The 72089-nt window shown below is 43.1% G+C and overlaps 1 protein-coding gene across 1 annotated transcript; it reads left to right on the top strand.

Annotated features, from left to right (window-relative positions):
* The first annotated feature begins 11832 nt into the window (after positions 1–11832).
* On the top strand, positions 11833–46439 carry atp5f1d (ATP synthase F1 subunit delta). Its single transcript, XM_041205177.1, has 5 exons — positions 11833–12057; positions 22666–22819; positions 27339–27427; positions 34353–34487; positions 46333–46439. The coding sequence occupies exons 1-4, from the start codon at positions 11914–11916 to the stop codon at positions 34473–34475; spliced, it is 510 nt and encodes a 169-aa protein (XP_041061111.1). The 5' UTR covers positions 11833–11913; the 3' UTR covers positions 34476–34487; positions 46333–46439.
* Positions 46440–72089: the final 25650 nt, after the last annotated feature.

Below are 72089 nucleotides of genomic sequence, written 5' to 3'. Positions count from 1 at the left end.
ACGCCTCCCTTGGGCACCTATTGGAAGCTGAGCCCCGCCGTGAAGTCCTTTGCCCCTGCTCTGGATGAAAACCAGCAAGCAAGGTGACAAATCCAGTATGGGAGGCGTTGGCAGTGGTGGTCAGTGCAGACGCCCTGTAAAAGGGGACAGCCACCCAGTGCCGAAAGAGGATGAATGATCTCATCTGTTCCGCCAGGGTAAGTCACTTCTCTAATCACTCTCAGCTCACACACTCACAAACCCATCACACATCCACAGGGATCTCACTCACTGCCAGTTCAAGGGCATCACCCACCACTCTCTCACACACACCATCATTGCCCTGTGGATCATGTAATCATCCTGTCCACGGTAAGGGTTCAGTAGTGCAACATGCATCATACAACCAAGCTGTGAGTCTCTTCCACTGTTCCGCAGTCCCCTGCTAAGCACCATTTATCTCTCCTGGGAAGCAGCCAAGGGAGCCTATGACCCAGGTCCCCGCATCAAGCCCCAAAGACACCTCGGAAGAAGAATCTGATGACACCCTAATTGTGGACCCGTCACCGCGCTCACCCACACCATCCACCAGCGCAGAGACACACAGCTCGGTGGGACCTAGTTCCAGAGTCGCCTCGGGTAACACAATCTCAATGAGTGCATTACACTGTCTGATCCATGTAGGCAGCGGCAGGGATTTCCCAGGTCTCCGGGACTCGGAGGACTACTGGAGGCCAGAAATTTGCTGGGTCCGAATCAGATGACGGGCCTCTGGACTCGGTCATACCTCAGTTGCTGGAGCTGCAAAGGCAAGCTCGGGAACATCAGGAAGGGATGTCCGCTGCACTCCTCAGATTACAAGGCCCGATGGAGCAGCCTGTATGTCTTCAGTCTGAGTGATAGCGCCAGCATGGCAATGCACAGAGGTCAACACTAGTAAAGTGGAGGCTGCCTTGGAGACCTTGGCCCATGACATCGCTCCTGCCCTGCTGTGTGGGCTGAACTCCATCGCTGATGCCATAGTTGGCATCCAACAGTGTGTACACAAGAGGGGTGCGGGGCGTTCGATGTCACTCCAGCTTCCCCTTCTCCTCTAGGAGTAAGCCTGGGGCCCTTGAGCACCAATAAGGGAGGAGGATAAGCAGGGTGCCCACCCTGGTCCATCCACCCAGGTGACTCCAGGAATGTCCGACCCATACAAGTCCTCTCCTCCTATGATCCCAGCAGCTCCAGCTCCAAAGGCCGAGGAGGGTGCCACTGCCACACACCAGGACTCCGAAAGCAGGCCGGGGACCTCCAGGTCTCAGACCTCCAGAGGATGCCCACCAGGGTCATCACAGACAGGGTATCACAGTCAGCAGGCTGCCTCCACCTCCACTGTGGATGTCCGGGGAGCACCAAGATGTAGCAGCAGGGTTAGGAAAGTTAAGGAGAATTAGTTGCACAGCCTGGACACGGGTGTTAATCACTTATATATACTGTTCACTATTGTCAATAAACTCCCAAGAATGTCACCCTGCCTATGGCTCCTTGTTATGATGAGCAGTGTTTATGTCACTCAGATATGAAAACTTGGTTCCTGCGCAAGATAAAGGCAGGTGTCTCAGTCCACAGCCCCTTCCCAATGCTTTGAGCAGCCTTCAGGCCAAAGTGATGGTCCAGCTTCACACTCTCTGGACACATTATTGATGCCTGCACCTCGACGGTGCTGGTCATTACTGCCAGAATGTTGTGGGCAGGTATCACAGAGTTCCGTCATTCACTCTTTGTGCTCTCAGCACCTTTAAGGTGGGGTTGGCCCCCGTCTCTTCAGCATCTGTGATTGGTGATGGTGTGGCCCTGAAGGGATCAGATGCTGAAGGTTGACAAAGGATCAGGTGCAGTTAAAGTTTCATGGCTGCGTCTCTATGTTATGACCCTGATCACAGAGCGCGAGTGAGCTGCCCTCAGCCAGACAGGGGTCAAGCATTCATAGAGGCAAAGTGAAGAACTAGGGAGTGTCCTTACTGCATGTCGTCATCATCTCCTGGAGTCTAGCGACTATTAGGACCTCTGCTGCATCTCATGAGCCTGAGCACTGAGGGTATGTGAGCTGCCATCAGCCACACAGGAGTCAAACGTACACAGATGTAAGGTGAGGATGTCAGGACTGTCCTCACTGCATCTCATCATCATCCTCCTATAATCATGTGGCTATGAGGGCCTCCTGAGCGCGCCTGCCTAGTCCGGCCAGTGTGATGGCCTCATCGCCAGTGTCCTTGCCTTCAACAATCTCATCAACGTCATCCCCTTTGACGTCCTAATGATACGAGGATACGTGCAGCTTCTCCATCGCCTCCTCAACTAGGTCCTTCCCCCATTGCAGCGCCAGGAGCATGCAGCAAGCGACGATGATACTACATAACACCCTCTGGGGACCGTATTGCAGTGCTCCACCAAACCTGTGGTGGCACCGGAACCTCAATTTCAACCCCAGTTTGCTCCACCAAAGTCTGGGTCGCAGCATGCGCCTTGTTGTACTGTCGCTCTGCTGCAGTCTGAGGCCCCCGCACAGGCGTCATCAGCCACATCCTCTGTGGGTAGCCCTTGTCCCAGAGGAGCCAACCCTGTAGCCTCTCTGGACCCTGGAAGACGTCAGGGATCTGAGACCAGCTAAGGATGTAGGAGTCGTGGACGCTCCCTGGGAAGCGTGCGCAGACCTGCAGGATGTGTTTGTGGTGGTCACACACCAGCGGTTGATGTAGTTGACTGCTTTTTGCCACGAAGGTATAAAAGCCATGTGAGCGCAGATGATGGCACCCTGCACCTGTGAAAAACCAGAGATCTGTGCAAATCCCAGCGCTCTTGCTTCCTGGCTTTCCTGATCCAGGGTGTAATGCACAAAGTTCTGTGCCTTCGCATAGAAAATGGCATCCGTGATCCCCTGGATACACTCGTGTGTGGAGGTTTGAGAGATCCCACACAGGTCACCTGTGGAGCCCTGGAAGGAGCCACTGGCAAAAAGAGTGTCGCAGTCACCTTCATGGCCACTGGCAGTGGATAGTCTCCATGTCCCCGTGGAGCCACACCCTGCAGCAGGTTGCAGATGCGACCGATTATTTCCCCAGACATACGCAGTCTTTGGAGACAATGGTTCTCGGTTATCTGCATGAATGACAGGCGCCGTCTATAAGACCCTGGGTTTAGCGAGGCGCTTACGAGTGACGGCTCACTGTGGATCTTCAGCTGCACGGGGAACAGGCCCTGTCATCCCTTCATCTTGAGGGAGGTGCCGAGCCAAGCAACTCCGCTGCTCTCTCCCTCTTCTTCTCTAGTCCCTGTAAGCCATGAGGCATACCGCTAAATCGTCAGGCACCATGATCCTGATGTTTTCCTCCTGCAGGATCAAAGAGAGAGAGACGTGGGTTAGTATTGTATCCTAAAAATGTCTTGGTTAACTCGGAAGGCCCTTTCATGCATGCAAGGGCGTGCTGGCCACCACTTGGATGGCCAATGGGTAGTGCGCACATTGGTTGTTCTGAAACTCCACCCACCTCCGCCCCGCTCCACTTGACCGATTGGCGGCAGCTTTGCCCATTGGACTGCAGGCTGTGCTCTCAGCTCAGGCACAGGCATTCTCCTAACCCGCACTGCAAGGCTGCACTGTTTTTAGTTTCGACCATAATAAAGACATTGCAAGGGGCTGTGAGCACCTCCACCAGTGACGGTGCCATGGCCGCCTTTCACAAGGGGCTTGTACAAGTTGACATGTTGGCCAATTACTCTGCTGCCCCTTTAAACGCAAATGAATTTGCAGTCTATGTTCGAGGAGTGAAACGTTTTGGAGCATTTGGTGACACTTTCATGCTTTGCGTTGCTTGAGTGGGCAGGAAAGTTTCAGGGGCCGGACTCCAAGTTCATCAATGGAGCTGCAGCTGAACAGTCCCAGCTGTGGAAGAATGCTCACTTTTGACAGGTTTTTCCAAACGCTTTTCAAAGTTCCTCACCACCCACCCCCTACCCACCCCCCCCCCCCCCACCCACCCCACACACACACCTACACATCCCCCCCTCCTCCACCGCCCCCCTACACACCTACACACCACCCCCCACCCCCGCCCCCCACCCCTCCCCCCACCCCCACCACCCTCCTGGCATGTGTTTGAGTATTTCCTTCAGTCTGTTGGTGCTGCCTTGTCCCCAACACACCCGGCGCCCTGGGTCTGACCGGCACTGGAGCCCTTGCCCTGGCACTACACTGAAAACCAGCAGTGAAAAAGTGAGTTGCCAGAACCCTTACAAATGTGCGGCGTTCTTCCTTGATGTCCTACGGGCGATACTCATGAGTGCTGGTGCTGAGCTGTGTGCACTCACCTCCGAGTTCCCCTCAAAGTTCAGGTCACCAGGTGCACGCCTTTTAAAGCCAGTCGTGAAATGCACCGTCCCGAAACCACACTGATGTGGGCGGTAAATTTGACGTGGGGGCAATGTAGCACTCTCTCACTGAAGTGTTGTTGTAGATTATGCATTCAAGTCCATTGTGGGGTATGAACAGAAACTTCTGCCTTAGAGAGGAGAAGGCTATCAACTAAACTGAAATGACACTTAGTTCCCCAGCTGGTGGCCAGACTAAGAGCTACCTGAGGTAGTGGTTGTACTTCAAATGCATTATTGAATTGCTACTAAATTATAGATAGTTTTATGCTACGGACTTGGCTAAATTGAAGCAGGTTGGACTCATTTCAATAGGAATCTTTGCCAGCGAAAAGAAATTCTAAAGCCCTGTAGCCTTGATGAATCTGATTTGAGGTCTAGGAATAGAAGGAATGGCATTAAGAGCACAGGCCCACCCACTCTCTGCTTTCAGCTTTTCTTTAGTCAGCTTCATAATTCAAACTGAGTATTGCTATCAAGCATATGTGCCTGCCTGATCTTGCAAAATATGGCAGACAGACATCAATTATTGATGGCAAATATAGTGCATAATAAATAGTAAATTAAGGTTTGTATAAAAGCTCATTTATGTTTTGCTAAAGCTATACCATTGAGTCACTTAGAACTCAGTAGCTCAAATATCTATTTAATATTTATTGAGTGGATGGAACTGCTGCTTTTACGTCACATGCAACTATTGTTTCTGTGGGATACATCAGACATAGCAGAGGTTTCATGCATATCTCTGACATTATTATTTACCTTGCAAGAATATACACAAATCTCATCATCTGAAGCATCCTCCCTTTCATTTCAAAATTAAACACCGTTCCTGTGAATATTTTATATTCAGCTGAGCAATTGTTGGCCCAAGAGCAGCAGTCAAGATAGTAAGGTTGTAAACTGAACGTAATACCGTGACTGAGAGTTACACACAGGCAGTTTCTATTGCATGTGTTTCATAATCTCCCAAATTCAATAGCCTTGCTACGGTACACTATCAAGGCCACCCCAACCTTAGCCACTGCTAGGTCAGATCACAACACTCCTGAAATTTTGTGCATTGGGTTCATTCTAATAGCCACTGGGGTAACAAAAGGCTGAAGCATTTGCAACAATTTTCAGCCAGAAGTGCCGAGTGGGTAGTCCATCTCGGCCTCCTCCAGAGGTCCCCAGCATCACAGCTGCCAGTCTTCAATTCACTCCACATGATATCAAGAAACGGCTGAAAGCACTGGATGCTGCAAAGGCTGCTCACCACCACCTTCTCAAGGGCAAAGGGGAATGGGCAATAAATGCTGGCCCAGCCAGCAAAGCCCACGCCCTGTGAATGAATAAAAGAAAAGGCTATGGGTGCTGACAATGTTCCAGCAATAGTACTGACGGCTTGAGCTCCAGAACTTGCCACGCCCTTGGCCAAGCTGTTCCAGTACAGATACAACACTGGCATCTACCTGGCTGTGGAAAATTGCCCAGGTATGTCCTGTACACAAAATGCAGGACAAATCAGTCTACTCTAGATCATCAGTAAAGTAATGGAAGGGGTCATGAACAGTGCTATCAAGTGGCACTTGCTTAGTGGTAACCTGCTGACTGACGCCCAGTTTGGGTTCCGCCAGGGCCACTCAGCTCCTTACCTCATTACAGCCTTGGTTCAAACATGGACAAAAGAGCTGAACTCCTGAGGTGAGGTGAGAGTGACTGCTCTTGACATCAAGGCTGCATTTGACTGAGTGTGGCATCAAGGAGCCCTAGCAAAACTGGAGTCAATAGGAATCGGGGGAAACTCTCCACTAGTTGGAGTCATACCTGCATATGGACATAGTATCTGAGGGGTGGAAATGACACTGAACACTGCAATCATTAGAGAACATCACCACTTTTGACCTTATGATGGAGGGAAAGACATTGATGAAGCATTCGATGATGATTGGGCCTAGGACACCATCCTGAAGAACCTCTGCAATGATGTCCTGTGGCTGAGATGATTAGCTTCCAACAACCAAAAAAATCTTACTTTGTGCTAGGTATGACTCCAGCCTGTGGAGAGTTTTCCCCTGATTCCCATTGACTTCAATTTTGCTTGGGCTCCTTGATGCCACACTCGGTCGAATTCTGCCTTGATTTCAAGGACAATCGCTTTCACCTCACCTCTTGAATTCAGCTCTTTTGTCAGTGTTTGGAGGTCAGGAGTTGAATGGCTCTGGTGGAACCAAACTGAGCATAGGTGAGCAGTTAATTGCTGTTTAGGCGCTGCTTGAGAGCACTGTCAATGACACCTTCCAACACTTTGCTGATGATTGAGATTAGATGAATGGATCTGTTATGAAGCCATGTGCAGAATTTTTTGTCCTGTTGTCGGGCGGGTACCTGACCCAATCAGGAGTAAAATAGTGTGCGATGATGTCGGGTGGGTATCCCAACGTTGTCACGCACTTGAGCGATATTTTGGTTGGCAGGCACCTGCGAGAGTTGGCCGCGCAGCTGCCGACAATTAAGAGGCCTATTATGGCCCTTAAGCAAGTGATTGAAAGCTATCTTTCACTGCCCGTCCAAACTTATGGTTGGCGGGCGGGCGAATAGGCCAAGCGGCCTTTGCGTTTTTTATGAAACCTCATCCAGGGGCGGGATGAGATTTCCAACAGTAAGTGAAAAAAACAAAAATGTTTTAACACCATTTTTAACACGTCCTTCTTCATGTGACTGAGTCATATATGTGGGGACCTTTTTATGTCACTTGTAAAGTCTTTATTTTTCATTTTAAAATTTTTCAGCTCTCTGAGGCAGCTCTATGCCTGCAGGGAGCTTTCAGTTTGCGCACTCACCACCCCCCCCCAATCCACCATGTAGAGACTTCGGCGCTCGTGCTCCTCCTGCCACTCTGGCAGTGCTGAGGCTCTCAGTCCGCGTATCACGCTGGCTGCCCGTTAACTGGGCATCCAGCGTGAAATCGCGGTCAGAGCCCGTAAGCGGGCAGCGGTCTGTATCGCAACCGGTCCCAGACCCACCCAACAAAGGGAAAATCCCACCCCTTTTTTAAAAATCAAAACTGACTTTAATTATTTGAGTGGACTGAAACCACGGGATAACTTTCAAAAAGACTGCCAAGGGTATTTTTAATTGGCCTCAACAGTTCTTAAAATGGCTGAATATTTACATGACTTCATCTCGCAAATCACAAAGATATCAGAAAGGAGATAAGCTGTCTGGAAATGGACCACCAGAGCAATCACCTTAAATAAGTGTGAATGGCCCATCCACTGAACAACTCACAGGCATCCAGACATAATCTGTTTATTCAGGTGAGTGCAGACTAACCAGTTAAATTCCTCACTTTGGACAATGGACCCTGGGTGAGAGGGGGCTCCATCGACATTTAGTCTGATCACTTTAGACAACGGACACTGGCTGAGAAGGGCACCCACTCCGGATCATTCAGACAATTAACTACGGTGAGCAATCAGCACATAAACAATGAACCTGGAATGAGACTTTCCTAGCTTGCTGTGACCATATTTGAGTAACTGGGTAGATTGTGAATAGAGTTCATGTGGGAGCAAGCTAACCCTTAATATGAAAAAGAAACTGCTTTTCCAGAGTGAGTCTGTCACAGACAGTGAGTGAGTGGGTAACAGCGAGAAGGGATCTTGTAGTTTCTCTCTCTCTTGTTCCATTCCGCAATTGTGTGCCTCGCCTGTATATGAACAGTCAAGCGCCGCAGGCAGTCTTCAACATAAATCAAACAACTGCTGACTTCAGAGGAAAAGAGAGAGATTGTCCATCAAGGCTTTAAATCGTCCCTGTGCAGAATCCATGAAAAATCACCGAACACAGCTTGAAAACATCCAGTGCATCAACCTACAGGATCCGTAAATGATTTACTTTCTTTTGGTCACTCTTAAATAATTTAAACTAGCCTCTCTCCTTGTAACCTACTTCTGTGTGTTTGTGAGTCTGTTGGATGTGTGTGTGTGTAGGAGGGTTTTTATTATTTTTATTTATTGGGTATTAAGAACAATAAACACTACTTCCTTTCATTTTAAGACTTACGATAAAACCTGGCCTTTTACAGTCACAACCCTTAAACAGTGAAACACTCACTAAATTGACCCGCAAGTTCTTTAAAAAAACATGTGTTGCTGTCAACCGAGAGGTGGAAAGAGAGGAGTCTTTCTGTCACTTCTCACCGGGCAACAATAGGCTGGTGATTGGCTGGTTTGGATTTGTTCTGCTTTTTCAGGATAGGACATACCTAGGCAATTTTCCACAGTCGGATGGATAGCAATGTTGTAGCTGTACTGGGGCAGCTTGACTAGGTACGCAGCTAGTTCTGGAGTACAAGTTTTCAGTACTATTGCAAGAATATTGTCAGGGTCCATAGCCTTGGCTGTATTCCAGTGCTTTGAGGTGTTGTTTGATAACATATGGAGTAATCAAGTTAGCTGAAGACTGGCATTTCTGATGCTGGGGACATCAGGAGAAGGATCTTCCACAGCACCTGGGGCTGAAGAGCATTGCAAATGCTTCAGCCTTATCTTTTGCACTGATGTGCTGGGCTCTGCCCTCATTGGGGATGGGAATGATTGTGCAGGCTCCTCCTCTGGTTAGTTGTTTAATTGTTCATCATCATTCATGACTGGATGTGGCAGGACTGAAGAGCATTGATCTGATCATTTGGTTTTGGGATCACTTGGCTCTGTCTATTGCATGCTATCAGCACTTTTTGACATGCATGAAGCCCCATGTTGTGGCTTCACCAGGTTGCTACCTCATTTTTAGGTATGCCTGGTGCTGCTCTTGGAATGCTCTATTGCACTCCTCATTGAAACAAGGTTGACTCCTTGGCTATAATAAAATCAAAATACTGTGAATTCTGGAAATCTGAAATAAAAACAGAAAGTGCTGGAAATGTTCAGCAGGTCTGGAGGTACCTGTGGGGAGAGAAACAGGTTAGTATTTTGAGTCTAATGTGACACTTTTTCAGAAGAGTCCCTGTTTCTGTTTTGCTTGCCTGGCTTGATAATAATGGGTGAGTAAGGGAATTACTGGGCCATGAGATTGTGGTATCAATCTTAAATTGGATATGTTAAAACCCACAACTGGAGTATTGTGTCAAATTCTTGGCACCCACTTTAAGATGTGAAGCCTTTGGAGAAAGTGCAGAAAAGATTCATAAGAATGGTTCCAGGGGTGAGGACTTAGTTATGAGGAAACATAGAAAATAGGAGCAGAAGAAGGTCATTCAGCCCTTGGAGCCTGCTCTGCCATTCAATATGATCTTGGCTGATCCTCTATCTCAATGCCATACTCCTGCCCTCTCTCCATACCCCTTGACACCTTTAGAGTCCAGAAATCTATCTATTTCCTTAAGTATATTCAGTAACTTGGCCTCCACAGCCCTATGTGGTAGAGAATTCCATAAGTTCACCAGCCTCTGAGTGAAGAAGTTTCTCCTGATTTCAGTCCTAAATGGTTTACCCCATGTCCTGAGACTGTGGCCCCTTGTTCTAGACCCCATCCCGGCCAGAAGAAATATCATCCCTGCATCCAGTCTGTCCATCCCTGTCAGAATTTATGTGTTTCAATGAGATCTCCTCTTATTCTTATAAACAGACCTAATATATTTGGCCCAATCTCTCCTCTTACCAAAAATACTAAATAATCACCGGGCAAAAGGCGGGGGGTCGGGGGGTGGGGTGGGGTGGGGGGGGGGGGGGTGGTGGTGGAATAAATTCAATAGCTATCATTAGAGAAAAAGTACTAAGGAAACTAATGGGGCTAAAGGCCAATGAGTCATCTGGACCTGATGGGTTGCATCCTAGGATATTAAATGAAATAGCTGCAGAGATAGTGGATACACTGGTAGTCATCTTCCAAGAGTCCTTAGATTCTGGAAAAGTCCAAGAGTATTGAAAAACTGCCACTGTAACACCCTTATTCAAAGGGAGGGAGACAAAAAGCCAGTTAGCTTAACATCTGTCATTGGGAAAATGTTGGAGTCTATTATAAAGGATGTAATAGCAGAGCATTTAGAAATACATAATTTAATCAAGCAGACTCAGCATGGCTTCATGAAGGGGAAATCATGCCTGACACATTTATTAGAATTCTTTGAGGAGGTAAAAAGCAGGATAGATAAAGGGGAACCAGTAGGTGTAATATACTTGGATTTCCAAAAGTGTTCAATAAGGTACCACACATAAGGCTACTTAATAAGATAAGAGCTCATGGTGTTGTGGATTGTATATTAGCATTGATAGAGGGCTGGCTAATTAACTAACTGATGACAGAGAGTTGGGGTAAGGGGAGCATTTTCAGCATGGCAACCTATAACTAATGAAGTGCCACAGGCATCAGTGCTGGGGCCATAATTATTTACAATATATATTAATGACTTGTCTGAGGGAAATGAATATACTTTCGCCAAGTTTGCGGATGACACAAAAATAGTTGGGAAGGCAAGTGGTGAGGATGACACAAAGCATCTACAGAGGGATATAGACAGGTTAATTGAGTGGGCAAAAATGTGGCAGATGGAATATAAAGTGGGAAGGTGTGAGGTTCTGCACTTTGGCAGGAGGAATAGAGGAGATGAATATTATTTAAATGGAGAAAGGCTGAAGAAAGCTGCAGCACAGAGGGATTTGGGGGTCCTCGTAAATGAATCCCAAAAAGCTAGCATATAAGTTTAGCAGGAAATAAGTAAGGCAAATGGATTGTTGGCCTTTATTTCAAAGGGAATGGAGTATAAAAATAGGGAAGTCTTGCTAAAACTATGCAAGGCACTAGTTTGTCCACACCTAGGATACTGTGACCAGTTTTGGTCTCCTTATCTAAGGAAAGATATACTGGCATTCGAGACAGTCCAGAGGTTCACTAGGTTGATCCTGGGTATGGAGGGATTTTCTTATGAGGAGGTTGAATCGGTTGGTCTTGTACTCATTGGAGTTTAGAAGAATGAGAGGCGACCATATTGAAACATATAAGATTCTTAGGGGGTTTGACAGGGTAGATGCTGAGAGGTTGTTTCCCCTTGTGAGAGAGTCTAGGACCAGAGGGCATAATCTCAGAGTAAGGGGGCACCCATTTAAAACAGAGGTGAGGAGGAATTTCTTCTCTCAGAGAGTCATCAGTCTGTGGAATTCTTTACCACAGAGGGCTTTAGAGGGTGGGTCGTTAAGTATATTCAAGGCTGGATTCTATAAATCATCATTGGGGGAAATCAGAGCCAAAGCCAGGCTGGGGGGGGGGGGGGGGGGGGCCATGATTGTATTTTGCTGGATGGGAGGATAGGAACTACAGAGACCAGAATGCAGCGGGGCGAGGGCAAGACCGGTGCACGCATGCGCGGCGGTGGGGTGTGTGTGGTCGGGCTGCCGCGGCCGCGGGGTCGGATCCGCGCATGCGTGATACTGGGGCCGGATCCGCGCATGAGCGGTGCAGGGGCCGCGCGGCACGCTGGGTACTGGCTTGTCCTTGCTCGAGCTGCGGGTCAGTTTGTGAGGGAGTCGCACCCCAGGGATGTTCGCCGCCGCCATTCGCTCCATCGTCCGCCCTAAGCAGCTGCACCTGGCCCGGGCAGCTCTCGCCAGGGGCTACGCCGAAGCGGCGCCATCGGCTTCCGCGGCCGCCAAGATGTCTTTTACGTTTGCCTCTCCCACCGAGGTAAGGCCGAGGCCTGGGCCTGGGCCTAACATCACCTGTCTTGTCCCCGCCGAGGATCCAGGGCTCCTGTGAGGGGGTGAATGTGCATGAACTGTGCTAAACTTTAGCTTCACTTTACTTGTGCGGATGTTATAGATATTGCTTGTGATTATCAGTGGGGCATCAGGGTGATTTACCTCCCTGATTAAGGGGGGGGGGGGGAGGGGGCAAGCGGTAATCCACCGTCACCCGTAAGATTTCCAGCAGAGGCCAAACATCACCAAAACAATCTCAAACCTTTATCAGGCCGTCAACTCGCTCCTAGAGACGGAGCACCCCCTCCCCACACACACACACACACACACACACACACACAACCTGCCCCGCCCCCCACACACACACACAACCTGCCCCACACACACACACACACACACAACCTGCCCCGCCCCCCCCACACACACACAACCTGCCCCGCCCCCCACACACACACACACAACCTGCCCCGCCCCCCACACACACACACACACACACACACACAACCTGCCCCGCCCCCCACACACACACACACACAACCTGCCCCGCCCCCCCCCACACACACACAACCTGCCCCACACACACACACACACACACAACCTGCCCCGCCCCCCACACACACACACACACACACACAACCTGCCCCGTCCCCCCCACACACACACAACCTGCCCCGCCCCCCACACACACACACACACACACACAACCTGCCCCGTCCCCCCCACACACACACAACCTGCCCCCCCCACACACACACAACCTGCCCCACACACACACACACACACACACACACAACCTGCCCCCCCCCCCCACACACACACAACCTGCCCCCCCCCACACACACACAACCTGCCCCACACACACACACACACACAACCTGCCCCGCCCCCCACACACACACACAACCTGCCCCCCCCACACACACACAACCTGCCCCACACACACACACACACACACACACACACAACCTGCCCTGCCCCCCACACACACACACAACCTGCCCCCCCCCCCACACACACAACCTGCCCCACACACACACACACACAACCTGCCCCCCGCCCCCCCCACACACACATACACAACCTGCCCCGCCCCACACACACACACAACCTGCCCCGCCCCCCCCACACACACACACACACACAACCTGCCCCCCGCCCCCCCACACACACACATACACAACCTGCCCCCCCCACACACACACACACACACACAACCTGCCCCCCGCCCCCCCACACACACACATACACAACCTGCCCCCCCCACACACACACACAACCTGCCCCCCGCCCCCCCCCCACCCACACACATACACAACCTGCTCCCCCCACACACACACGCACAACCTGCCCCCCGCCCCCCCCCACACACACACAACCTGCCCCCTCCCACACAGACACACACACAACCTGCCCCTCGCCCCCACACACACACACACACAACCTGCCCCCCCCGCGTGCACACACACACACAACCTGCCCCCCACACACACACACACACCCACATCCTGCCCCCCGTCCCCCCCACACACACACATACACAACCTGCCCCCCCACACACACACACACAACCTGCCCCCTGCCCCCCCCACACACACACACACACAACCTGCCCCCCACACACACAGACACACACACAACCTGCCCCCCACACACACAACCTGCCCCCCGCCCCCCCACACACACACATACACAACTTGCCCCCCCCACCCACATACATACACAACCCGCCCCCCCCCCACACACACACACACACACACACAACCTGCCCCACCCCACACAAACACACACACACAACCTGCCCCCCGCCCCCCCCCCACACACACATACACAACCTGCCCCCCCACAGACACACACACAACCCGCCCCACACACACACACACACACACACACACAACCTGTCCCCCCCACACACGCACACAACCTGCCCCCCCCGCGCACACACACAAACACACACACACAACCTGCCCCCCCGCATGCGCACACAAACACACAAAACCTGCCCCCCCCGCACACGCGCGCACAACCTGTTCAGTATATCCTCTTAGTTCTAGTGTTACCCTTGTGAATTTCTTTTTTTTTTTTTGCTTCTTTTTCAGTGCTTTCCTGCTTCTGCTTTAATTGTATCAGATGCTTTCCTTGTGCTTCGTTCGTTGGAAGCCTGCACATAGCCAGTGTACTGTACAGATCAGGCCCCTTAGGTCCACCTGGTCCATTTATGCTCCGCATGAGCCTCCTCTCATGTTACTTTATCTAACCCCTCAATATATCTGTCTATTCCTTACTCCTTCATCAGTTTATGTAGTTTCCCTTTAAATGAAAGTATGCTATTTTCCTCAACTACTCTTTGTGGTAGTGCGTTCCACATTCTTCCTGCTCTTTGGGTGAAGAAGTTTGTCCTGAATTCCCTATTGAATTAATTGTAGATTATCTTGTACTTATGGCCCTTGGTTTTGGTCTTGTCTCCAAGTGGAAACATTTTCTCACCCTATCAGATAAAACTCATCAATAACTCTGGAATAAAATGCTAGTCTCATTAATAATCATGGAGCTACCAGATTGTTATAAAAAGCCACCTGGTTCACTAAAGTCGTTTGGGCGAGGAAATCTGTTGTTCTTACCTGGTTTGGTCTGCCTGTGACTGCAGACCAACAGTAATGTGGTTAACTTTTAACTGCCCTCTGAAATGACCTAGCAAGCCACTCAGCTGCACCACACTGTTACAGAAAAATCAAAACGAAGACTAACTACACCAAATGGACTGCAGTGATTCAAGAAGGCAGCTCACCCCACTTTCTCAAAGGCAATTAGGGATGGGCAATGAATGCTGGCTTTGCCAGCAACATGCATGGCTCAAGAATGAAAAAATGTCATTCCTTAGCTTTCTCTTTTCTAGAGAAAAGAGCACTGAAAAGATCCCCTCCCTTGATGATCAGGAAACATCAGCCTTTTCTGATGTTTATAATCTCTCAATTCTGCTATCACCCTTGTGACTTTTTATAATGTGAAGATGAAAATTATGTCCAGTACTCCCAAGTGTGGTGTAGCCAAGGTTCAATACAAGTTTAAAATAACTTCTTTGGTCCAACCCTAACGTCATTAAACATGCTGACGAGGTTGGTGCCATTGTTGTCAGATGAACCAACCTCTGCCTTGTGGATTTGAACATCCAACCCTCTGACACTTCTTCCTGTCTCCCCTGGAGCATGACCTCATCACTTTGTTTCCAAGATTGTCATTAACCTCATTCTCTGAAGATCTTCCCTCCATTACCTCCAACCTCATAGTGCCCCAACCCTACACAGCCTGGGTCTAGCTCCTTCCCAAGATCCATAAACAAGACTGCCCTGTTGTAGGCCCATTGTTTCAGCTTATTGCCCCACAAAAATTATTTCTTCCTATCTTGACTCTATTTTTTGTCCACTTGTCCAATCTCTTCTCACTTATATCCATGACTAACAGTTTCATGGCGCTTATCACCACCTTTTTACTATAGACATCCAATCCCTTTGTACTGCCAACTCTCATCAGATGGCCTGAGGGCCCTCTGCTTCTTCTTTGGAAGAGAGGCCCAACTAACCTCCATTCACCATCACCCGCCTTTGCCTAGCTGAACTTTTTTCTCTCTATAAACAGTTTCTCCTTGACTCTATCCACCTCCAAGTAAAATAAGTCGCTATGGGAAGCTGTATGGTTTTTTGATATTCCTGCTTTTCATGGTATTATGTGGGACATTCTTTGTTTCACTCCCCTCCCTGACCCCCTTTTCAAGGACTGCCTTGGTGTTGTTTTGCTCTGAACTGGCTAGGTTCATTAACTTTGCTTCTGATATCTACCCTTTCTTCGCCTTCATGTGGTCCACCTGTGACCCTTTCCTTTCTTGACTTCTCAGCCTATCTGCAGAAATGGAGGAAATAAAATAATATCTACTCTAAGCCCATTGGCCCCCACAACAACCTTTAATTACACTTCCTCCCATCTTGCTTCCAGTCTCCAGTGTCCTTGTCCCTGTTGCATCTGACAATGTCATTTTCCTTACCCAGGCTTCTGATAGGTCCCCTTTTTTCCTCAACTGAGATTCCCCTCCAGGGCCCTTGACTTTTTCCATCCTATTTCTCACAAATCACCTCTCATCTGCTTCCCTTCTCTTCCCTTGTCATCTTCATCTACCCACCAGCCTCCACATTTAACAGATCATCTTCTGCTTTCCTGATCAAATGCTGGCAGACCTGACTTTTTTCAACATTTTGTGCTTTTACTCAGTATGTACTTACCATGGGTCAACATTAAGATTGAGGAATTAAATTGTAGCCAACTCCTTCATGTCTATTGACTTCACTTGCCAAAAAGAGCTTGTGCTTTTGTCACAAGATTCATTTAGGTAAATGGCTGCTAACATCTGAATATCTCGTAATAGCATCTAAATATGATTCATGAAAAATGAAAACTATTTCAAATTTGTATATTTGTGCAATTTTTGATTATGCACTGCCCGATGAAGGTAACAAAAATATGCAGCCAGAAATTTACCTCAATTTATTCATAAGAATTCTCAAATTCAAAACGATTTTTAAATGAAAACTGTGCAGGAGATACTCTGGTCAGACAACATCTGTGGAGAGCGACACAGTTTCAGGTGATCACTTTTTTCAGTTTCAAGCAAGTACAAAATGAAGGGAAGGGGGGAGGAGGTATGAACAGGGGAGAGGCCTGTGGTAGGGCGGGAGGCAGGAGAGATTATATAGCAATAGCAATGATAATGAGGGGAGGTGGTGGTGTAATGGTACTGTCGCTGGACTAGTAATCCAGAGACCCAGGTTAACGCTGGGTTCAAATCCAGCCACGGCAGATTGTGGAATTTGAATTCAATAAAAATCAGTTGAAAGTTTAATGATGAATATTATCAACCATTGTTGATTGTTGTAAAAACCAATCTGGTTCACAAATGTCCTTTAGGGAAGGAAATCTGTCATCTTTATCTGGCCCCACAGCAATATGCCGAGCAAGCCACTACAAAGTCACAAAAAAGGAATGAAACAGCACGGACCACCCGGCATCGAAACGGAAATGGCAGTCACAGCCCTGTCGACCCTGCAAAGTCCTCCTCAATAACATCTGGGGGCTAATGCCAAAATTGGGAGAGCTGTCTCTCAGACTAGTCACCCTGATGGAATCGTACCTTACAGACAGCACCAAACCTGGGTATGTCCTGTTCCACTGGCAGGACAGACCCAGCAGAGGTGGCGGCACAGTGGTATACAATTGGGAGGGAATCCTCAACATAGACTCTGGACCCCATGAAGTCTCATGGCATTAAGTCAAACATGGGCAAGGAAACCTCCTGCTGATACCACGTACCACCCTCCCTCAGCTGATGGATCAGTGCCCCTCCATGTTAAACACCAGTTGCAGGAAGCACTGAGGGTGGCAAGGGTGCAGAATGTATTCTAGGTGGGAGACTTCAATGTCCATCACCAAGAGTGGCTCGGTAGCACCACTACTGACCGAGCTGGCTGAGTCCTAAAGGACATAGCAGCTAGACTGGGTCTGCAGCAGGTGATGAGGGAACCATAAGAGGGAAAAACATACTTGACCTCACCCTCACCAGCCTGCATGTCGCAGCTGCATTTATCCATGGCAGTATCAGTAGGAGTGACCACAGTCATTGTGGAGACAAAATCTGGCCATCACATTAAGGGTACCTTCCATCTTGTTTTGTGGCACACCGCCGTGCTAAATAGGATAGGCTTCGAATAGATCTAGTAGCGCATCCATGAGGTGCTGTGGGACATCAGCAGACTTGTTCTCGAACACAACCTGTAACCACATGGCCTGGCGTATCCCCCACTCTACCATTACCATTAAGCCATGGGATCACTGGAAAGTGCAGGAGCAGCACCAGGCATACCTAAAAATGAGGTGTCAACCTGGTGAAGCTGTCACACAGGACTATTTGTGTGCCAAACAGTCTAAGCAGCAAGTGATAGATAGAGCTAAGTTACCCCATAACCAATGGATCAGATCTAAGCTCTGCAGGCGTGCCACATCCAGTGAATGGTGATGGACAATTAAACAACTCACTGGAGAAGGAGGCTCCACAAATATCCTCATCCTCAATGGTGGAGGAGCCCAGCACATCATTGCAATAGATAAGACTGAAGCATTCGCAACGGTCTTCAGCCAGAAATGCCGAGTAGATGATCCATCTCTGCCTCCTCCATGGGTCCCCAGCATCACAGATGCCAGACTTCAGCCAATTCAATTCACTCCACATGATATCAAGAAGCGGCTGAAGGCACTGTATACTGCAAAGACTAAGGGACTGACAATATTCTGGCATTGTACTGAAGAATTGTGCTCCAGAACTTGCTGTGCCTCTAGCCAAGCTGTTCCAGTACAACTACAACACTCGCATCTACCCGGTTAAATGGAAAATTGTCCAGGTATGTCCTATACACAAAAAGCAGGACAAACCCAACCCGGCCAATTACCGCCCCATCAGTCTACTCTCCATCAAAGTAATGGAAGGGATCATCAACATGTTATCAAGCGGCACTTGCTCACTCAATAATGTGCTCACTGATGCCCAGTTTGGGTTCTGCCAGGGCCACTCAGCTCCTGATCTCATTACAGCCTCGGCTCAAACATGGGCAAAAGAACTGAACTCTCGAGGTGAGGTGAGAGTGGCTGCCCTTGACAACAAGGCTGCATTTGACCAAGTGTGACATCAAGGAGACCTAGCAAAACTGAAGTCAATGGGAACCGGGGGGATGGGGGGAACTCTCCGCTGGTTGGAGTCATATCTAGCACACAGGAAGATGGTTGTGGTTGTTGGAAGTCAGTCATCTCAGCTTCAGGACATCACTGCAGGAGTTCCTCAGGGTAGTGTCCCCAGCCAAACCATCTTAAGCTGCTTCATCAATGACCTTCCACCCATCATAAGGTCTGAAGTAGGGATGTTCACTGATGATTGCACAATGTTCAACACCATACGTGACTCCCCTGATATTGAAGCAGTCCATGTCCAAATGCAGCAAGACCTGGACAATATCCAGGCTTGGGCTGGCAAGTAAGACTCATGGCATACAAGTATCAGGCAATGACCATCTCCAACAAGACAGATTCCAACCATTGCCCCTTGATGTTCAGTGGCATTACCATTGGTGAATCCCCCACTATCAACATCCCGGGGGTTGCGATTGACCAGAAACTGAAATGGACTAGCCATATAAATACTGTGTCTACAAGAGCAGGTCAGAGGCTAGGAATCGTGTGACGAGTAACTCACCACCTGACTCCCCAAAGCCTATCCACCATCCACAAGGCCCAAGTCAGGAGTGTGATGGAATATTCCCCACTTGCCCGGATGAGTGCAACACTCAAGAACCTTGACACCATCCAGGACAAAGCAGCCCGTTTGATTGGCACTACATCCACAAACATTCACTCCCTCCACCACCGACGCACAGTAGCAGCAGTGTGTACCATCTACAAGATGCACTGCAGGAATTCACCAAGTCTTCTTCTAACAACATCCTCCAAACCCACGACCACTACCATCTAGAAGAACAAGGGCAGCAGATAGGAACACCACCACCTGGAAGTTCCCCTCCAAGTCACTCGCCATTCTGACTTGGAAATATATCATTGTTCCTTCATTGTTACTGGGTCAAAATCCTGGAACTCCCTCTCTAACAGCACTATGGATGTACCTACACCACATGGACTGCAGCAGTTCAAGAAGGCATCTCACCACCACCTTCTCAAGGGCAGTTAGGGATGCGCAATAAATGCTGACCCAGTCTGCAAAGCTCTCATCCCGTGAATGAATTTTTAAAAAAGGGACGTGTAAAAAAAATAAAAGATGGGCCTAGAGGGGGTGTAAATGGGAAAAGCTTTAACATTACCAACAGCTGTCTGACAAACTGTAGGCAGAGGTTATGATCTGAAATTGTTAGACTCAGTGTTGAGCCCATAAGGCAGTAAAGTGCCTAATTGCAAAGATGAGATGCTATGCCTCAAGCATCACTGGAGGCTGAGGACGGAGAGATCACACTGGACGGAGGTGGTGTGGAGAATTAAAATGACAGATAGCCAGAAGCTTGCAGTCTGAACAGAGGAGCTCCACATCACGATCATCCATTCTGTGTTTGGCCTGTCCGACATAGAGCAGACTGCATCGTGAGCAATGAATGTGTTATACTAAATTAAAAGAAGTATAAGTAAATCACTGTTTTACATGGAAGGAGTGTTTTGGGGCCCTGGGTGGTGGGAAGCGAGGAGGTAAGAAAGCAGGTGACATTTCCTGTCTTGCAGGAGAAGAGGTATTTGGGTGCTTAAGAAGTGGAATAGGGTGTCATGGAAGGAACAGTTCCTTTGGAATACTGAAAGTGGAGTGTCATGCTGGAGGTGATGTAAATAGCAGAGGATGATCCATTGATTATGAAGGTTGGTGGTGAAGACCAGGGGAATCTCATTGAGGTTTTGGGAGATATTTATTCATTTCAATTGCCATTGTCAACAAGGGTCTTGCCTGCATCTTTTCTGTTGCCCACACCCTCATTCAATACAGCAGGGGCCACTTGGTCCCCTCAGTCCACTAACTGAAGCATCTGTTATTTACAACATGATACTAGCTTAATTCCTCCTACCTACCCTGTTTTTCAGAGCAACGTTGCCTCTGACACTTGCTCTTATGTGGCTGCTTTTCCAGTGACCATTATTTATGGAAAGCAGATATAGCACCTGTCCTATCCCCACCCACTCCTCTGCTTGTCATTGTCTAGTAGTTGATCCTGCTAATCAAATGTACATTGGGGAAAACTCAAATATAGATTCAGTAGCGCAAAGAAGTGCCACCTAAAATGAAAAAACTATTTTTATCTATTCATGGGCTGTAGGCATTGCTGGCAAGGCCAGCATTTATTTGCTCATCCCTAATTGCCCTTGAGAAGGTGATAATGACCCACCACCTTGAATTGCTATTGTCCATATAGTATAGTTATGCCCTACAGTGCTGTTATGTGTTTGGGGGGCAGGGTAGGGTTTCCAGGATTTTGACCTAGTGACATTGAAAGAATGGTGACCTATTTACAACTTGGGGTGGTGTGTGACCTAGAGGGTGTCTGCAGGTGATGGCATTCCTATGCGTCTGCTGCCTTTGTCCTTTTAAGAGGCGGAGGTCACGGTTTTGGAGGTGCTGCAGAAGAAAGCTTGGCAAGTTGCTGCAGTGCATCTTGCAGGTGGAGGAAGCAAATGTTTGAGTGGAGGTTGAGGTCCCAGTCAAGCAGTTGCTTTGCCCTGGATGGTGTTGTTGGAGCTGCACTCAGGCACATGAAGAGTATTCCATCATATTACACACTTGTGCCATTGTAGACGGTGCACAGGCTCTGGGTAGTCAGGAGTTGAATCACTTTCTGCAAAATACCCAAACTCTGATGTGCTCAAATAGCAGCAGTTTTCATGTGCCTTGTTCAGTTAAGTTGTTAATAGTGGAGTGTTTGGTGATGGTAATGCCATTGAATGATAATGGGAGGTGGTTAGACTTTCTCTTGTTGGAAATGGTCATTGCTTGGCACTTGTGTGGTGCAAATGTTACTTGCCACTTATCGGCCCAGTATTGCATAGGCCTTGCTGCATGTGGGCAAGGACTGCTTCATTATCTGAGGAATTGCAAATGGAACTGAACACTGAAATCATCAGCAAAGATCCTCACTTCCGACCTTATGACAGAGGGAAGGTCCTTGAAGTAGCTGGGGCTTGTTGGGCCTAGGATACTGCCCTGATGAACACCTACAGCAGTATCTTGGGGCTGAGATGATTGATCCTAACAACCCCACAACCGTCATTCTTTGTGCGAGCTGTGACTCCAAACACAGGATTTATTGATGTCATTACTCTTAGTTTTTGAGAAAGCAAATACTCCCAGCTCCAGGAGAGCACAAAGATCTGAATATTCTCCTCAACCAACAGAGAGCCCTATAGTTGTCTAGTTGTTTGTTTCAGGGAAATTCAGTGCTACAATTTTTAAGTTTCTGCTGTTTCCTGAATATGTTGACTCTTTGTGATATAGACACAGTGGCACTGGTTGTATTCTTGTACCTACACAAGTGGTCATTCTTCATGTTGGAAATTTGAGTGAATGTCTGCAGAGGAATTGATGCCTGAAGGCATCACAGCTGATTCAATCTCAATCTTGTCCTTGTGATATCCAAGCATAAATTTCCAGTAATGGCTTGGCAACCAAATTAGGCACAGACATGATTGACTGGATCGCCTCCTTTCCTGTAAATTTTCTGTGTCTATTATTCCTGCATTTCGGGTAATTAGTCAATAGTCGTATTTCTATTTTTGTGCCAGAGATTAGCTCAGCATAGACTGAAGATAGAACCTATGACCTTTGTAGCATTTGTGTCTTATGGGAAACATATATTTCAGTTTAGAATTTCTTTGTGATGGCTGTGATTCTAGTGATGCAAGTATTAAATTTATAACACTGACCTACAATGTTACAAGAGTTTTGACAAAGAGGGGAACAAATGAGAGGTGTTGACACTTGCGCAGCAGTTTTCTTATCTATTGCTTTGTTTGTTCTCAGGTGTTTTATAATGAAGCCAGCGTGAAGCAAGTTGATGTTCCAACACTAACTGGAAGCTTTGGCATTCTCCCTGCCCATGTACCCACACTACAGGTGCTAAAACCTGGAGTTGTAACTGTGTTTGATGAAGAGGGTGCACAGACCAAGTATTTTGGTATGTCAATTCCTGTATATGCAGTAGGGTAATTTGAAAGTGGAATTTCATAATTGCAGTTATAATGAAAGTTTCTCAGTCATTTTCTATTGTCATTTGTAGATAATTAACACTGATAGTTTTACAACAGATGAGCATCGATATAAAGAAGGATTTTTGTTGCTAAATACTTTCATGTAACAGTAACTTGAGTGCTACAAATGTTGATAACCCTTGGACAGCTTTTTGCATTGATTTTTTTTTGTAATCTTAACAAGGCCAGCACTATTGCAGGCTCTTATACAGCATGCAGTTTGATTACTAGCTGTTTCAAGTATAAGTGAATGGGCCGTAACTTCCGACTAGCGTCAGAAAGTGCTGGCCCCAAAAAATTAGAAGAAATTGTACACGTACCTGGTCTTGAAAATTGCATTGCCACTTCTGTTTGCTGGAGCAGCTTGGGGCCTGCAGTGAAAGAATCCTCGCAGGTGCCAGCGAACTCTAGATCCAGCGTATTCAAGGAGGCCACGCTCCCTGTTTTTTACAGCACTAGCTGCCATAAAACAGGTAAGTTTAAAGGGCCAGGAAAATTGACAGTCACTTACCTTCCCCTGGCCTAAGGTGAGTGAGTAGAATTTGGGGGCTGAGGGTGTCCGGAGGCCAGAGCAGGTAAGGATGGTAGATTTCCTTCCCAAAAGGACTTTAGTGAAGCACATGGATTGTTAGGACAATCAATGATAGCTTCCTGATCATCATTAGATAGCTTTCAATTCCAGATTTATTAATTGAATTTAAATTCCCTTCTCTAGTGGGATTTGAGCCCACGTCCCCAGAGTATTAGTCACAGAATCTCAGAATTTTAACGGCACAGAAGGAGGTCATTTGGCCCATCCTGACTGCACCGGCTCTCCAAATGAGCTTTGACATAGTGCCATTGCCCTGCCTTTTCCCTGTACGCCTGCTCATTGTTTTTATTCAAATAATGGTCTAATGTCCTCTTGAATCCGTCAGTTGAACCTGCCCCCTCCATACTTCCAAACAGTTCATTCCAGACTCGAACCACTCGTATGGAAAAGTTTTTTTTCTCGTGTCACATTTGCTTATTTTGCGAATCACTTTAAATCTGCGCCCTCTCGTTCTTGATCCTTTTACAAGCAAGAACAGTCCCCTATCTACTCTGTCCAGCCCCTCATGATTTTGAACATCTCTATCAAATCTCCTGTTGGCTGCCTTCTCTCCAAGGAGCACAGTCCAAACCTCTCCAATCTATCTTCATAACTGATGTCTCTCGTCCCTGGAACCACCCTTGTAAACCTCTTCTGCACTCTCTCCGGTGTGTTCACACCCTTCCTACACTGTGGCATCCAGAACTGTACACAGTACTCCAGCTGAGGTCTAACGAATATCTTATATAAATTCAGCATAACCTTCTTGCTTTTGTACTCTATGCCTCTTTTAAAAGAACCCAGGATACTATGTGCTTTATTAACTACTCTCTCCTATCCTACCACCTTCAACGATTGCACATATATACCCAGGTCTTCCTGCTCCTGCACCCTCTTCAAAATTTCACCCCTTATTTTATATTGTTTGTCCATGCTCTTCCTACCAAAATGCATCACCTCACACTTCTCTGCATTGAATTTCATTTGCCACCTAGCTGCCCACTCCACCAACTTGACTATGTCCTGTTGAAGTTCTACACTGTCCTCCTTGCAGTTTAGAATACTCCCAAGTTCTGTCTCATCTGCAAACTTTGAAATTGTCCCCTGCACACCAAGACCTAGATCATTAATATACATCAGGAAAAGCAACGGTCCCAATACTGACCCCTGTGGAACTCCACTACAAACCTCCCTCCAGCCTGAAAAACACCCACTGAACATTACTCTCTGCTTCCCATTTTTCAGCCAATTTTGTATTCATGCTGCTACTGTCCCTTTTTTTTCATGAGCAATAAATTTTCTCTCACGTTTGTTGTGTGGCACTGTATCAAATGTCTTTTGAAATTCCATGTACACCACATCAACAGTATTACCCTCACTGAGCTTTTCTGTTACCTCTTCAAAAAACTCCAGCAAGTTAATTAAACATGATTTCCCCTTTAGAAACCCATGCTGGCTCTTCCTTATCAACCCATATTTTTCCAGGGCTTTGAATTACTAGCCCAGTGACATTACTACTGTGCCACCTTTTCCCTTAATTTTCCCTTATTGTCCATGTTCACTCTTTTTGTTTCTTAACTCCTGCCCAGCAAATCGAATTTTAGTTCATTTCTTTCACTCGAGTTTTCTGTATCTGGTACATTGTACCTGAGAAAGTGGCGAAAGCTGATTCTGTGCATAATTTTAAAAGGGTGTTGGGCATGTACTTGAGCACGAGGAGCTTGTGTTACAGATGAAAGGACTAAGCAAGACTTCTCTTTCAAAGAGCATGATGTGCGAAAAGCCCCATGTGCTGTAAGCTCCCATAATTCTATTCCATAAAAAATTGTAATTATTTTAATTTGGATCGTTCTGTTGTTTTCCTTCACATTGTCCCTATGACCCACTTTTTTCTATCTATTTCTAATAACCTATATTTTTAAAAAAATGTTTTTAACGGTTGCTGACCCCATTCATTTTTTGGAGAGATGAGCAACTTTCAAAAACTGAAAGCAGCATTTCTTCAAAACCCAATGCCATTGACGCTGTTGCACATGATGTGATTGTCAATTTTTGCCACAGTTTTTGTGCATCAGCTAGAGTTTGGTCGCTGCAGATAATCTAACTTATCAATAACATACAGGCAATAAAGCTCCGGATTGAGTAAATTTGGATGTAGCATATTAAGGACTAAATATGCTAAGATGTGACTTCAGTACTTCTGGTGAGGTAAATCAACAAAATTCTCCCGCTTTCTACCTAGTGATTTCTACTGATAAGTTCACAGCTGTGAACATAGGAAAACAATGATTGTGATCTGCACGGTTAACTAGCCTAGTGCCTTTGTGCTCTTTAAATACCGACACAGCAAATGGCATTCTCTTACATGAAATGGTGTCTTCAGGAGAGGAGGGGGGTTAAATAGGAACCGCAAAATAAAATTCAATCCTTTTCATCTTAGGTATGAGATATATTTATGTATTTATGGTTGTATTGGGTTTCGGTAATTTACTTGACATTATTGGTAAGATTTGTTTTTGAATAAAGTAAACTGCTGTAAAAAGAAGCCAATAATTAAAGGAAGACACTTACGTAAAAATTTTACTGTAAAATATATTGCTGACAGATGTATTTACAACGAAAGCATATTTTTGGATGTTTTCTATAGCTACCTCCATCACCACAGGAAATTTTGAGTGCTTTGCTGGTACTTAAAAATAAATGAATGGAATTTTAATTTTAATCCATAATATGCCCTTGCAGCAAAACCAACCATCTATCAATATGGGTCGAATGGATCCCAATAATGCTTGATTTGATGAGCTGGACAATTCTTATCCATTATCTGATAAAGGGGAAAATGGCTTTCGCATTCCTTGTGGCTAAACAGTGAGTCTGGCCAACCTGTGTTTCCAAAACAATACGCTGGGCATACTTGGTTGAGGAATTGCATAATGTTGCAAACAATAGCTATGGCCCCCCACATGGCACACCTGCATTTTATAGCTTGCATGTGCATTCCTATTAGGTGCAGGAAACCCTAGAATACAAATGGTAATTTTTAGTATTGTTATTTATCACCAATAAAAATCAAAATATTTATTTGTGTTATGCAGGTTGGCTTTCATTAATTTTGATTGTCAATTGAACTTGCTATTTCCTGGTTCATTGCAGCTTCTGTAGTAATAATATGAAATACAAGTTGTCCCATTTGAACTGTACAGTTCAGTACACAAATGTTGCAATTCTCAGTGTTGCTTATGCTATGTATTGGTATTATTTGCCTGGTCCCCTGGCCTAAGCTTTTCAAATACTGATTTGACAATTTATGATTTACCATGATTTTTAATCATTTGAGTGCATGCTTAGCTTGATCACGTGGAGACTTGCCTGTAAACTAGGGTAATTAACAGTGGCCAAATTTATGCAAAAAAGCTTTTAAAACCTGTAGTTCAAGGGCTAGTTGTGAAAAATTATAGGAAATAGAGGGTGGGTATCACTGGGCTGGGGGGAAATTAAGTGCCTTGTGAGCTATATTAGTTATTTCTGTTACCAATACTGTTTTTAATATTTACTGTTTGTGTTTTAATGACATTTTTAGTGACCACTGCCATTCTGACATGGTTGAACCTGTCTTTATGGTATTAATTTATTGTGTAAAGCCAGTGACCACTCAGTAGCAGTGGAAAGTGCTTTTCTAAATGAGATGTACAATATTAAGAATAATTCAGAGATGTGTTTAAGAATGCCATCCTCAAGCTCAAAAAATAATGGAAATATGATAATGGGGGGAGTTGCAGGAGGAGAAACAAGTGAAACGTGAAGCCAGAAATAATCAAATACTACAAAGATTGGATGTTTTACACTATTGAAATATGTTGTTTGCTGCTTTCTAGTGAGCAGTGGTTCTGTGACAGTGAATGCAGACTCATCTGTTCAGCTCTTGGCTGAAGAAGCAGTAGCTCTGGATGAATTAGACATAACTGTAAGTACAAATTTGTTGTTTGCCAATTAAGATGGAAATGTTGCCTGATCCAGTCAGATGTTAATATGCACTGCTTGGGTCTTGAGCCATTATTGAGATATTCAGGATTGCCTTGGCAATTTTGGTAACTTGTAATGATGCTATTGGCCAGTGCCTACACTGACTCTACATTTGTATTGATTTGAGATTTTTATCTGAAAAGTAATTAAGTGCATTTTTTCCAGTGCAAGAATGGCTTGATTTATTCCTTTTGTGTTTCTTTTTTTCTTGTCTTTTGTACTACCTCTGCAAGTTGTTAGATTATTCCTAAATGGAGGTCTAGCTCACCCATACTATTCAGCAATCATCAAACGTCCCTATAATTTATAAGCATTTTATACTAATAGAGACAGCTTGCCTATTATTGAAAGTGCTTTTATGCTGCAGGGTTGCAGCCAAATACAAATTGTAATTTTCCTATGGTGGCTGAATTTCTCAATATGAATAGTGGGAGCTCCAAGAAGCCATCTGAATAACAAATGAGTCTCTTCCAGATGAGAAAATGGAGTGGGTCCCCTGCATTTGCAGTTTGACCGGATTGAGGTACCAGAAATTTTTTGTATATGTTTTTAAGGACAAAAATACAAGCAGGAGTAGGCATACAGCCTGTTGAGCCTGCTTTCAATAAGATCATGGCTGGACTTGCACTTTTCTGCCCTGTACCCATAATCCCTGTTCCCTTATTATTCAAAAACCTATTGATCTTGGTCTTGAATACACTCAACATCCACAGCTCTCTAGGCTATAGAGACTTCCAAAGATTCCCGATGGATATGTCTGCCATTCACATCTCTAGACACGTCCTTTGTTTCTTTATTTGTTTCGTTGCCACTCCCTTTGGCCTTGCATCACCAACCTTTTTGTCACTTAATTTCTTCTGTCTTCCACCCTATCACAGACCTCCCCTTTTGTCCCTCCCAATCCCCTCTGTTTCACATAAAATCTATTATATTTCTAACTTTTCCCAGTTCTGATGAAAGGTCAGTGACCTGAAACATTAGTTCTGTTTCGCTGTCCGCAGATTCTGCGTGACCTGAGTGTTTCCAGCATTTTCTGTTTTTATTTCAGTTTCTAATCTGTTTTGCTAGCTGATCTTATGGCAGTATTTGGGGTGCAGCTGTTTGTCACCGCTTCTGGGCTAGGAAGGAGAAGAATCAACCCGGGTTGTTTCTTTGATTGTTACCCACTGGTTCATTGACAAGTGTGAGTATGTAGATTTGAGATGAGAACAGGTTGGACATGGTTGTGATATCCTCCATGGTTAAATAACTTTTCACAAATCATCTTGGTGCTCTCACCTTGAGGAGGTACTAGTATTTGTACCCAGGCAAGAAAATGAGTGTCCTCAGAAGAGAGAATGAGGTGAAATGGCAGTTGGTAGGAGAGATCATGCTGTTGCGTAGATTCATGGACTATTCTTTGTGCTTGCAGATTGCTCCAAAGATTATGATAATACACTTTGGCCTCATTTTTTTAATAGAATCTTTACTCCTTGTGTTATCATCCTAGGCCAGATCGCAAGTTGTTAGTAAGATCTAGTTAGGGACCAATAACGTTTTGTTTAAAGTAGGCAAAGCTTGAGATTCAAGCCGCTTGCTCAGTAAAGAAAGCCACAAGATTCCGCGGACTTTGAACAAACAAAAATAAACTTTGTTAAAGGTCAGAAAGATAAAACAATTTACAATATCTATCTGGTACTCTAATGTTCAGGTGCATGTGAATTAGCAGGCAAACTGGTAGAACACACCATTTGGCACAATAAATGACAGATGCAACCAATACAGAGTCCACTGATTCCTCAGCACCCCACCCAGATTTCAGTAAGTACTGAGAGTCACCCAATCTCAATGAAACTCTGTCTGTATCACGAGAGGTTCAGTTTTCACCTTAGAAGAACTAGCCTGGAAATTCTCTTCGAAAGTCGTGCCAATTCAGACTGCGTCAACACTGGCCCACCTCGCAGGATTTCAAGCTCGCCTCCTGAGAATCCATTCCCCTAGATTTCTGAGTGTGCACTCAAGTACTCGAGACTCTCGAACAAAACTGCGGATCCTCGACCGTGCTGAGCAGATCACTACTGCTCCAAAGGGCTACCTTTGCCTCAGCAGCTCGGAGCACAGAGTCACCAAACTTTGGTTGTCTTCTTGGATCTTCAGGGGTTTTCTGAGCCCTCTTTGATTACCAGGGCTTCCTTTGAGCCCTCTTCACTTAAATTCTGCTGCCCGCAACCCTTTTTCTATTTGGAGCCTGTTTTTCTGCTCCCCTCTGTTTAATGGAACTGGGGCCTTTTCCCTCTTTGGAGCTCTTCTTTTGGGGACCTCTCCCTATCCCCTCTCCTCTTTGGGATTTCTCCTTGCCCCCTGATTGGGACACTTGTCTGCGACGGCGCTCCGCTCCCAGTCACCTCACCCGGGATTTTGCACCGTTTTTCATCTTGCACAAGCATGCTGAGCCCAAAGAAAGTAAAAATTCCGATCTGTGTATGTGCAGCTTGCCCCCAGTCCTGCCCATGCATGTAAGCTCCAAGGCCCATTGGGCACCATTGGTTGAAGTTCCCGACTTCTGTGTTCAACTTTAAAGTAAGTTTGACTTTTATATCACTTGTCACATGCTTTTGTATATGGATCAGAATCCCTAAGCCTGTCAGTGGATGTATTGTCTAACAGTTTCATTTCTGAATAAATAATTTTACAGCTGTTTGTAGGTTTTATTGGCATGTTTGGAGCTGATATCACATCCACAAAGTTTGTAATATATTTTAAGGAAGCTATCTGCTGCAATTTTTTAGTGCATGTTATGATACCAAAGTTTTTTAAATCCCTTATGTAAGGCTTTCAAATGTAATTTATAATGTTTCACTGCCAATTTAGCTGAGGTAGGTGTTTCTGTTAAATTTAACTTGGTATGTATAATACAAAATGTAGTCTTGAAAACACATAAACTAGTGGTCAGATAGAATGTTGCTGTGTCTGACTTTCATTGGGAGTTGCAATTAAAGGTTTTTTCCCTTCACCGTTTTGTGGCTATATAAACCGCTAATATTTTTCCTTTTAATCGCTTAATTTGTGTTCTCACTTTATTGACTGACCAAATGTCACTTGATAAGGGAACCTTGCTGATTTTCACCTATATGACCATGGGGACAACCAGGCCAGTTATAACACTGCTGGAATCAGTTAATTCCATGTTTTAACTGCTCACTGGGTAAGCTATCAGAGCCCCGTATTTCTAGTTCAAATAGGCCAAGAAATGCCTTAAGCTCTCTCTGCAATCTTTACTCAATGCTTTGACCATATGTTTTTTTAAAATAATTTTCCCTGCAATAAATGTTTCTCAGATGAGTGATCTATGGCATGAAATTGTGCCATGAAGTCTTATTTATCTTGTCCAACCCACAACATTTCTTCACAAGACAATCTGTTGTACAATTTAATTCAAGGCTATTTGGTCATAGTTTTTTTAATGGGAGAAAATAATATCCTTCACATTAAAACCTATGCTAATATAAAACAATTACATCCTTTGTTTACCTGTGATACCTATGCTGTTGAGCAAGTGTGGTTGTGATTAACCTCAACAGAACCTACATTTTTATGTAAACATAAAAGCCACAAGATTCCACTGTTTTTGAACATGCAAAATAAACTTTACTATACGAGGTCAGCAAGATAAAACATTTATTTGCTGACAAATGAAATCTTATAAGGCTGCATCTCTTTGTGTTGTATGGAACTGTTGACCTTTTAATTTTAGCCCCAAGCATCCTGTGCATCAATAAGACTTCCAATTCCAAAAGAGCCTGTTAGCTTGCTTACTGATTTATTTGACCAGACAGTGTGTGTATAGAACTGTGAAGGTGGTGCCATATAAGGTTTTTAATCAAGGGTTGGAAACTTTCAGGTGGGTTTGAAACTCTATTTCTACATCTCATGAATTGTTATATTGCTGCGTTCCTACTCTTTCCCTATATACCTGCAAATTTTTCTCCCAGGTATTATCCAATTCCCTTTTGGAAGGCTACTATTGAACCTGTATCCAACAGTCTATCGGGCAGTAAAGCCATCGTCAGAATCTTATCAGCCTTAACCTCAGCTAGCACCAGAACTCTTATCTGCCTGGTTGATTTGAAATCCTGAACAAGCCCCCAATTTGTTATGATGCTGAGCCAGACCACCAGGTTTTTGGTATGATCCGGTCAGGGACCAGTAACTGTTTGTTTGAAGTAGACAAAGTTTGAGATTTAAGACAATCACGAAGACAATAAAGCCACAAGATTCCACTGTTTTGGAACACGCAAAATAAACTTTACGAGGTCAGAAAGATAAAACATTTACAATATCTATCCTATACTCTTAACATGTGAGTTAACAGGCAAACTGTGGTCGAACACGCTATGCTGCACAGTAAATGGCAAATGTCACTAAGACAAATCCCACAAATTTCTCAGCAATCCACCCAGATGTCAATAAACACGGTGAGTCAACCAATCTCATTGAAACTCTCTCACCAGGGATTCCAGTCTTCACCTTTGAAGAATTTAGCCTTTGAATTCTCTCCAAAAATCACTCTGACATAAACTTCCTCAGTGACAGCTCACGTTGCAAGGAGGGTTTCATTCTCGTCTCCCAAAGCTCCATTTCCTGGATTCCAGAGTCCCTACTCCACTAACTCACAAGCACACCTTCAGCTCTTCAGCCTCGCTAAGCAGAGCACCACTGCTCCAAAGGGCTAATTTTGACCCAGCGACCCGCAGAATGGAATCACCATCCTTCTGCCTTTGCAGATCCCCAGGATTTCTGCCCAAGCCCTCATTACTTAAAATCTGCCAGCCTCAGCCCTTTTTACTGTTTGGAACCTCTTGCTCCTCTTCCCAGTGGTTCCTATCAGTGATCGCCTCCTCAGGGTGGCTCTTTTCCCGGTTCTCTCTCGCCGTCTGGGACTCTGCTCGCTATGGTCTTGTGATCGGGGTTTTTGCGCCGTTTCTTTTTCATGCATGTGCATTGGGTCCTTCGCTGAGTCCTCGGCCCGAAGAACTCCAAATGCTGTGCTGCTCAGCCCACTTCTGAGATCCGTGCATACATGGAAACTCCTGGGGCCTGTCAGGACTTGTAGTCCCCGACCTCCATCCGCTAACAAGGTGTAACAAGTACATTCCAAATCCTAACCATCCATGTTTAAAAAAAGGTTTTCAATTGTCACCTGTGGTTCTTTTGACAAACTTTAAACCTGTGCGCATTGGTTATTGATCCTTCAGCCAGTGGAAGCTGTTTCTCTTTATTTACTCTATCTGAACCTTTCATGATTTTAAATATCTCCATCAAACCTCCTCGTAACCTTAAGATAAAAGCAAAATACTGCGGATGCTGAAAGTCTGAAACAAGAACAGAAAATGCTGGAAAAACTCAGCAGGTCTGACAACATCTGTGGAGAGAGAAACAGTTAATATTTCGAGTTCGCATGACCCTTCTTCAGAGCTCTGAAGGATCCCATGTTTATGACATTGCATCAAGGTTACAGAAAAGATACTGTATAAAATTAATATCCTGGGCTTAATTTTATATATCTTTCTGATAGTTATTGAAGTGATATTTCAAAGTTGGCTGTAGCCTACTAAATTGTGATTTTGTGTACAAATGCCAGATTATTGTGCCTTTAGTTTATTTATTGCTGCCTGTTGGTGACACTAAGAGGATATAATAGCACTGTCTGAGTGATAGTGTCACAAATTCACAATCATAGTTATGTTCTTGCTAGGCATCAAATTGAGGCACATTTATCGGGCAGGAAAAACTGAACTCAATTAGACTAGATGCTACTTGTAATCTCCTAGCCAATGCTTTTACTGTCGTTGGAGACCCAGTAGGTGGTATTTGGATATTGAGAAAATCCAAATTGAGAAATGGCTTGCTGAGACTTGGAAAAACAACATAATCCTTTTTAGTTTAAAGTCTTACTGTAATGTCCTAGTAGTCCTGGGGTTTATACTGTTAAATGGATTTGGTAGTGCTGTTATAGGAACCACTGGTTCTCAGTGGTTTCATGGATGTTATTTTACTTTGTGTGCAAATGTCAAAAGAGGTACACACTGCACTCCATGTTTTAATGAGAAGTTCCTTATATAGGCAAATAGGGCAGAGCTGATTGAGTCCACACTCCTTATGATTAATTTCAAACTTAGTCATACCCTGCACTATGGACCTTCCCCCTTCATCTTGGTTTCTCAATAAGAAAAAGATAAACTGTGCAGCCTCTGGTTTACTTTGAGCTGGGCCAAAATTATGCGTTCCAGTTATGGATCATATTCTTTGCTGAATTAGTAATAGATTTGAAATAAAATTGATAGCCTAGTACATCAATCCTATATTGAAGAAATGGCAGCACTTTCCTGTTGATATCAAGGCATAAATGTAATGCCTTTGTTAAACTTTTCGAACATCGCAGTAAATTTTTACCTTTGTGCTGGTGAGGATATGTGGTTGTTGTGCACAGGAATGGTATAAACTGACAGCAATATTTTCAAATTGGATTGAATAAGGGTTCACAGTAAAGCACAGCTATTTGTGCAACATGTCATTATTCCTTTTAGGATCTGATTTTTCACAATATTAATGAATATTGCTTGAATATTTTCAACTGTTGCTATTTGGTTTTGTACTTGTAAATATGTTGTGAAAATGTAATTCTGTACCTTCCTTTTGGACGGCCCAACGAAATGGACTGTGGACCATATGTAGCCAGTTGTGCAAAAATCTGCCTGAACAAATGCAGTTTTGCATTATTCTGTTAAGTAGGTAAAAATTAAATGGCACCATACCCTCACTTTCACAAAAAGATGTACAAAATGTTTTGCTCCTGAGTTGCTAAAAGTTTTGAATTTTTGTTGCAGACTGCCAAGGCTAACCTGGACAAGGCCAATGCTGAACTATCATCTGCTTCTGGTGAGGTAGAACGGGCAGAGGCCTTAATTAGCATAGAAGCTAATGAAGCAATCATAAAAGCGTTAGAGTGACTTGGTTAATAGGTAAGAGCTTATTTGACTTTAGTGATGTCTTTGTGGTTATTTTGTTGGACCCGTTGGACACATTTTTGATTTAGATTGTTCTGTATGTATTAAAAAATTGAATTACTGCACAGCTTGAAGTTAAGGTGCAGTAATTGAAAGGTGACATGAACCAAGAGAAGTGAGCTCATATCTTAACTTCTAAGTATATAAACGTCAAGAATTTTATTTTATTACTATCTTCAGACAGTCCAAAAACATTTAGAGCCTGGCTTTTATTGAAACAAGGTATGTTTGGTTAAAATGGTGTTATGATCCTTGTAGTTACTGATAGCTTTTAAAAAGAGAGATGAGTTTCTGACTGATCTATATAAGATTTCACTTTTAAAGCTTTTACTGTAACAAACCAACCAAAATCAACTTTGACTAAACATTATTTAGTATTCAGTTAATACATTAAAACACAGAAAAGGTATCCCCTCTCTTAACTTCTTAACACAACCAAAAACCCCACACCACATTTTTACATTTATATAACACTCTATGTAGACATGTAGTCTTGAGCTTGTCCAAATCGGCCCGGCTCTAACAGTGCCCTTTTAAACAAAGCCCCCTTCACTCAACCCTTTAAGTATAATCAAATGGATTTTCTATTGCAAGGTACCCTCTGGTAATTCAGTGCTCTTCAACTCTTCACAGTCCTTGTTCCCTCAAACATTTCTGTCATCACCAGCCATCTGCTATTGGGTTATTCAGGAAGCAATCTTTTTCTTCTTTCTAGCACAGCACTGTTGTGGATTGTCTTCCCCAACTTTTGGTTTGACTGCCATGCGAGTCTGTGTCTGCACTTAGCTGCTTCTCCCTTTGTATCCAGGTATTAAAGCTTTCACCTGACTTTCAGTAGGGCTGATCTGGGCCCTCTCCCCATCACAGCCAAATCATGTGAGCCTGAAGCTGGGCAAATTGCAGTGCAACTTCACACCACTCCCCCTTCCAGGCTGCTCTGTTTTACCTTAAATTATAAGAGACGGTTTAAAACATAACTGTTTTATGAAGCCTAGCAGTCATAACAATATACGGAGAATATTATAATACTTTATTAAACTTTTGCGCTTTGAGCATATACACTGTATCATTTATATAACAGTATGCTTTAATTTTTAGGGCTCTACTTCTTAAAACCTTGTACTAAAGTATAAGATTTGCTAAACACTGGATGCAATGACTGAAACCATATTGAAATGCCTCATTGTGCTACGGAAGTAGTTCAGTGCTCTCCCTCCAATATCATGAGGAATGTGGTTTCTAACATGTTTTTGATATTCATATGTCAGGTTCAAAGTGTTGTTATTGGCCCCAGTTGCTACCTGCCAGGCTTTGATCACTCTTCTACTAAATACTCCCTCTGGTTCTAAATGTATTCATGCTATTCATTGGAATCCTTTTGTTTTTGGTGCCATAAAAAGGGTTTGATGCAGCATCATTTGCTTTAGTATTTTTCAGTTTAGTCTTTGTTTCCTGAACAATTGGAATATAGTATATTTTAAAATATAATATATTTTAGGAGTTTAGCTTTTCATGCCCCATGAGATGAGATATTCCACCTGGTTATCTGCCTTAGTGCTTTTGAGCCTTTCCTACTGTCCATAAGGAATAGAGTGTTCCTTTGAACACGAGCTTAACATTCTTTTCAGTCATCTAAATTCTAGTCTATCTTTCAGCAAAGATGTGACGCTTTTAAAACTAATTAAGATAGTTAAACCCTGCAAATCTTGTTTATCGGAAGAGTTGTAGATAGTTGTGTACAGGTTTGCGTGCAAATTTTAACTGATATATCTGACATGAAATTAGATGGAGAGGTACAATTTCTAACAGAGCTGGGGGTGTTGTCACTAGGCAACTAGACACCTTGGGTACCTCCTGACTCAGGAGTACCCCTTACAGCTACACAGACCAAGATCAACCAACTTGACATCTCTCTGCATCTGAACATTTCTCACCTTTGCAGCTTACACCTTATACACACTGATTTTCACAATTTGAGCTTTAAGGGACACTTAAATAATTCACTTTTAATGTGAATTTGCATGTTTTCGCTACTGCTACTTGGTTTTGATGTAGTTGCACTACTGAAGTTCTACCACTAGATGACAGATTTTGTAAGTTCTGTACTATATAGTGCAGCCAGTCTCTGGTATTCTAATTTCTTCTTCCTGGAGGGTACATTATTTGTAGCTAATCATTTTATTTTCCTTCCAACATTCAAAAGCTACATTTGGATTTTTTTTTTGCACGAGCGTCTGTATCAGCAAAGTCAGATTTTATCCAAGGATGATATTTTTGTTTTGGCCTGAATTAGCTGATCTCAGTTGTGTAGCAATTTATTCTATAGTTAGCTTCAACAGTGTTAGAATAGAATTATAGAAGATTTTTAGCACAGGAAGAGCCCACTTGGCCCATCGTGTGTGTATCTGCCGGCGAGAAATGAGCTACCTAGCCTAATCCCACTTTTAGCATTTGGTGCGTAGCCCTGCAGGTTACGGCACTTGAGGTGCATACCCAGACACCTTTTTAAATGATTTGAGGGTTTCTGCCTCTGCTACTCATTCAGGCAGTGAGTTCCTGAGGTCCACCTCCTCTAACCTTTTTGCCAATCACTTTAGATTTATGCCCCCTAGTCACTGACCCCTCTGTTAAAGTAAATAGGCCCTTCACAATTTTGTACATCTCAATCAAATCTCCCCTCGGCCTCCTCTGTTCCAAGAAGGATAACCGCAGTCTATCCAAACTTTCTTCATGGCTGCAATTCTCCAGCCCTGGCAACATCCTTGTAAGTCTCCTCTGTACCCTTTCCAGTGCAGTTACATCCTTTCTGTGCTGAGGTGACTAGAACTGCACAAAGTACTCACATTGTGGCCTAACTAATGTTTTATATAGCTCCAACATAACCTCCCTATTCTTATATTTAATGCCTCAGCAAATACATGGAGGATTCCATATGCCTTCTTAGCCATCTTATCAACCTCTCCTGCCATCTTCAGGAATCTGTGGACATTCACTCCAAGGTCCCTCTGTGTAACCCTTTGCTGTGTTTGACTTCCCTAAATGCATCACCTCACATTTCTGAGTTGAATTCTGTGTTGCCACTTTTCTGCCCACCTGACCAGTCCATTGATATGAGTGTTGAACTAAGCGGCGGGATGCAAATCAGACAGGCTTCCTTATCCTAACAATAATGTTGAGGCTACTGATATAAATATATACGTGTGGGTAAGATTGGGCTCAGTTGTGATGATCGCATCTGTTGAATAGCCCAGAAATGTTCATTGTCAATCTTCACATATTGGGAAGGGATGTTTGGGTAGGGACACGCAATTGTCTTCAGAAGCAGGGGAGAGGGTCAGCAGTTTTGTTGATCTGAGCTTTATTCATACAAATGGATCTTAAATTTGCAGGGATAGGGGTTCAGTGGTGGTTGTGGTAGGGGGGTGGTGGGAGCAGCAGTGGTGAAGAAAGACAGAAGAATTTCTTTTTTTCTTAAATAAATCAAAACTGCTCTATTGTCCATAATAATCATAGTGGTTTTATTGATGTAGAAAGAGTATTTTGGCTACAGTTTCATTTGTATGAAACTTTCCCTTAAATCATAAGAGTAGCAGGAATATTAAGTGAGCAAAGACAAGCCAGAAAAATGCATATGAAAAGGAAAAAATGCAGTAAAATGATCATCATGGTATTGGCATTACTAAATGAGAGTCTGATGTATTAATGGTTAAAAGCATTCTAATACTACAACATAAGTAAAAATATATGGCTAATCGAAATGATCAATCTTTATAACGAGGCTAATTTTTGACAATTATAATCATTGTTGCTAATATTATTTGCCCAAGGAAGAGGCATTACGTCTTGTGAAGCTGGAGACAAAATAGTGAGAGGAATGAAGAATTTATGAAAAATTTCAGTAATCCTAAGAATTCAAGCATTTAATTTGGATTTGCATTGTGTGATTAATGTGTAATTGGTTTAAAAATTGCTCTTTTTAGTGAAGGATAACTTCTTGGATTAGGGAAAGTGTTTTTACATGAATTTGAATGGAGATCCAATGAACATCACTTGCAAATATGTTTAATGTGTAGAACCTCCTAAAAAGGCAGCTCTGGAAGAAGCTGAGGCCTGATCTGATTGAACGCAGCCTCTTGACTTTTGTTTTTTTAAATTGCAGTACTATTTTGTAAAAAAAAATCTTGCAAAATAGGAGCTTCCTTTACATCGCAGAGTATGCAGATCAGAAACGTGACTACATTTTGGAGTTTCTCTAAAACCTTTCAGTTGAGGAACTTAAGAGGAAGATGTGTTTACTTTGTGCATTATCATGTCTCTGAATGATCTCAAAGCACTCCACAAACAGTGAGTTAGTGTAGACAGACACGCAGCTGTTCTGTGCTCCCAAGGTGTCTCAAACTGTAGTGAGGTGAATAACAAATTGATCTGTTTTTGGTAGCATAAGTTGAGGGAGGGATAGTGACCTGAATCTGAATTCTTTGCTTTTTGAGCAATGATGTGGTATTTAACACCATCTGACTGGCCTGCTACTTTTTCACCCAAGAATACATTACAAATTTAGAACTGGCCTTTCTTTATGCATAATGGAATATTGATAGTTTTGTAGCTTTCCTTAAAAACCTGGAAGTTTGTACTCAATCCCTAGCTATTTTTTACAATTTTATGGAATGTTCTAGTTTACAAAATACTTTTTTCTTGGCTAAAATATTGTCACGTACACGTTTCTCCTTGGAAAATTTGCCAAACTCCGTACTTTATATCTGCTTGCACAGAAACGGGCCATTTGGCTCAACCTGTCAGTGTTGGTGTTTATGCTCTATTTGAGCTGTCTGCCATATTTTTTCATCTAAATCTACCTTCCCCATATGCTTCTCTATGCTCACCTTAAATGCAGATATGCTGTTCGCTTCAACCACTCCCTGTGGTAGCGAGTTTCACATTTTCACCACCCTGGCTAAAGAAGTTTCTGCTGAATTGAAACCTTCCATAATCTTAAATACACCTAGGTCACCCCTGAGCTGCCTTTTTTCAAGAGAAGGGAGACCAGCCTGCCAGTCCTTTCCTGACATGTATACCCGTGCATTTGTGGTATCATCCTTGTAAAACTTCTCTTCATTCTTTCCAGTGCCTCTAATCCTTTTTGTAATTTGGCGACCAGAAATGCATGCATTACTCCAACTGTGGTCTAACCAGTTCTAGCATAACTTCCCTACTTATCAATTCTATACCTCTGCTTGGTTTGCATTTTTTTATGGCCTTGGTACCCTGCGGTGGAAGTTTGTGATTAACGTATTTGTATTCCAAGATCCTTTTGTTTCTCTACCCCACCTAGACTTGTGACCCCCCTGTTCTTCCCATTAAAATGTACTACCTCACATTTATCTGTATTGAACTTTGTTTGCCAATACCCATTCTGAAAGTTTATTAACGTCCTCCTGTAATTTGTTGCCATCTTCCTCAGTCTTGACCATCTCTCTCCACCCCCCCCCCCCCCCCCCCCCCGCCATCCCCAACTGAGCGTTAATCACAAATTTAGAAATTGTTTTGATTCCAAAGTCCAAATTGTTTGTTGAATAGTTGTTGTTGGAATGTACTCTAATTATGTACTGCAGATTGTATAGATAGATTGCATGTGTCAGATTTCTTACTTCAGTGTCTCATTGTTTTGTAAGTTTCTATAGGGTTTAGTGGTGTTATGTAAGTATTTGTGAAAGGGAATAATGGATGTTCATTTGATTTTAAGGTGGCGTCATAAAACACTAGATTAGTTCTAGAAGTGTGGCCTGAACTCTTAAATTGTTTCCAAATTCTTGTTTTGGGAGCGTTTTTTTCCCCAGAGTATGAGATTCTTTTTTTCTCCCAGCTTATTAGATTGCAGCTGTTGCTAAAAGACCTAATGAGTAGCCCTGTAATATTGCTTTTCTTCCTTGTATTGTTCTTGGTATCTCTCACAGCCTGCTGGGCAGACACAGGCTGCTGGCATTACCTGAGCCTGAAGTAAGTTGCGTGTAATTAAAATTCCATGTTTATTTTGAGTATTATTAATTTCTTAATTAATTGCTTAGTCTATGGGGGATAATTAGTCATTTTACTAATGCTGTTTACAGCAGTCTAAACTTTCAATAGGAAAACGAGTGGCCATTTTACCCAAATGCACAGGATTTTGTACTTAATATGCTGTTTAATTACCAGATTATGATATGTAATTTATTTGATTATTTTGTCATGAAATAAATTACATTGGCTTAATCTCTGACTTTGTGGCAGTGTAATTTGTATGTGCATATCAGAGCTGTCAGGCTAATAGTTAAAAGTGACAATTGTCAGCAAGAATGAGGGAACCCATTTAAACATAAGCAGCTGTGTTTCTTAAGGGTGACATGCATCAAAATAGGTTAAACTTTTAAACTGAAATTAATACACGTACTCCTTTATAATTGACCTTTGGTAAGTCAGGTGTGAGAAGAGACTTTGATCATTTCTGTTGTCATCTTCAGAACACCAGTTGATTTCCAGGTCTCTCAGAATTGATAAATACAGGAAATATCTAATTGTCTTAATATAATTACATAATGGTGTTACAGAGTTGTTCTTCTAGACAACTTTTCTTAGTGGACACATTTAACTTTACTTACAAGACAGCAGCAGCAATTACACATGTGCATCAGCTCTATGACTAAAGAGGAACTCTATTACTAGATTTTCCCCGCACTGCTAACACATTAGTTTACACAGATCATGTGATCTTACAATACAGGATTATTCTTAAAGCTACAGTCCGACGTTTATCCGAACTATAATTACTACATTTCCCCCCTTTAACTTTTCTCTGCATTTTGTATTTACAAGGATGTTTATCTCATGACATTACAATATTTACACAGATCGTGAAATTACAAATTCAGTCTTTCAGGTGGTTTCCTGATCCATGTGGAACATTGCAGCTCCATGACTTCAGATTCTTTTGCAGAAAACACATTCTCTGGAACTGCATTAACATCAGGTCCCTCATTAGGAGCATGCAGTTCAATATCTTCCACTCTGACAGAGACATCTGGCATGTCTGCCCTTGGTTGAGCAACTTCAACAGGAAGCACAGGTTCAGCAATGGTTACAGGTGGAACATTGTTTTGGTATCTCCCTTTTTCTTATGACACATTTACAGGTGATCCACCCACCCCTCCACTTCCATGTGATATGATAGTGGTCCCATCACACAGCTTACTTTACCAGGTAACTACTTTGGTCCTCCACCAAAATTCCCTGCAAATACTGTTTCTCCAACAGTAAATTGACACAGCTACGCAAATCATGAGTCGCTTTTTGGTTCCCTTGACTTTTCTCCACCTTCCCCTCCAAATTGGGAAGTATTAGGCTTAGTCTTGTCTGAAGGCGGCGTTTCATCACTAATTCTGCAGGTATTACTCCTGTCGTAGTGTGGGGGGTTGTTCTGTAATGAAATAGGAAACGAGCAAGCCTAGTTTCCGACGATTCACCTGTTAACTTTCTCATGCCTGCTTTAAAATTTTGTACTGCCCTTTCCGCCAGTCCGTTAGATGATGGATGGTATGATGCATTCTTCACGTGGTTGATACTATTGATGCTGACAAATTGTTGAAACTCAGCGCTTGTAAAATCTGAGATGATTACCCCTAGCAATCCATGGATGACGAAGCTCTGGCGTAGTTTTTCTATAGTAGCGTCTGACCTTAGCAGCTTTACCTCATAAATGCCTAACCACTTGGAATGAACATCTATAATCAGGTTCTGCAGAAAGAACCAAAGTAATCTATATGCATTTGTACCCAGGGTCTACCAGGCCACCCCCATGGGTGTAATGGGGCTGCCACTGGTTACTTTTGCAGCTGTTGACATTGCACACCGTGTTTTACCACCCTTTCAATATCGCCATCTGTCCCCGGCCACCAGAGATAACTTTGCACTATGGCCTTTGTTCACGAGATTCCTGGATCGGCACTATGTAGCTCGACTAAGAGTGGTTCCCTTCCTTATGAAGGAACTACTACTCTTGCACCCCATAATAGAATATCATCTTGACTAGTCATCTCGTGTCTTCGATTGAAAAATGGCTTCAATTAATTGGAGACTGATTCCTGGGACCAACCAGTTTGGTGTCTCACTTGAGACAGGACTGGATCACGATTCGTCCAGTTTCTTATCTGCCTAGCACAGACTGGTGAGGAATCTAGGTGATTCATCACTATCACATGTTCTTGGGGAATTGAGACAAGGTCATTGTTCTCTTGCAAAGGAAGGCAGCTCAGGGCATCAGTATTTGCTATCTGAATACCTGATCTGTTTACAAAGGTGTATTCATATGTTGCCAGAATTAGGGCCCATCTTTGTATTTGTGCAGAAACCATGGGAAGTATAGCATTTTCCTCGTTAAACAGACCCAAAAGCGGTTTGTGGTCTGATACTATCGTGAAATGTTGCCCGTGCATGTATTGGTGGAATTTTTTTACACCAAAAATAATTGACAGACCTTTTTCAATCTGAAAATATCCATTTTCAGCTGTGGTAAGTGTCCTGGATGCATAGCCTATTGGCCTCTCTGTGCTATCATTCATTTTGTGAGAGTACTGCTCCCAGTCCATAGGGGGATGCATCACAGGTTACACAAACTCCTTTGTCTGGTCATAATGCACTAACAAATTTTAAGAGTGTAAGAGCTCTTTTAATTTCATGATGGCTTCTTCTTGGGGTGACTCCCAAAAACCAATGCTGGTTCTTTCTTAGCAGTAAATGTTAGCTAGAACTGTTGATAAATTTAGTAGAAATTGCTCATAACTTACCATCCCAGAAATTATTTAAGTTCAGTGATGTTCTTAGGTGCAGGCACCTCTATGATTGCTTTAACCTTCTCTTCAGCAGGGTGTAACCCTTGGGCATTTGCCCAGTGGCCCAAATAAATTTCTACATTTGCCTGAAAAGTGCATTTTTCCTTCTTCAGGTGCAGTCATTCTAAAAGTCATTTCAGGACTTCATCTAGATTAACCAAGTGTTCCTCAGTTATCAGTACATCATCTAGGTAGACCACTACTTGAGGTAGTCCCTGTAGCAAGCTCTCCATTGTCCTCTGAAAAATGGCACAAGCTGAGGAAACACCAGAGGGCAGGTTGTATATTGATATAACCCTTTGTGGGTATTTTTGGTCACAAATTCCCAGGAGGTGTCATCCAGCTCCAGTTGCTGGTACACGTGACTCATGTCCAACTTTGTATACGTTGTCCCTCCTGTTAGTTTGGCATATAGGTCTTCAATCTTGGAACAAGGTACCTGTCCAGTTTGGCTGCTCTCTTGACCGTTAATTTATAGTGCCCACAGAAGCGGACGGTCTGGTCTGGTTTAAGGACAGGGACTGTGGGTGTTGCCCACTCGGAAAACTGAACTGCTTTTATGACACCCAGCGTCTCTAGCCAGTTCAACTCAGCGTCAACCTACTCTCTCAGGGCGTATGGTAGTGGTCTTACTTTTAAGAAGCAAGGGTTTGCTTGTGGGTCCGCATAAATCTTGGCTTGTAGGCCTTGAATTTTTCCCAGTTCATCCTTGAAGATGGTATCATTTTTTTTTTCGTAGCACTCTTAGCCACTCTGCTCGCAACTGGAAGATTTCGGATCAGTTTAATCTCATTCAACTAACCATGCCCAAGAAGGCTTGGAGCTTCATGTTCTATCACCATCACTGGTAGCTGTGCCGATTGGTGTCTATAATAAACAGTTACTCTGGTGATACCTTTGACCTGGATTTCATCACCTGTGTATGTTTTAAACTTGGCAGATGATTGTTACTAATTTAATTGTTGATCACCGCCTTTATTTAAATACCTGAAAGTGGGTTGTCCTATTACAGTGGTAGAAGCACCCATGCCTACTTCCATTTTTAAGGGTTTACCATTCACTTGCACTGTGACAACAATTGGCTCTGTCTTCCCAACTTTCATGTTAAATAATGAATAAATGTTAGAATTGGTTGTTTCTGGCTGCTCTACACTATATATTTCATTGGTCTTCGGTTATTATTGGAAGTCTGTTTAAATCTCGCTTTGCACTGTTTCATTGTGTCCACTTCTGTGGCAAAAATAGCATTCTACTTTTTTAAATTGCCAATCGCTAGAAGATTGGATGTTTCCACATTGATGAAAATCAGTTTCTGATTTTGTTGCTAAGCGGCATTTTGCGCCCCCTTGAATAGTTTGTGAATCCCTTACCGTGCTTTCCATCACTAGCGCTATTTATAAATCTTTCTTAAAGTCAAGATTCACTTCAACCAGCAATCTTTGCTGAATAGCATCCTCCTGCACACCACATACCAAATGATCCCTGAGCATGTCATTCAAGGTTTCACCAAAATCACAAATTCCGTTAGTTGTTTTAATTTCGCCACGTAAGGAGCAATGGTCTTCCCTGGGGCTCTCTTCCATGAATTGAGCCTGAACCTCTGCATTGTGACTGAGGGCTTGGGTTGAAAATGTACCTTAATGAGGTCTACAAATTCACTGAAAGTCTTTGAATGCGGGGCACTTGGGGCTGTCAAGCTTCGAATTGGGCTATGGGTCTCGCTCCCACCAATACTCAGAATTGCTCACTTTTCCTACCCTGTGATTTTGTTGGCTTGAAGGAAGAACGCAAGGCGTTCTATATAATGAGACCAATCATCTGTGGCTGGCTCAAAGGGATCAATTCCGCCAAACTCTGGCATTTCAGATGAGTATATCTTTTCTATTTAATGAACTTAGATATTCTTAATCGTTGGGCGAGGTACAGCACTATATCTGATTTACCTTTGTCGCCAGTTAGTTATAGAGTTGATCTTCCAGACAACTTTTCTTAATGGACACATTTAACTTTATTTACAAGACAGCAGCAGCAACTACACGTGTGCATCAAACTCTATAATTAAAGAAGAACTCTCCCCTGGAGGTTCCCCGCGCTGCTTTCACATTGCTTTACACAGATCATGTGATCTTACAACACGAGATTATTCTTAAAGCTACAGTCCTATGTTTACCTAAACTATAATTACTACAAATGGTTTAAATTATTTTGTATCAATTATGTATTTTCATATGCATTAGATGTTTCAGAATTAAGAAATAAACCCAGAGGGAAAATCTTAGGGCAAGTAAAATCTTAGGGCAAGTAAAACTAAATGCTGAGTGCCAGAGGATATTTATTTTGTACATTTTCAAATTTTCTGACATTTGTCGATCCAGTAGTTTTTTTGTCATTTTGTAACGGGCAATATCCTCCTGAATTATTTTTAAAACCAGTGGAATTATTTTAGAAAATGTTTGACCTGAGACAGCATAGTTGCCATTTTTAGTTAGCCCATCCTTACATCGGGCTCTCTGACTGAGGACAGGACAATTGGGTATGTTGTGGCAAGTCACTTTTCTGTGAGTGGGTATTAGCATCTTCCCTGTACTGGACTTCACTCTTAGTGTTGACATGAAAATACTCAAGTTCAGTGCCATCCGGATCTAAAGTACTTTTCCCAGGGGATTTATCACATTGTTTAAATTTGCCTCGCTGACCTGGGATTGCTATATGTAGTCACACAAAGCTCAAGTAAAAAAATTGTTACATTTGCAAGATTGATCCTTACAACTTGAGTGCAAACATTCAACCCAAAAAAGCCAAGCATAAATACCGTTGTTTATATCACAGTATGGATGGCATTGATCAGTCTCAATGCTTTGAGTAGGAGTTGCATTTGACCTTTCCACCTAATTGTTAAATTATTTCCTCTCTTAACAGCTGTTTCTTTATGTTGGCAGGACGAACTGTGTGTCATGAAGTTGATTGTTTGACCTTCATTTGGGAAGAAGACAACACTGTACAGTTAAATGGGTTGAATTTATAAAAATAAATATATAACAACCAATCTGTCTGCTTTCTTAATTCGCAAAAAATATTCTTAAGCTTTTATTTCTGCCATCACTCCCTGAGCTATTCATTGGTGTAAGTCACGCTTCCATATGACTCGTCCAAGTGATCATTATACATATGTGAGAGTTGGTGAGTGTCAGCAAACTGCTAGACTTGAGAAACTTCACAGCTAAATCAGGTATTATCTTTGGTCAGTGCAGAGTTGAAGTGTTGCCTCTACCACCACTGGAGTTGAGAACTGCTTACATTCATGAGGAATTAAAGCACGGTCCTGACTGGTCTGTAAGGCACAACTGCTTGATAAACTTTAAGCCAGTACTTCCCAAACTATTTTCCACGTGACTCCATTTTAACATTTGAAGATTAACACAATCCTATACGCCAGCTAAAACAAAAAGGCAAGGAAGCATTGTAAAATTTAGTATATAATTAAAGATTGTATATTATAGATCAACACATACATCATATAATATGGAAATCTGTATTTTAATCTACTTCGTAAAAATATTATTTCATATACTTATGCAGGTTTCAGTCAAACTCTCCATATTCCCCATGACAAAAGAATCAGTGAAAGCTTCCTGGCCCAGGACAGCTGTGCAGGGGCCATGTGACACTTTACCCCCTATAGAAATGGTGGCCGTTGACCTGGGCCTATCACTGGGCGAAGCCTCACTCTGCAAAAATGCATGACTGGTTTTTTTATTCGGGATTTGCGGCCTACGCTATGTTTATGAAACCTCCATGCCGACCTGCCAGTTCCATCGCCTTTCTCTGCCACCTGTTGGAGAGAGACTGAAAGACAAGCAGGGCAAGGGCAGGGCTGGACACCACCCGCGCCTCTGTGCTGGTGCAGGACGCAGTCTCGGAGGAATGGGAGCTACAAAGCCAACCGCTGAATTTGAGGCTGCAACACAGCTTGGGAAGTGTTGCCTTAAGGCCACCCAGGAAGCCCAAGTTCTGATTTTTAATTGATCTCTTCCCTGAAAAAAAAATTGGTTGCGTTCGCACAAAAACTGGTTTGTACATTCTAGTAGTGTCATGTATTGCTGTTAATATACTTTGGTTTATAAATAGTTAGGTTTAATGGTATAGTATGGATGCTACTGGGAAGGTGTAGACCTTATTCTGTGATCATCTTTTCTACTTTGTTCTGCCAAAGTAGTTTGGCAAGTATGAACTTGCATCGTAAAATCGCATTGTCTTAAATCTGCTCAGGAAATGGTGCTTGAGAGGTTTCACCTATCCATTGTAAAACCCACTGTGATTTCAAATTGTCAGTCATGTTTCCTATTGGAAATGTTATGGGGTGTGAAGGGAAGGCAGGTTTTATATGGTGACTTCATATTGTGTTGATTCAGCAAAACAGCTATTGAGATGTCTAGCTTGAGATTTTTGAGAAAATTTATAATATGAACTGTTCCATTAACTTTTCATTCATTTATGGGATGTGAGCTTCGCTGGCTGGGCCAGCATTTATTGCCCATCCCTAGCTGCCCTTGCGAAGGTGGTGATGAGCTGCCGCCTTGAACTGCTGCAGTCCATATGCTGTAAGTACACCCACAGTGCTGCTAAGAAGGTAGTTCCAGGACTTTGACCCAGCAACAGTGAAGGAATGGCAATATATTTCCAAGTCAAGATGATGAGTGACTTGGAAAGGAACTTCCAGGTGACGGTGTTCCCATCTATCTGCTGCCCTCGTCCTTCCAGATGGTGGTGGTTGTGAGTTTGGAAGGTGCTGTTGAAGGAGCCTTGGTGAATCACTGCAGTGCATCTTGTAGTTGGCACACCCTGCTGCTACTGTACGTGGGTGGTGGAGGGAGTGAATGTTTGTGGATGTGGTGCCAATCAAGCAGGCTGCTTTGTCCTGGATGGTGTCAAGCTTCCTGAGGGGTGTGGGAGCTGCACTCATTCAGGCAAGTGGAGAGTATTTCATTACACTCCTGACTTGTGCCTTGTCGATGGTGGACAGGCTTTGGGAATCAGAAGGTGAGTTACTTGTCACACAATTCCTAGCCTCTGACCTGCTCTTGCATCCACAGTATTTATATGGCTAGTCCAGTTCAGTTTGTGGTCAATGGTAACCCCCCAGAATGTTGATAGTGGGGAATTTGGTGATGGTAATGCCATTGAACATCAAGGGGCAATGGTTAGAATCTCTCTTGTTGGAGATGGTCATTGCCTGACACTTGTGTGGTGCGAATGTTACTTGCCACTTAGCCCAAGCCTGAATATTGTCTGGGCCTTGCTGCATTTGAACATGGACTGCTACCTGACGAGTCACAAATGGTGCTGAACATTGTGCAATCATCAGTGAACATCCCCACTTCTGCCCTTATGATGGAAGGAAGGTCATTGATGAAGCAGCTACATACGGTTGGGCCAAGAACACTACCCTGAGGAACTCCTGCAGTGACGTCTGACCTCCAACAACTGCAACCATCTTCCTTTGTGCTAGGTATGAATCCAGCTAGTGGAGAGTATTCCCCCAATTCCAATTTTGCTAGGTGTCCTTGATGCCACACTCCGTCAAATGCAGTCTTGATGTCAAGGGCAGTCACTTACCCCACCTCGGGAGTTCAGCTCTTTTGTCCATGTTTGAACCAAGGCTGTAATGAGATTTGGAGCTGAGTGGCCGTAGTGGAACCTAAACTGGTTGTCAGTGAGCAGGTTATTGCTAAGCAAGTGCTGCTTGATAATACTGTTGACTACCCCTTCCATTACTTTGATGATGGAGAGTAGACTGATAGGGTGGTAATTGGCACGATTGGATTTGTCCTGCTTTTTGTGTACAGGACATACCTGGGCAATTTTCCACATAGCTGGGTAGATGCCGGTGTTGGAACAGCTTGACTAGGGATGTGGCAAGTTCTGGAGCACAGGTCTTCAGTACTATTACCAGAATACTGTCAAGGCCCATAGCCTTTGCAGTATCCAGTGCCTTCAGCCGTTTCTTGATGATGTGCGGAATGACTTGAATTGGCTGAAGATGCTGGGAACCTCTGGAGGAGGCTGAGATGGATCATCCACTTGGCACTTCTGGCTGAAGATTGTATCAAATGCTTTTGCACTGATGTTCTGGGCTCCTGCAATATTGAGGATGGGGATATTTGTGGAACCGCCTCCTGTAGTGAGTTGTTTAATTGTCCACTGCAATTCACGACTGCAGAGCTTAGATCTGATCCGTTCGTTGTGGGATTGCTTAGCCCTGTCTATCACTTGCTGCTTATGCATACAAGTAGTCGTGTGTTATAGCTTCACCGGGTTGGTGATGCTCCTGGCATGCCCGCCACTCTTTATTGCTTGATGGTAATGGTAGAATGGGGGATATCCTGGGCCATGAGGTTGTAGATTGTGTTTGAGCAAATACTGCTGCTGTTTTTCCTTGTTGGTTCCCTCACCATCTGCTGCAGACCCAGTCTATGTCATTTAGGATTCGGCCAGCTCAGTTAGTAGTGGTGCTACCAAGACACTCTTAGTGATGGACATTGAAGTTCCTGACCCAGAGTGCATTCTGCATCCTTGGTGCTTCCTCCAAGTGGTGATTCATCAGCTGAGGGAGGGTTGTGGTAATCAGGTTTCCTTGCCCATGTTTGGCCTGATGCCAAGTGACTTCATGGGATCTGGAGTCGATGTTGAAGACTCCCAGGGCAACTCCCAACTGTATACCACTGTGCTGCCACCTCTGATGGGACAGGAAATACCCAGGTGGTGTCGATGACATTATCTGATATTTAGGTATGATTCTGTGAGGATGACTATGCCAGGCTGAGACAGCTCTCCCAACTAGCCCTGCCCCCCATGTTAGTAAGGGATCTTTTCAGGGTTGACAGGGCTGCGTTTGCCGTTGTCGTTTCTCGATACTGGGTGGTCCGTCTGCATTGGTTTGATACAATTGAGTGGCTTGTTAGGCCGTTTCAGAGGGCATGTAAGAGTTGACTCCAGGCCCACAGGGTTATGATTATTTGTAGGCATACCAAGGACGACAGATTTCCTCCCCATATCATTAGTGGATCTGGTTTTACAACAATCGACAATGGTTCTGCGGTCATCGTTAGACTTTTAATTCCAGATTTTTATTGGGTTCAAATTCCACCATGGCGGGTTCGAACCCCAGTCCTCAGGGCATTACCCTACATCTCTAGATTAGTAGACAATACCGCTACTCCACTGCCATCCCACTAATACCTAGTGTGAAAATCTTTGGATGATTTCCATGGTATGTTTTCCCTTGTTCCCTAAGGGTTTGATTGGTAATTATACCACATGTTTTAGGGAAGCTGACAGATTGATTTCCATTCTATAAGCTAATCAGGAAGTTGGGCACTACATTTTATTCAATATCCTTGGGCTGGAAGGTTAAAAAAACAAATGTTGGGGGTCCACTGTTATTTATTCTAAGTGTCCTGCATGAAATGCATGCTTTGTAGATGTTGGGTAAAGACAGGAACGAGCACAGCTGTGATTTCTGTCCTGGTTAACCATCACCTGTGGGGGAATTACTTGCTGGCCCAGTGTTGACAACACACAAAGGTTGTCACTTGGGTGTGGACTGTGTCACCACCTTTGGGAGAGAAACAGAGAAAATTCTCCAGCAAGGACTCATTAGAACTCGAGGTTTCATTTTCTTTATGTAAATCATATTTGATGTTGATGGACCTCTGTCAAAAACAACTGTTTCCATCAACAAAAAATAATTAGCTTCAGTATCTTTTGTGTTTATTGCTTAGCGGTATTGGTGACATAGAGAAGGAATAGACGGACTTGGTGTGTGTTATTGAGTCTGGCCACAGGAGAAGGATAATTTGATGTGCTGCCTCTGTCGGGCTTGACTCCCAGCTGGTTTTAGCTGATTTAATTGTTCACTCAGTTTTTAAACATACTCTATGCTGCTACTCTTGCTTGGAGCTTCTTCTACCACGAGGTCTGTCATGACATGTTGCACTTGTCTGTCTTCTGCAATCCTCATACACCCACTGTAGCTTGTTTGAAACTGTTCTGTGATGTCTGTCATCCAACTACGCCTAGGTCAACCCCCCTTTCTGATGTCCTCCACTTTGCCAATGAGAGGAGATCTCTGTGGCTTTTCAGCTCTGATTGAGTGGCCGAAGTACATAGTGTGGCAGATAGAAAATTTGTAAATTGTTTTTGAAATAGTAACAGATTGAACCTGAAGTGGAGTTAACCTGTTACGGGCAAAGCAAGTATTTGAATTTGCCCCTTTGTTTCTATGTGGGGATACATCATGACTTGTTAGGCCAAAGTAGTTGTACACTACTGAATTATAGGAATCTGATATTCAAATCCATAAGTGAAATGCATTCAGCAGTGTTAATTTGTCTTTGTATAAAGCAAATTAATTTCAAGTATATTTCAATAAAAGATATACCCAAAGTTGGTTTTGGATGTGGTTAGTCAAACTTGTGTGCCACCAGAACCCAGGAGGTGCAAATCACCGCGGGGTGAGGCGCGGGTGCCGAGCTTATTGTAAATTGAGTTCTCATCATTGTCCAGACTGAGCAGCCAGAGTTTCAGACCTGAAAGCCCTGCTTTTTTTAAAAAAAAAAGAGAAAATTGGAACAGTCAGGTCAGTGTCACTGACAGTTGTGGCGCTGCTGCCTCTGACCGGGCAGCTTCGTTGTTCTGATTTTTACTAAAAGCCCGCTGGGAAACCACAAAGCTGCCTGAAGGTCAATAGCAGCCTGAAATAATATAAATGATTGGAGCTTGTCCTGGACGTCACCATGTACATATGGTGCAATGTGCAGCTGATGTTAATGAGGCAATTGCTGGATTCAGTGTTATAAATAGCTAATGGGATATTTCCTGTCAAATTAAAAATATTGCACCATGATGTTAAGATCTGTACTTACCGGTTTGCTTAATAGTCATGTTGGGATCATCTATAGGGGCCACCCAAATTAACCCTGTATTATATTTTTGCTGCCTTAATAACGACCCATGCTGCATACATATCAAACGATATTTGTAACCAGAAGCCAACAATGGGTGGTGTTATTTTGCTAGGACCTTTCTGGGATTAGTGAATCTTGAAGGGGGAAAAAAAAAATCCATGATGGTATGGGGGGAGATAGGGGCCCCAGAAATAGAAGAAGCACCAGGGCCTATGATTTCTCTCCTTGGCCCTGCATACCACCCAGTTGAGAATATTCACAGGGCCCACACTTATGCTAGTATCTAAGCTAACTCCTCTCTGTTTAATGTACTAGCAGATATAATGACCACTCACGAGTGAATTTCTGCACACCTTCAACTACATAATCTGTATGGAGATAGTAGTACTTGTTAGCAACACAAACACTTGAAGCCCCTGTCTCTATGGAATCGTGATTTCTTCCTGGCCGTGGGACTGAGTAAGAGTATGATGGGGCTTTTACTCCTGCAGCTGCAACGTGCGTGAAATTCACCACCCCATGCACTCGATTGCCCTGGTCATTGGTCTCTTAATCAGTGACAAACCATTCCACAAATCTTCATGAGAACTCTTTTAGGTTCCAAATCATGACACTTCACCCAAGGGCCTGATACCTCAATGAAAAATTGATTCAACAGGCACTGACTTCACACTGAATGAATCCACCTTGATAAACCCTTGTGTCACTGTGACCATCTTGCCCTAGCTACTGAAAGATACTACTGAATATCCCTCTAAATGAGAGACTTGTAGGACCAGAAGTGCAAAATGACTGGCAACATGGGATTAACCAGAATAAGAATCTAACATATGAAATATAACGTGGATGGACAAGCCCTTGACCCGTCAGTGTCTACAACGCATCTCTGAATTTCTCAGTCACTAATTTAACCTTTTTATTTGGTTCATCATAATTGTTTCCCCTGAGAGCAGTTGGAACGTATTAGATAACAAGACAGCAGATGCCCTTGATCATCCATTCCCTTGTAGAATTTCAACTTGTTGATCCAGAAATATTTCTATTCATCTCCCTTTCTTGAAGAAGAGGCTCCTATGTTCCCAGGATGATAGAATTCATTATCTTCTATGCTCATAGATACAAAAATGCTGCAAGCGCTTCTGTTCTTTTCCAATGCCACAATTAATTCAAAGGGTTTATGCCGAGGAGTCAAATGTCCTGATAATCTGTTAATGGCCTCATAAACTGTAATTTATTTCGACCTAACCAGCAGTGCTGTTCTACCACCCTAGTGGAGAAATCCAATTTCATCTGGAAAGAGACATTATTGTCCTCTTACTTTGTCTACTGATTGAAGTATCATGTCTGTTGTACAAATTTCCTTATACCAATTTTTGTTAATGGATTGACTTTTTGTTTTGGTAGTGGGTGGGGGGGGTGAACATATTTACTCCAATTGGGTGTGTGTCAGCCTTGTACACTGTGCAGAGAATAGTGTAAGAGAAGACCCTACCAAGTTAGGAATGTATTTCAGTATTGTAAGCACTGACTTTGTTGAAGTCTAAACATTTTTGCACGATTATTAACTTTGAAGATTAGGCTGAATTTATACAAGATCAATAATATTTTAAAAGTGAAATGGGTAACAAACATACTTTACACTTAAAAGAAAAGCAAATTACTGTGAATGCTGGAAATCTGAAATATAAACAGAGCACTGAAAAAACTCAGGTCTGGCAGCATCTGTGGAGAGGGAAACAGAGTTAACTTTTTGAGTCAAGTATGACTTCTTCATATTCAACTCAACGTTACCTCTGTTTCCCCTCTCTTCACACGTGCTGCCAGACCTGTTGAGTTTTTCCAGCATTTTTGTTTTTATTTTGTAATTAGAAATATTGTTTCTCACATCTTAATATATTTTGGAAATCAGGTTCTTCCTGTTTAGTGGTTTGTGAGGTATAATGTCAATTGTGATTTTTTTTCTCATTATTTCCTTAATCTTTTGGTTGATTTTTGGTGACTGTACATTTCTTTTAACATAAAAGTTGCCCTCTTTGTCATGCATAAACCTGAGTGACCACGCTTTGCATAGTTCTGATTGTAGCTGTTTGCAGATTGCTTGCTCTGACTCGTGACCAATTAAGAATTTCTGCTGTAACTTTGGAGATAATTACAAAGTAAATATATCCCCGAAACATGACACAAGCATTGTATGTGATAATCTTTGCGTCAGTACACCCCCAGTGTTCCCAATTTATGTTTGTTTTCTGTCGCAGTTATCTCAGTGCCTTACTGTGACTGAGCAATATTCACCACACCTTACAGAAGTGCAGATTTCAGATTTACAGATCTTTACTTGTGTAAGTTATAAGATGTATTTTTTTAATAAAAGAAAGCAGCAGTTTATTTTAATCCAGTTGATTCCTCTTTTACTCAATTGTATTATGTAATTGTTGACCCATATTGAAGGAAGTAGTGCAACAATATCTTCTGGAGTACTACATAAGGTTAATATGTGGAATAATGTATACCTGGAAGAATTATATGATTTTAATTCCAGGGTTTAGTGTTTATCTTCTCTCATGTATGCCACCTGGACTCTAAAATTAAACCAACATTTATTTATTCAAATACAATTGCATTTTTTTAGAACATATATTCATTGCGGTATTTTACCCAGTTTACCCTCCAGTTTTTGTAATGGATAATTTTATAGTACTTACATATATGGCCAATGTTTTTATATTCACAATGGAGCTATCCCAACAACCATCATTACCATTGATTTTTTGATCTCAACAGCATCACAGAAGCCTGGCATATCTCATAGGGAATTGGAGAGAGATTCAGCTTAAATATCTTCCCCTTTTCTCACTGGCTTGAGTGGTCACCAAATGTGTCGTATAAGGAGAGTGAGGGAAAGAAGAAAAAATATAGCTTTAAGAATGTTACCTTCAGGCAAATACAAAAAAAAAGTTTGTATCTTTTTTGAAGAATTCCAACAAATTGTGTACCTCTGATGATACCCTCTCATATCTGCTTTAATGCTGCAATTACTTTTTGTTTGTTAGCCGGTGTGGCCACACTGAAAACCGTGGGCAAATTCACCTCCATAGACTCAGCCTTAACATGAACTTTGATGATCATATAACTTCAACTGCACATCTTAATTGTGCTCCTTCACGTACTTCTAGAAACAGCAGCAGTCTCCAAACCAATTTTCCTCACTAGATACTTGATATATACAAGGGGAGGAGGGCAAGTAAGAATCCAAGTGCTGTTAGACAATACCGATTCTTTGTGGTAGGACCACTATCCCCCCCACACAGTGAATTCCCAGACTGAACCATTTCCATTGTTGGGAAATGCCATAAAGTGGGAGGGGCATCTTGGTAATACTGGTAGAGAACTGGGGTTAGATAAATTACTCACCATCTTCCTGGCCAAAGGGAGTCAACAGGAAAATAGAAATAAAATACCTTTCTTATTTTTATCTGATTTTAAGGCTTACTGAAAATTAGTTCTTTCAATCATTTATTGACTTGTGTTTTGGCTTTCCTTCTCTAGTTTCATATCTAACCTTTGTCACTGATAATAGCATCACTTACAATCATGCATTTTTGCATTTTAGCAAGACATGTTCTAGCTGAATTATGAGTTGAATATTGTAGTTTAAGCAGTCACTGCAATGACCTTAACACATCACACAGAAGCCTTAAAGCTAATCAGAGCTTTTGGCATGCTTAACCATATGGTGCTCGTGTTTATTCAGCAGTCTTAACAGTTTAATTTATTCATAAATAAAATCTGCTCATCTGTCTACCTTCAAGGGAGCCAAACAGTCAGGGAACACTGGTCCAATCCACATCGTTGGATCAAGAGGTTCTGCACAGGAGGCTGGGAAGCTGGCATTGGACTGCTGTTAACTCCTAAAATTGACTTTTATACTCATTAGGTTATTCACGACTCCTTTTCTAAGGGTGATTTCAAAATTTTTCAGCACTACTCTTAGATAGTGTTATTTGTTGAGTGGTGGTTTGAGCTGTTTTTCTTTGGCCATGGTAACATGTGGAAATACTCATGTTAGATGATTGATCTGTCAGTTTTCTTCAGGCATTCCTAATTAATTGGGTCAGCACTACCCTTTGTGGATATCGAAGAAAAACATTTTTCTGTAAAAACTGGCGCTCCAGAAGAAATCAGTTTCCTTCCTACATTTGTCTGATTTTGACACAACACTATACTCAAAAATTTAACGTCACCACAATAATTTGAAGGTGAGAACTTTTATTACCATCCAAGTAAGATTCAAAACAGACTTTAATTCCCCCTAGCAATCTGTTGCTTAATCGATTTGCATACAGGTGCTGAGTGCAGAATAATGCAGTTCTTAACCTGTATTTTAAATGATTAACAATTGTCTAAAATTAGCGAAAGGAGAACAACAGATAAATGTGTTAACAGCATGATATTGGAAGAAATTAGAGCCTCTAGGAGCCACTTGGCTGGATGGTAATACTCTCAGAGCTGATTATATGATCCTGAGAACAATTCACACCATTCCCAACTTTTGCTGGGACTTCATGCAATCTAGGTTTACGCCTCAGTGTGCTTTTGAAGGTGCTTATGAGACATTAAAGGGTCCTGATTCTCTGTTCAGGTGGATGCAACAAATCCCTTGGCCATATTGAAAGTGCAGAGGAGTTATTCTAATCTCCTGGCTAATATCTATCCCGGAACGTTAGTAAAACAGACGATTTGATCATTTTTGAAGTTTATTTGATCATTTTTGAGGGACCTAGTGTGTAAATTGGTCGGCATATCACCCAAGAAACAACATCGAGCACCCTGTCAAAGTACTTTGGATCTGAAGTGATTTGGATTATCCTGACAATGTGCAGGAGACTATGCGAATAGAAGTTGTTTCTTTCATTTTTGATATGTAATTGTTACTTCTGTGAGTGCTAGGGATGAGAAAAGGGTAGCAGGCTTATGTACGCTTTGATTTTTTTCAAACGTGCTTTTGGGGAGTAAAGTAAACAAAAACACACTCTTGCGAAATGGTAAAACTTATGGATCTGCGTCCAGATAACTTTAGGATGAATCAAGTGAGCTGATAGTGTCAGCACTTTCACTGCAATTGCAACAAGGGGGTGATTTTACATTATGTTTGATAAATCAAAATAGGTTAAAACTTTTGTGGGATAGGATTGCAGGTGTCATGCCTTTTCCTGAATGACAGTAAATTTGTGGCCTTTCAGAGTTTCGGGTACCCTTTTGAAAAGGGATGATAATTGTAATACCCTTATTGCGAAAGTGACCGGAAATTCTAAGTACTGTTCACACTGAGTCAATGTATGCTGGTCACACCTGAGTCAAGGCATTGCAAATTTTGGGTTCTGCAACTGGGCAGCCACGCCAGTGCAGCATTGTCTCTCCAGACACTGCAGGATGTTTCAATTGTGATGCATTATAAAAGTCTGAAATCTGCCACATTATTTCAATGGTGCAGAGAGTGAATCATACATGAGTGACTGTGCATTGCAGAACTGGAACGGGGTGTAGACCTCTTGAAACCTGGAGCAGTTCATCCAGTCAAGTTTATACTTGGAGCGCTTTCAAAATGCTAGTCAATTTCGGTTTTCAACTACTGATTCCTGGACTTTTTGAAAAGGCCTTAAGTGTTCAATGAGCTATCAACAGAAAAATATTTTTAGGTTTCCTGTTTCTTGCAATAGAAAGGCTTTAAGGGAAATTAACTTAGTTCATTTATACACAGAGAAAATTCTTTGTGTTTGAACCCATAAGCCATGTTCAAGTCATTTTCTATTTGATTTTATTACAGCTGAAATGTGTGGTTGACTCTTAAATGCCTTCTGAAATGGCCTAGAAAGCCACTCAGCTCAAGGGCAATTAGGGATGGTCAACAAATGCTGGCCTTGCCAGTGACACCCACATCCCATGAAAGAATAAATAAAAAAAAAAAAGTGCAGGTTTAATTACAAGGCAAAGCCATAGTGAGTTCATTAGTGAATTGCTGGTAGGGCACACCCAGATAAATATGGCTTGAGGCTCCTACACATATCATTCATGTTGTATAATGTACAGCAGTGATGCAAGGTCCAGCCATGTACTTTTTTTTGTTCTAAGTGAATAAAGTACACAATTCCCAAAATCATGAAGGATGTGTGGCCAGATTCCTTTTATATTTAATTCTTCGTTTGCTAGCAGCTGGCCTCTGCTACCTAGGCATGCTTGACTGGGATTTGAAGCTGGGGTCATGATGATAGTGGTAGCCTGAAGGCAGAGTTCTTCATGGACCTAATGTGGCTCAAAATATATAGATGAAAGCCCACCATATTTTTCCAAGTAAACTAATGTCAAATTCACTCATTTATATTTGCTGGAAAATAATCCCTCCCTTACAGTGGAAAATAATGTCACTGAGGTGCTTGAAACTTAAGTTGTAAAAATAATCAAAAATACATCGCACAAATCAGACAACTTGAAGGACTGTATCTGCTGCTGGTGATTTGCAATAAATTACAGATGCACATCCTGCCAAGAGTTGGAATTGAGGTCAATACCTTGTGCTTCCTATTAATATTGCAATAAAACCTGATATTTACACAAACCCTAAAAATAAAATCTAAATTCAAATAAGATTCCTCACTGCTAGAAACTGGTCATTCTGCGATAAGTCATAGAAGCAGAAATTGGTATTCATCACACCTGTAAAACAGGTGCAGAGTATAACTACTTTAACGGAGGACTAGCCCGTTCTCATTCTGCATTGGCCCCATCTATAAATTGGTGAAGCTGTTTTTTCAGATGGCCAGGAGGTTGCTAGATTCTCCCAAGTGGCAGCTCCAGCCTTATGCCCCTTCCCACGATCTACTGGAGGGTTACTGCACTGGTGGCAGTGACTGGAAATTGGCCTCCTGCTAGTGCAAGCTGCTGGGAGGCTAACAGCTGCAGCTACAATATGAATGAGGCCCTAGGCTAGATGGAAAGTTGGTCTTGGATCCACCGTTCCCTGCATCTAGTTCGCACTGGAGATCCATGCTCTGCAATTTTCACCCTATAATGTCTTATTTCCCGTGCAAAATGAATTGACGCAACATTCGCCACCTTATGAAAGAAGGATTGTAGCCAAATATCTTCAGTGTTTGTGGTGCGGTTACCAGCCGTGTGAGAGTCTGGCACGAAACAAAATCAGAGCCACCAGTCTGATTGGGACTGTGTCGTAGTGCCGGTTTGTCATTTTAGGAATAATGTCCTTAAACAAAATGCTTCTAAACCAATTGCATTACATCTTTCATGCAGTGAAGCGCTGAGCATTTCTGTGTCCCCAGTTTGCGGTTAGTATGTGCAAGAGTGGCTTCCACATCTAAAAACAAAATGATTAAAGCTGAAATTGAAACTAACGTCTGTGAGAATCAGATCAATAGCCTTTCAACTCTTGGCCCTGCGTTTGATTCCAGCCCACATGATAAACTGAAAGTCTTCTCTCTATCTTGCTGCCTCTAATACAAAATGAGTTTGGAATGGGATCATAGCAGAATTAGGCACTCGGTGCCTAATTTTCCAGTTTAACATTGCTGGTCAAGAACCTTTTTCTCATATCGAGGGGGTGTTCAAGCTGAGCCCAAAATTAGCACAATATCATTGCTGCACCCATGGCTACAGTTGGAGGACACAAATCGATTTAACTGCTGGTGCCAAATGACCACTCTTCAGCTTGGTACAGCTGGTCTGGTGGGAAATAGGTAAGTTTTTGCATGGCGCTTGCCAATGGTGAGGGTCCATTGGGAGGGGAGAGGAACGTGGAGGTAGAGAATATGGGTGGCACGAACGCTCCTTAAAAATCCATTTAAAAAGTGCCACGCAGAAGCACAATTTAGCCTTGGGCTTCATTTGAGTGGAACAGATGAAGTGCAAGTACCCACCAGGCAGCCTGATGGACCTTGCAAGTTGGGACCAGACAAATTCTAACTGGTTTCGATGTTGAGCTTGGCCACAGTCATGTCCTGGGGAATGCAAAGCCAAGGGAAGTGACTCTGGGCCGTCAGAGACCCCCCCCCTCCACTGTAATTTTTGCACCAAAAGGAACACCCCTGTCTCATAGTTCTGTGAAAATATAACAATGAAGTGTTTCATGACCTTTTCTTAAGTGTCCTCACTGATTAGGCTGCTCAAGACCTACTTGAATTTTGCACTGGGGAATACGTAAGATTCTGATTTGCACAATATAGCAGCCTTACACCCATCTAAGGCTGGTAGGCTGCTTATCCATTTACAAACAGCCTGAATATGGCCCTTGCACGCCTTTGGTGGCAGAGGTACATTTTTAATTCCTGCCCACTTGTTTCTCAGGCACAATATGGATGGCCTTAGTTGAACTTCTCATTTTTTTGAACGTGGTCCCTTTAGTGCCACCATGTTCCACCCTGTAAAATCGCTGTATCACCATTATATAATGGACCACGTGAAAGGCAACTCATACTGTTCTTTGCTTCTGTTTGACTCATTACCCTGTTTTTCTGATTTTCTGTGTCTCTAAAATATTTCTGTCTGGACACGAGACAATAAAGAGATCTCCTTGTTGCCACTAACACAATGAGTTTGAGTATTTGGTTAACGCCCTTCTTTTGGTCTATGTCTCATAAGGGTATCCACAATCGTGTTTGAACATGCAGCCTTAAGCCCATTTGAGTTGCTGTGATCAAGTGAACAATTTTAGCAGCGCCAAGCAACTACTTTTGTTTCCCTTTGCCAGCTTTCTGCCCTCATCTGAAAGTAATTTACTTCTTTCTGCAACAAAGATTCACAGTCACCGGGCATTCTCTGGTACCTTGCCCCCCCCCATGTGACCACTATCATTATTCACGTGAGTGCAAAATCTAGGCTGAAATTAGAACCGTAGAAAAGTTACGGTGCAGAAAAGAAGCTCCTCAGGCCTTCGGATTTTTTAAAATGGTTTTGCAGTCATCAGCAAACTTTTAATACCAGATTTTTATTTATTTTTTTCTTTATTCTTTCATGGGATGTGGGCATCGTTGGCAAGGCCAGCATTTGTTGCCCATCCCTAATTGCCCTTGAACTGACCTTGCAAAGTCATGGCATCACACGTAGGCCAGGTAAAGATGGCAGATTTCCTTCCCCAAAGGACATTAGTGAACCAGACGGGTTTCACCATCATGGTGACCATGACCGTTACTGAGACTAGCTTTATATTCCAGATTTATTAACTGAATTCAAATTCCGGGATTCAAACCCGGGCCCCCAGAATATTACCCTGGGTTTTCTAGAATGCTAGCCCAGCGACAATACCACTATGCCACTGCCTCCCCTGCAGTGCTGAGGCAATGCTGCATTGTCAGAGGTGTGACCTTTTGGATGAGATGCTAACCTGAGGTCCTGTCTGCCCCCTCATGTGGATGCACAAGATCCTATTGCACTCTCTTGAAGAAGAGCATGGGAATTCTCTGTGGTGTCCAGCACCATATCTACCCCTTGACTCCCACCACTAAAACAGATGACATGGATATTATCACATTGCTACTTGTGGGAGCTTGCTGTGCACTTTACAACAGTGGCTGCATTTCAAAAAGCAATTCATTGGTCGTAAAGGGCTTTGGGACATTGAGGTCATGAAAGGTGCTGTATAAATGCAAGTTTTTTTTTCATTTCTGAGCCTTAATGGTGAGGATGTTACAAATATGAAGTTTGTAAGATTGTTTTGGGACTGTTTCTTTAATTTAGGGCAAAGTATGAAAGGGGTCATGTAACCTGTTCTGAATTCTGCTGAGCAACGAGCTTTGGTGGCTTCGTTGTTAAAGGGGTGGGTGGGTGGGTGGGTGGGGGATGCGGGGCAGGGATGCAGGTTGTTTTACTAGGAAGGAAGGTGCAGGACAATGAAACCTGTAAACAATGACCTGGGCAGCTGTGCTGGCAGTGGATGGACTGTTACTTTCCAAGCTACGTGGAGGTTTTAGGAACATCAGGTTTTTGTAAATAGAGTTATACTTTAAACTGTTTATTTAATTCCAAGATAGATTGGATTCGGGGACTCAGAAGATAATTAATCAGCATTTCTACCTGGATCCAAGCCCATGTGATTCATGTTGCCATGGGGATGGGCTTTGCAAGGGCAACAGGCCATAGAAAGCCATTGTAATACCGACTTTAGTTTTTTTTTAAAGAAATCCCTAAATTACACAGACAAGTCAGTTTATAAGAATCTGAAAGAAAGAGAGAGAGAGAAAGAGAGTGTGTCACCACATGAAGCACGTATGGGAGCTCACGCTCAGATTGAAGAGACCGAGGGCAGGATCATCCCAGATTTGCACTAAGTGTGGAAGCGGGCAGATAATATGACATTTTACCTGCTGGCCGCGGAGGCGAGTTTTCACACCGTATCATCCCAAACCCGCATTCCAGGGAAACGTGCCATTTCGATGGCGGGCGAGCTCTCATTCGCTCACCATGCTATCACCTTGCCTCTTCAACACACCAGGCACCACATTTAAAGTGCAGCCACGCTCAGTGCTTCCAGCCCAGGACTGCAGCAGAGAAGACATGGTGCCAAAAGGCAAGACGGCTGCAGATTTCGAGCGCCTTTTGAGCACCATGGAGGCCCCACTGTGATGTCCTCTACCCCTTCTCCGGCCGCAGGAGAGGCAGCTACATTACCACTCCTGTTTGATAGGCAATGCCAGTGATCATCACTGCCAACGTTGCACAGAAGAGGTTGACCATCCAATGCAGATAGAGGATGAATGATTTCATCCATGCAGCCAGGGTATGGCAACCATCTCATCACTCTAAAGTCATGCACTCAAAACCACCACACGTTCACCGGCATCTCACTCACTGCCAGCTTAAAGGACATCACCACTCACTCTCTCGCACACACCCTCACATGCCCATCTGGCCTCATCTCCTCTGGAGACTGCCTCCTCAGCCCTCACCATCCTGAAGCCACTTGCACAGATCAACATGTGCCCCCACACACATCCTTCCCCAGTACAGCTCTCATCCTGCAGCCTCTTTCCTTGCCTGATGCCACTTCTCCCCCTTCCCCAAGCAAGACCTTGCCCTGTGGCCATTAAAAAGCCCCCCACATATGGTTGATCTGGTAGGTAGAGACCTACCCGTGAGCCCCCCTAAAAGTGACATGGTGCTGTCTGTGAAGCCTGGCGCTAATGACTGAGTGCTGACCGAAGCAAGGTAGGCAAACAAACCTTGAAGTCCCGAGTGAAGTGTGGCTGTTGTGAAACAAGTCAGAGTGTTTTCCTGCTAACATGGGCAGATGATCCAGCAGGGGTGGGGGAGGGGGGGCGGGGGTGAAGAATGAGGCCAGCAGGCTGGCCTTACAATGATATGCTGACGTATTGCAATGAGGTTCCCAATGCCCGATGGTGGGGAACACAGCCCGCCATCAGCGGGCAGAGCGGACAATCGCAAACTGGTTTCATGATGCCCTGGAACTGGTTTTTGGCCATATTGTCCGCTCACGCCACTGGACATGCCCAATGCTGACGGGCATGGAAAATCCCAGCCCGAGTTTGTAAGCATTTAAACGAGACTGGAAAATTTGCCTAACTTGGCTAGATGGAAGGCTCTCCAATTTGTCCCTCACCGTGAAAGTCAGTTTGGGATTAGGAGTTGCCTGGCTGGGAAAGGAAAAGAAAGGGAGTAAGCCCGCAGGAGCTAAGAATCATTTTGGACTGATTCCTGGAGAATGAAGTGCCCAGTTAAGTGATAGAAAATCTTCCTCCATGGTTATACTTTACTCTATACTCTATACTCTCTACCTCCATGGTTATACTTTATACTCTTTACTTCCATGATTATACTTTACTCTATCAGTTAAAAGTTAAGTTTTTCTAGTTTAGAGAATAAATTTCTTGCTGAATATTATTTCAACAATATTGCTTTTAATGTATTTATTACAGTAAATGTTTTAAAACGTGAAATCTTGTTGGCTGTTCTTTCCAGTCAGTCACTGGAAATTTGAATATCTTTCTAAAAGTCATTGGCCTCTGCAGGGATCGTAAAAGGCTCAACAGACTATTTAATTGCAGGGAGCATCATTGCCAAACATCATCTTGCCCATGCCCACCATCCACACATAGGCACGCCCAGTAGTGGTTGCCAGAGCCCTGGCTATTTGTTCTCTCTTACCCAGAGGTCAATTTTAGCATCCTGGCTGGATAAACACATCAGGGAAATACAATTTTAAGGATGTGCTGATAGATTTAGATGGACAGGAGGGAGGAGGCTCTGGTGAAGCATAAACGCCAGCATAGACCAGTTGGGCTGAGTGACCTGTTTCTGTGCTATGCATTCTCTGTAATATTTTTGATGTACTTAGACCTGAAATTACAAATACGCCTCTTCATGACGTATTGCACGACTGCAGTCATTTCAAGAATCTAAAAATTTACCACAAATAATAACCTTATGAATCATTTCACATTTTGGAAAATCTTCAACTACAATTAAAATTCTGCAAGAAACTGCAAGTGTAGCATAATGTTTTGAACTTGTTTTGGGTATTAAAAAGTCCTTTAAATATTCTTCAAACAAAACAGGCTTCAGATGAGACATTAAACAGTCTGCATATTCAAATGGAGACAGAAGAAGCCGTGGCACTAATAGAAGAAGAATAGGGAGTTTTCCCCAGGTCGTGGCAGTGGCACGTCTACACCCTCTCATGTGAGCCCTTTTACTAGCACGCTGGAATTTACCCTGTTCTTGGGCGGGAATTCTTTAATGTCCCCCACTGGCAAATTTTGCAAGCAGTCAATGTCTTGGAGAAGGCTGATCTCCTCATCCAGCTCTTTTAAACAGTTAGGGGTCAACTTCTCCTTGATTACAAACTCCTGGTAGTGACCCTGGCCATCTGCTATGTTTGTACATAAGCTGACCACTTTCCATGGCTACAGATACTGGTTTCAGTAGAACTCCTTGTGAGTCTCTTTGCATGCCAACAATTTTCTTTTAAATGGCCTGGTTTCCCACATTGGAAACACACAAGGTAGCTTTCTACTGGTCTCCCCTCTTGGCTTCTCCCTTTAGAAGTTGGGAACTGTTCTGCCCTTATTTCAGTATTCCCTTTGCCTTCCAGCCTGCCTCGGCTTCACCCATCCCCCTTCTATCTCTCTTTGGTCTGTGAGAGTTACCAGATCCTGGTTTGCTTTGATTCGAGAGTCTATGGGTTAACTCATAATCATTTGCAATGAGAGTTGCCTGTCTGGCCCTTGCCACTTTCTATTCCTTTGTTTGAGTTTTGATAGAGAGAGGGAGTGAATTTTTGAACTCCTCGAGGAGCATTATTTCTCATAGGTTTTCGTATATGACCTCGATTTTTAGCGATTGTATCCATCAGTCAAAAGCGAGCTGCTTAAGCCACTCAAATTCAATGTACGCCTGGTCAGACTGTTTTCTAAAGGGGCAGAATTTCTGACAGTATGCCACTTGCACCAGTTCATATGTGCATAAAATAACATTTATCATCTCATAATTTGCTGAATTCTCATCAGGCAACAGGGAGTAAACTTCATGAGCTTTGCCTGTCAGTTTGCACTGCAACAGCAGGGTCCAGCTGTCTGTCAGCTACTTTGTCTGCTGAGCCACTCTTTCAAAAGAAATGAAGAAGGCTTCTACCTCTTCCTCATTAAACTTAGGGATTGAATAGGCAAACTTGAGTAACTCAACACTCAGTCCTGAGCTAGGGATGCCTTCAGTGGGCACAGTGGATCTTTCCCTACACAGTTTGAGCAGCCTCAACTCTCTTTGGAAATGCTCTTTCTCGCTCACTATCCTCTCTCTTCTTCTGTCTTTCTTCTCTCTCTCTTCTGCTTTTCTTTGTTTCCCTCTCTCTTTCTGCTTTTCTTTTTTCTTTCTCCACTTTCTCTCTCTTTGCCTAGCTTGGAATTCTAGCTCTAGTTGTTTCTGTTCTAGCTGTAATTTCATTAAAGTCAGTTTGTCTGTTTCAGTTTCTTCAGACTCAAAATCCAAATGTCTGGCCACAAGTTTTAGAACTTCAGTTTCCTTGCTTTTGGGTAGAACTCTAACTCTAATTGCCTAATACACTGTTTAACTCTTCAAGAGATAGAGCCCTTACATTATCCCAAGTTACATCTCCTTGGCCTAGGAAGGTGCTGGCTTTGAATGTGGACACTTTTATTAGTATGGTAATATTGCAAACCACAAAAGAACTGTACCAGCATTTCAAAATATAAACAAATCACCTTTGAATTAAATTAATTCACAGTTCCAATTCCACTCATTGCCTATGGGTTCAAGTCTCGGCTGTAAGCCTTCAAATATCTGTTATGATCAGATCCAGAGGGGGGAGTAAATTCTTCTCTATTCCACCCCTGAGAGTTTGAATTTTTAAAAAGTTGCAGTTTTTAAATTCAGTATGCACTTGATGTATGTAAAGCTTTATGAAGAAATAAGTCAGCCAGATCTCTTGAGTTACATTGGAGGTAGTTTTATTGTTTAAAAACTCACTCAAGTAAAAGTATAAAACTTACTTCAAACAGACACACACTAGTTTGCAAAACAGAACAAGCTACAAGGTGGGGGAGGTGGAATTGATAAGTGTTAAAGTCCGGAAGAGAAATAAGAAATATACATTCCAACGTTCCTTGAAATTCCAGGTATTGTGGCTGATGTAAGCTGTTTATTTTTCTGGAGACAGTTTCTTTTAAACTTTAATCCACCTTTTTCCAAAATGGATGCTGTGACACTTGAAGTTCTTTTGAATTAAAATTCTCTATCCCTGTGATGTATTCTGAAAATGTAACAGAGTTAGGGTCTGAACTTGAGAATAGCAGGGAGAAAGAGATGATATCGTTTGCAGTTGTCTTCTGGATGTTGCTGGGACCTTCTGCAGACTCCCCTCTTGCTGTAACAAAGAGGAAAGTTTATATTCATAGCTTTTCACAAGTGGGATTCTGACCATGTGACAGCTGCTATTGGTGCACAATGGAGGCAATCCTTATTAATGAAGGAGCTTCAGTGTCCCATTGTCAAAGCTATCAAGATGCCATTGAAACAGATAGGGAGTCCTTAGCACCCTCCTTGCCTAACGAGTTTTGTTAGTCCTTCTTTGTTCCTGGCAGTTTCTAGAGTCAGGAAGTCTGGTGACCTATTATCGCCCTCCTTTTCAGAGACGTCCATCAGGCGAGCTGCCTAGCCACGTCCTCTGGTAATCCATGTTCAGAGGCTTCTAGAAACTTGGCCAGTTTGTAGATCAGGTGACTTCTGCAACCATTTTAAAACAGCATCTTGGCAGTTCTAGCTGTTTTTTCCCTTTTTAGTGACAATCCAAGGCATTGCACAAGCCAATGAAACTAGCCATTAAAATTCCACGCTGCACATGACACATCATCGTGAGAGTGTGCATAAATGGATGTTGGGTGAGGATATGATTGGGGATATAACATGGGGAGACGGTGGCATAGTGGTAATGTTATTGGGCTGGTAATCCAGAGGTCCAGGCTAAAGCTTCAGGAGCACTGGTTCAAATGGTGGAATTCAAATTCAATTAGTAAAACCTGGAATTGAAAGCTAGTCCATGGTAACCCTGACAATGATCATCAATTGTTGTAATAACCCATCTGGTTCATGGCGGGTGAGGGGGGCGGAATCTGTCATCCTTATCTGGTCTAGCCTACACGTTAGTCCAGAAATGCAGCAATGTGGTTGACTCTTAATTGTCCTCTGAAACGGCTAGCAAGCCACTCAGCTTAAGGGCAATTAGGGATGGGCAACAAATGCTGGCAATGCCCAAGTCCCATGAAAGAATAAAAAAAAATTATATCAGCTTTGACGCTCCTGCAGTCAAATAATCTGGTTGCACTCACTCTCATGTCTCACACACGGTGAAACAGCCATTTTGACAAGATATTGGGCAAGGCCTGAGAACAAGCGTGGAATCAACATTGTCAGAAGTTGGAAAGTAAGCTGCACGATCTTTTCAAAACTGGGAATTACTTTTGAAAAACAAAAACATCCGACTAGGTACGTTTTCCCCAGCCCAAAATGAGCGAGCAGATTTCATACCTGAGGTGTCCAGGCAGCATGTGTGGAACATCAGGCCACTTTTGTTTTAAATGATAAGCATAAGCAACTAATGGTGAAATGTAATTTTCCAGCAGGTCGAGCATACTCCAGAAAGCAAGGTTATGCATGTAGTTCGATGCTAAGTAATTTGGGTGGTAGAGTCATAACCTGGAATTACCAAATGCCAAATTGCACCAATTATTTAAGTCTTCATTGGAATTTAGGGTTCAGGCATATCAAATATAGACACGGAGATCAGTAAGTGAAATGTTTCATGAGCAAATTATAAAAATGTATAATATACTGACTTCTCTGGCAGTTATTTATAAGTTCATAACTAATTGGCAATATCATTGACATCTATAATTCAACCCTTGAATGTTGACCATGTGTGCAGTAAGCTTTCTTTTATGTGCTTGTACATGTGAAAAATAGCTAAAATTTCTGTTGATGTGAAATTCTTTGCGTAAATAAAGTGAGAAACAAAAGAGAATGAGACGTCAAGGGAAATTTTGTGGAATTGAAGTCTGTCATCTGAGGTGCATAATTACTAAGTCAGATCCCCCCCCACCCCTCCCCGCCCCACCCTCTGACATCAGCACAGGCAGTTTACAAGGATGCCGTCTACAGAAAAATACCTTGTGCACGTTAGGAGATGAGGATTGTGTTTGCATTTTCTTTTTCTCTCCTTCTCTATTCCCATCACCTTCTCTTCGGAATACATTCCTTATACTGCGCACTCTCCAATTACTTCATTCCAGTTGCTATTCCTTGTGTAAGAATTTAGACCGGGTGTCAGCCAAAGATGCAATCAGGTTTGACAAACTCAGGCACATCAGGGGCAGTGCATGGATTTGGAAAGGGCTTGCGAGTGTGATTCTGGGATGTTTTCCCCAGAAAGATTCTCGACACTTGTGCATTCTGCATTTCCAAGTAGGCTTTTGTAGAAATGTAAATTAGTTTTATATATGTCATATTCTTGTATTTGATGGTGATTATAACAAAATGGATGCGCTTGATTGATAGTCAACATTTCCTTATTTTCTAATAGTGACTAAAATCATTTTTAACGAGTATCAATGAATGTGATATTTGGAGATTTTGACCCCCAATTAAAAGCTGTCACAGGCCACTTTATAATGATTTACTACTCTGTTTGTATATTTCTGACTGATGTGGCAATCTAAGAGACAAACAATTGAGAATGGTTTTCCAACTTCATCCTTCTGACAGGGAACCTTGCCCAGCAAGAGAATGCATTGCAAACTCAGGCATATGCAACGCACCATGTTTCAATCAAATGCTCAGCATGCCCTGATTTCTGAAATGTGCTCCCAATAGATCTGGCTCTCTCCTAACTTGAAAAAATGTAAAGCGTTCTAAGGTGCTTCACAGGAACATTAGCAACCAAAATTTGACAGGAGATAGCACAGATGACCAAAAGATTGGTTAAAGGGGTAGATTTTAAGGAGTATCCCACAGGAGGAGAGAGAGGTAGAGAAGTGGTGAGATTTTGAGAAGGAATTCCCAAGTTTAGGGTCGAGGCGGCTGTAAGCAAGGTTGCTAATGATGGAGCAATTCAAATTGGGAACAAGTAAGAGACCAAAATTGCAGGAGTTCAGAGAGCCCAGAGGGTTGTGGGGCTGGAGGAGATTACAGAGATAGGAAAATGTCAGAATGTAATGCCCAATAGATTGGAATTTTTTTTATGTTATTGGCCAAGTCATTGCAGAACATAATGCAATGACTCAGAAGTTGTAAGATATGGAAATAAATTTTTCTCTATCTTCATGTAGCATCTCCATTGTCTGAAGGTTGCTAATCATGGCTGTCCACACGTTTCTATGCCATGATATCACCCTGGGACAAGAAGAGGCATTAACCAAGAACTATCTCAGCCAGTTCAAGGACTGGACTGTTGTTGTCATTAAGCACCATGCTCTAACCAACTGAGCTAATTGGTCCCCAAAGAGATTTTACATGATATGAAGATGGAGTATTGCGTTGTTTTTTTCTCTCTTGGTGCAAACTCTGCACCATTTCTTCTACCCTCTCAGTACTGTGCATCCTCATCCCCCCCATCCTGGCTACCAGCTTGGAGTGGGTCTTGGCTTTTTGCCTCGTGGACATGGTCCAGTTGTATGCAAGTGCTTGATTAAAATAGAATATGTCACTGCAAATAACTGGCGCTCAGGAAATACTCTAATGGAGAACCATTTTTTATTTTGATGTCTAAAATTGTCTAGAATTTATATAAAGACTCATTGAGCACTCACAATTAATGTTGCAGACTAAAAGCCTATCTTACATACTAGGCTGGATTTTGCAGTCAGTGCTGAAGCAACAATGCTCATGCTGAGCTCACAGAAAGCTGCCCATGAAGATCTAATGATCTCTGGCATGGTTTTTCCCTTTCCAAGCACAATTTAAACCTGGCGCCAAGTCAAGGGGATCTCCAGGCATCAGCAGCAGTGATCTCAGCAAGCAGATTAAGCAGCCGAATACATTGAAATATTTCCACAGAGAGCATACCAAGAAGTTAAAAACATTAAATTCCTTAACTTTTAATTTCAGCATATCAGATAGTGAAAAACATTCTGAATTAAGATAGATGCTAAAATGTCAAACATTTTATAAATAAATATGGAATTTTTATATCAGAATAATGTCAATCAACATTAGACAGATATAAAACTAGTTTTTCAGAGTCAGTGAGGATGTTTAGCAGTGATTATGAGTTTAGTATGCCATTTACGATCCAGTTACAGGACTTTTAAAATGAATTAAGAAAGCAATAGTGGAAGTTCTCTCTGATTTAGTGATTTCTAATTGAAATTCTAAGGCTGTTTGAAAGGCTTCAAAAACGCACCTTACAGAGGATTTAGACTCACTGACAGCAGCTTCCCGATTTCCACGTTATTCAGCGCATATGTAGGTACTTGCTGTCAATTTCAGTTTTGCTCTCATTACCATCGCAAAATGCAGACCATCTGTTTTGGGGATTGGGTGCACACTTTCTACACATTGAACACATGAACATAGACCCTACGGTATCTATTTTATAGGGATTGTTTTGAAACTGTGGGCTACCTGTTCCATGCCAAAAAGGGTCGACCACCAGTTGGAAAATTGAGTGTGGGGTGGAAGGTGGGAGCTTGGGGACTCCAATGCCCAAAACCAACCTATTCCAATATATAAAACAAAAACAGAATTACCTGGAAAAACTCAGCAGGTCTGGCAGCATTGGCGGATTTGCCGATGCTGCCAGACCTGCTGAGTCTTTCCAGGTAATTCTGTTTTTGTTTTGGATTTCCAGCATCCGCAGTTTTTTGTTTTTATTCCAATATATAGATGGGCTGGTAGACGGACAAAGGAGGTCTCTTTGGGCAGTGGGTAGTCTCTACCTCTGGGCTAGAAGCTCTGGGTTCAAGTCCCACGTCAGGACTTGAAGGTGAGTTCACAATGTGGCCAAACAGGTTGATTATCAGCCTGTAGATCCTCCCAATGAGCTTGATGGCGGACAGTAAGAGTGGGTGAGTTTTCTGGTCAGCCATACTGCAGAAGGCAACGGCAAATCATTGCAGTACTTTGCCAAGCATAATCATGGACCAATCCAATGGAAGTCCATGGGGCATGGCACCTGAAGGAGGAGGAGAAGGATGTAGATG

The sequence above is a fragment of the Carcharodon carcharias genome, chromosome 14 (assembly GCF_017639515.1).
Source record: "Carcharodon carcharias isolate sCarCar2 chromosome 14, sCarCar2.pri, whole genome shotgun sequence".
Classification (NCBI taxonomy): Eukaryota; Metazoa; Chordata; class Chondrichthyes; order Lamniformes; family Lamnidae; genus Carcharodon; species Carcharodon carcharias.
Note: the sequence above shows the minus strand (reverse complement) of the source record. Positions and strands in the feature narration are given on the sequence as shown.

What these genes read in the sequence shown, in the direction of transcription:
- atp5f1d (XM_041205177.1), top strand. Translation starts at nt 11,914, where the DNA reads ATGTTCGCCGCCGCCATTCGCTCCATCGTCCGCCCTAAGCAGCTGCAC. An exon ending in CGTTTGCCTCTCCCACCGAG is followed by an intron (nt 12,058 to 22,665) that starts GTAAGGCCGAGG and finishes GTTTGTTCTCAG; the next exon opens with GTGTTTTATAATGAAGCCAG. An exon ending in TGGATGAATTAGACATAACT is followed by an intron (nt 27,428 to 34,352) that starts GTAAGTACAAAT and finishes TTTTTGTTGCAG; the next exon opens with ACTGCCAAGGCTAACCTGGA.